Source organism: Ambystoma mexicanum, chromosome 6p, assembly GCF_040938575.1.
Source record: "Ambystoma mexicanum isolate Mex_15411 chromosome 6p, UKY_AmexF1_1, whole genome shotgun sequence".
Taxonomy (NCBI): Eukaryota; Metazoa; Chordata; class Amphibia; order Caudata; family Ambystomatidae; genus Ambystoma; species Ambystoma mexicanum.
The window spans coordinates 1,424,303,438-1,424,375,233 of NC_090935.1; the positions used below are offsets into that span (position 1 = coordinate 1,424,303,438).

The 71,796-nt window shown below is 46.2% G+C and overlaps 1 protein-coding gene across 2 annotated transcripts; it reads left to right on the top strand.

Moving 5' to 3' along the window:
- Positions 1-12,652: 12,652 nt before the first annotated feature.
- Positions 12,653-50,919, top strand: HNRNPDL (heterogeneous nuclear ribonucleoprotein D like). 2 transcript variants are annotated; one of them, XR_011280393.1, is made up of 9 exons: positions 12,671-12,960; positions 23,377-23,545; positions 23,629-23,790; positions 38,341-38,472; positions 38,551-38,665; positions 38,997-39,170; positions 49,327-49,426; positions 49,813-49,917; positions 50,646-50,919. XR_011280393.1 is itself a non-coding variant. In XM_069626150.1 (8 exons), exons 1-7 carry the CDS (start codon positions 12,845-12,847, stop codon positions 49,398-49,400), a joined length of 942 nt encoding a protein of 313 aa, XP_069482251.1. In that variant the 5' UTR covers positions 12,653-12,844; the 3' UTR covers positions 49,401-49,426; positions 50,646-50,919. The 2 variants fall into 2 exon arrangements, 1 of the variants encoding a protein (XP_069482251.1); XM_069626150.1 differs by lacking the exon at positions 49,813-49,917 and having other exon boundaries at positions 12,653-12,960.
- The last annotated feature ends 20,877 nt before the right edge of the window (positions 50,920-71,796 follow it).

The following is a 71,796-nucleotide window of genomic DNA, read 5'->3' on the forward strand; positions in this document are numbered from 1 at the left end:
CATTTACAAGTATTGAGGAGTTGCGACCGCGACAGGGCTTCATTGCTCCGGCGGCGCAACTCCATTAGATAGGCAGAGGGGACACTGTGTCTCGCGGCAACACAGAGGGGCAACGGGACTTGAGGGGTTCCAGCGCTCTGTGGTCTCGGTTGTAGAGCATTTGAGGAGCGAAAGCGCGGAGCAGTGATTAAGTAGTCAGGCGGTTACAAAGGCATACGCGGTGTCGCCGTTTCAACACCTTATGAGAAGCTGACACTGATAAGCATTCTGTAGCAGCAAGGAAGTGAAACGCTCACTTCCCAACAGCCTACCCCATCGATATTGTGAGACTCTTTGCATCCGTGCTCGCTTCCTGGAGGAGGCGGAGCCTTGCGGGAGTCACGTGAGCTGTCACGTGACGGAACCAGCGCTGAAGACCAGCCTCAACCACCCATGCGGCGTTAAGCCCGTCAGGGGTAAAGGCCAGTGACTGTTGTGCGACTGTTTGGCGCACTGGGGGCGTATCAAGAGGCAATTCGACAGTCAACTCACTACTAAACCACCGCACTGTGCGGTGTGAGTGTGGTGCTCGGGGCCAGGGGGCCGGTCACTGATTCCACTGTGAGACCCACAGCGCGTCGAAAACCTTCAACAACACTCTGGCTCATTCACTTCCCCAGCGTGCAAATATGGCACCTACGTCGCCCACGGAAGACGACATCAGTCGCCGGCTCAGGAGCAGCAAAGTATCACAAGAGCTGGGAGAAAAACAAGACCACCATGACCCTAAGGAGGTGATAAAACAAAAAGCAGGGAAAGTTCCTGCGCCCCCTCCTCCTGAATCAGCGACTGGCCTGGACCTGCCATCTTGTTGTTAATGGACTCATTTCGGAGCCCTATCAGAGGCGGAGGGGGAGTTCTCCCCAGCTTGTCCAATGGTCCAGGAGTGACAGAACTGGACAGATCTTGATTTGAATCTTCTTTGGACCCCTGCAGTGACATCTGTTTGGTCGACGGCTGTTGAGGTAGAAGAGACTCTAGGGCAGAAGCACTTTGCTTTGGTAGATTCGTTCTGGGCGAAGATTCATTAATCGCTTCCAGAATTTTGGCGTCTGATAGTTCGGGGTCCTGGTCCAGTTTTCTTTTATGTTGTCTAATGAAATACTCCTTTAGAGACGAAGAGAGCAGCGGCGCCGACAGGCCTTTTTTGGGTCTCTGAAATTTCTGCTGCAATTTACGAGGTTTCCCTGCCCCCGTTTTCTTTTGCTTGAGTTTACTTTTAGCGTTTTCTTTCGGTAATAGTGTATCCGCCTGATGCAGGACCAATGATGCTAAGGCAAGGGGTTGGCACGGAGCTTCTGCAGCGCTTGTTGGTGAACTGATGAGGGGCTCAGCTTGAGTCAATAGCACCGGTGACTGCTTTTCCTTTGCTGATGTTTCAAAGTCTGAGTCATCTGGGGAGCGTCTGTTTTGAGGAGACAGTTCACCGCCGGAGTCCGTGGACCCGGACTTGTTCCTAATGTTTGAACTGGGTGGAGCCCTCTGTTTTGTGAACTTTGTGCGCTTAGATGGATTCTGACTTATAGTCCTGTCACAGTGAATCTGGACTAGATGTTCTGATTTTTTAGGGGACAGAGTCATTTGCGGCGACATTTTTTCTCCAACACGGGGGACACGGATTGTTGCGTGGAAACGTACTCCTGGGGAGAAAAGATGTTTTGATGAGCCTGCGTCGGAAATTTCCGACGGTCTGGCTGTGCCCCGCCCTTGAGACACCTGCCGAGTCCGCCCTACGGCAGATTCGAGCTGGGTGTCACTCGCACTTGCGGTGGAACGGCTAGGCACAGCGCCCGATTGGTGGTGAAGCGGGCTCAGAGCTACTGTTGCGGGCTCACTCTTCCGGTCTATTAATTCTGCTTCCTTGTCCCAGGCCACTGTGAGGTCGCGACCGGAAACGACCAAGAAGCCGTCAGCGTCGGATGCCGGGAGGAGTCTTTCGCTGTGAGGCGGCTCTTTGGCTGAAGCTCTCATTGGAATTAGAGAGGACGGACTTCGGTGAGGCTGGGAAGATGGCAGGTCCAGGCCAGTCGCTGATTCAGGAGGAGGGGGCGCAGGGACTTTCCCTGTTTTTTGTTTTATCACCTCCTTAGGGTCATGGTGGTCTTGTTTTTCTCCCAGCTCTTGTGATACTTTGCTGCTCCTGAGCCGGCGACTGATGTCGTCTTCCGTGGGCGACGTAGGTGCCATATTTGCACGCTGGGGAAGTGAATGAGCCAGAGTGTTGTTGAAGGTTTTCGACGCGCTGTGGGTCTCACAGTGGAATCAGTGACCGGCCCCCTGGCCCCGAGCACCAGACTCACACCGCACAGTGCGGTGGTTTAGTAGTGAGTTGACTGTCGAATTGCCTCTTGATACGCCCCCAGTGCGCCAAACAGTCGCACAACAGTCACTGGCCTTTACCCCTGACGGGCTTAACGCCGCATGGGTGGTTGAGGCTGGTCTTCAGCGCTGGTTCCGTCACGTGACAGCTCACGTGACTCCCGCAAGGCTCCGCCTCCTCCAGGAAGCGAGCACGGGATGCAAAGAGTCTCACGATATCGATGGGGTAGGCTGTTGGGAAGTGAGCGTTTCACTTCCTTGCTGCTACAGAATGCTTATCAGTGTCAGCTTCTCATAAGGTGTTGAAACGGCGACGCCGCGTATGCCTTTGTAACCGCCTGACTACTTAATCAATTATCCGAGCTTTCGCTCCTCAAATGCTCTACAACCGAGACCACAGAGCGCTGGAACCCCTCAAGTCCCGTTGCCCCTCTGTGTTGCCGCGAGACACAGTGTCCCCTCTGCCTATCTAATGGAGTTGCGCCGCCGGAGCAATGAAGCCCTGTCGCGGTCGCAACTCCTCAATACTTGTAAATGGGGATATGCTCCACCAAACACTACCTAACGCAGCGCGCGCGCTCGCTCGCTCCTTTAATTAGTATCCACAATCCAAAACTATTGTATCACTTTAATGACCTTCACACTATTCACTCTGATTATATGTGAAATGAAAAGGGCACTTATATGGCTGCTCAAGCAGCAAAGAAAGAGGAAGGACACAGTTGGACATGAGAGGTTAAGGGACTGTGTCGGATGGGATTGGTTAATGAGGACATTGACTTGGAAATTTCATGGACATAAAGAGAACAAACTACACACGTGGAGTTATTGTGGGAAATGTAGTTTTGCTTGTGTTGTTTCTCTTTTATGTGTTATTTTGTTGAATAACTTTGTTATGCTGCTCGAGATTTTCAGTAAAGGAAGAAAGCATAATCCTAGCCTCTGGTCTTGACATAGACTTGAATCTCCTACTTTATTTAGTTTGTCAGTATTGCGTTTCATAACATTACTTGTAACAGGAAGAACACATCTAACTTATCTTTGAACTGCTGGTGGAATACAGATTGTCCATACATTCGTTACAGAAAGTCATGATTCTATTAAAGACTCAGAGATGAAAGATTATGCTCTGAACTTTCCTTTACTTCTCGAGCAGCAAAGTACCAATAACCAATTATAAAAAACATTAAACATAAAAAACTACAATTCCCCAAACTTGCAGTGAATTTGTAGTCCGTTTTTCAAAAGCTCACAAAACCATGTGATTTTTCCAGTCCAATCATATATCACTATCTCCTATAAACACTGCTTAAACCACAGTCCTTCCTCTTTCTGCTGCTGATCAAACAAATTAAAACTTGCGCCCGAACCGGTAGACGACTTCTTATTTTTTACTTTGTTCCCACTTCACGGCGTCGTCTTCTGCTCTGCTCCTGTCAAAAAAGGAAATGTTTCAAAAAAGGTAGCAGGCGCTCCTCTCAGGAAGAACACGGCATGATAACCTGTTCTGAGATGAGAGTTTGCAGCACATGATTTTTGCTCACTGTACCTTTCACAGATGGGAAATATCCATTTGCATACTAGTCTTTGTCCGCCCAGATGGGCAGTCCAGCACCGAAATGCTATGGCAATTCCTCTCTGAACAAGAGTACCACCAGCAACCCCATACACGTGTTTCAGTCTTGTTGGGCCTCATCAGTGAGGTGAAGCTGTGCCTCTCTGAGCACAGTGAGCAGGGAGTCCACATCTGGTTGCCCCCAGGTAACTCAGGGTGACCAACCCCAAGTTTCTTTCAAATATTTCAAAAAAGGTAGCAGGCGCTCCTCTCCAGAAAGAACACGGCATGATAACCTGTTCTGAGATGAGAGTTTGCAGCACATTCTTTTTGCTCACTGTACCTTTCACAGATGGGAAATATCAATTTGCATATCAGTCTTTGTCCTGCCCAGATGGGCAGTCCAGCACCGAAATGCTATGGCAATTCCTCTCTGAACAAGAGTACCACCAGCAACCCATACACGTGTTTCAGCCTTGTTGGGCCTCATCAGTGAGGTGAAGCTGTGCCTCTCTGAGCACAGTGAGCAGGGAGTCCACGTCTGGTTGCCCCCAGGTAACTCAGGGTGACCAACCCCAAGTTCCTTTCAAATATTTCAAAAAAGGTAGCAGGTGCTCCTCTCCAGAAAGAACATCGCATGATAACCTGTTCTGAGATGAGAGTTTGCAGCACATGCTTTTTGCTCAGTGTACCTTTCACAGATGGGAAATTACCATTTGCATATCAGTCTTTGTCCCGCCCAGATGGGCAGTCCAGCACCGAAATGCTATGGCAATTCCTCTCTGAACAAGAGTACCACCAGCAACCCCATACACGTGTTTCAGCCTTGTTGGGCCTCATCAGTGAGGTGAAGCTGTGCCTCTCTGAGCACAGTGAGCACGGAGTCCACATCTGGTTGCCCCCAGGTAACTCAGGGTGACCAACCCCAAGTTCCTTTCAAATATTTCAAAAAAGGTAGCAGGCGCTCCTCTCCAGAAAGAACACGGCATGATAACCTGTTCTGAGATGAGAGTTTGCAGCGCATGCTTTTTGCTCAGTGTACCTTTCACAGCGTGTGCTGCAAACTCTCATCTCAGAAAAGGTTATCATGCCATGTTCTTTCTGGAGAGAAGCGCCTGCTACCTTTCTTAAAATATTTGCAAGGAACTTGGGGTTGGTCACTCTGAGTTACCTGGGGGCAACCAGACGTGGACTCCCTGCTCACTGTGCTCAGAGAGGCAAAGCTTCACCTCACTGATGAGGCCCAACAAGGCTGAAACACGTGTATGGGGTTGCTGGTGGTACTCTTGTTCAGAGAGGAATTGCCATAGCATTTTGGTGCTGGACTGCCCATGTGGGCGGGACAAAGACTGATATGCAAATGGATATTTCCCATCTGTAAAAGGTACAGTGAGCAAAAAGCGTGTGCTGCAAACTCTCATCTCAGAACAGGTTATCATGCCATGTTCTTTCTGGAGAGGAGCGCCTGCTACCCTTTTTTAAAAAAAAGGAAATGCATATACCATGACGGTTCTCCTCCTGAACGGGTGGGCAATCGCATAATAACCACATTACATTACCATTTACAAAATTATATTACTCTTCAAAACCTTATTGACATTACATTCATTCAATGTACTGATTGAATTGGGTGGAATAATATTTCGCCTCCGAGTCTTTCATCGAATCATGACTTTCTGTAACAAATGTATGGAAATTCTGTATTCTATGTCAAGACTCGGATTCTCAGGTTATGCTTGTTTAAAGCATACTCACCATCAACGACGCTATTTGATCCACTGGTCTAAAATACAAATTCTTAAACGTTAGCTCATTAGACTATTCTGCCGCCTTCAAAATATCTTCCAGGCGAGCCCCTGACATAAAGGCTGACAACGCCATAGCACCTCTCGTCGAATGAGCTCCAAACTGTCCACCGTCTATGCCTGCCTCTGCCATGCACCATCTAACCCATCTAGCCAATGTGGCCGAAGTTACTGCTTAAAAGGTTTCCTGATAGCTATCAGCAATTGATATTCCCCAATGGGCCTCACCATATTTGCCCTATTATCATAAACTTTCAAACACCTAACAGGACATAACCTGGGCTTATCCAGGAATGCCATCAACTCTATAGTCTTAATATTTGTTTTTGTCCTTTTCTCAATGTAAAATATTACCCCTGTAGGCGAGAAAGATTTCCTGTTTGTCTCTAACGCCTTGACATCTGACACTCTTTTGCATGAAATTAAACATAACAAAGTAGTTAATTTAGCCCATAGAGCTTTCCTAGCAAGGTTCTCATTGTCTGGCCAGGTCTCAAACATCCTCAAGACCACACTCACGTCCCAAAGATGCAAATATCTAGGAGCCGGTGGTCTCATGCACTGACACCTTTCAGTAATCTGCAGATTAAAGGATGTTCACCCGCTGGTCTTCCATCAATGTACTCATGCCCTGCCGATATTGCAGATCTGTAATTGTTAATGGTTCTGTAAGCTTTAGCCTGAGCTGCCTGAAAATTCACTATGTGAATTACATCAATTCGTATGGGATTAACTTCTCTCTCCGTACACCAATTATTCCATCTTTGCCATGCCACTCTGTAAGCCTTCCCAGTTGCTGGGGCCCATGACTCTTTGATAAATTCTTGAGCCGTCCCCGAAAGTCCTGGCTTGGCTCAGGCCTTCCTGAAATCACCCATGATATCAGGTTCAAGTTCCCTGATTGTACCAATGGGTGCATTTCTCCTATTCGACTTTATATTATGTTCTCTCTGTGTGGCAACAGAATTGGAAAATCGTACGATATCTCCAGCAGGCCCGGGAACCATGCTTGACCTCTCCAATCGGGTGTCACTAAAACTACTGTCGCTTCCTGTCTCCTGACCTGCGCCACAGTGCGTGCTATCATGGTGAACAGAGGGTATTCCTTCCCTGGCCCCCATACCTGGAGAAATGGATCTGTCGCTGTCACTTCTGGATCTGGTCTCTAGCTGTAAAATCTGCAGATCTTCCTGTTCAATCTCGACGCGAACAAATCCATCCAACACGGACCTCTCTGATGCATGATCTCCTGAAATACTGAGTTGTCCAGCTGCCAGTCGCTGGAGTCCCTCATGTATCTCGATTTCCAGTCCGCCACCTTGTTGAATTCTCCCGGCAGGTGCTCTGCCTTCACACTGATTCCCCTCTGGAGGCATAGTTGCCAAAACTCCTTGGCTATCTCTGTCAGCATCATGGATCTCGTCCCGCCCAGTCGATTTATGTATCTGACTGCCGAGACATTGTCCATCTTTAGAAGAATGGCACATTTCACTCCTTCCTGTGTCCAACAGCGGACTGCGAAGGATCCCGCTAGAGGTTTGAGGCAATTGATGTGTAATCCAAATTCCTCGCTCACCCATCTCCCCCCGGTCGATTGATTGCCACATCTGGCACCCCATCCCCATCGACTGGCGTCCGATTCTATTACCAAGTCCGGGGATGAGACAAATATCGCCCTGCCTTTCCATGCCTCCATGTGGCAATACCACCATTCCAGATCCGTTCTCGCTTCTTGAGATATGGGCACTTTCTGTTCATAAGATAGACCCTTCCTGAGGTGATCTATCTTCAATCTCTTTAAGGCTCTGTAGTGCAGAGGTCCTGGAAAAATTGCCTGTATTGACGATGACAGACGACCTACCAGTCTCGCTATCTCCCTCAAAGAAATTACCTGTCTTGTCATCATACTCTATTTCCTTCTTAATGGAATTCACCTTCCCCATGGGTAGTCTGAGTGAACCATGAGCTATCTCTCAGATGAAACCTCGAAATTCCATCTCCTCTGCTGGCTCTAATTCTGACTTTTCCTAATTCATTAGAAATCCCAGTTGTTGCAATAAATCTGTTGTTTTCCGAATCTGTTCTACGAGAATCTCTCTGTCCTGGCACATCAGACAAATGACGTCCGGGTAAATAATCATTCTGATTCCCTGTTCTCTGAGGTGACTTACCACCGGTTTCAATAGTTTAGAGAAGCACCATGGAGCTGAAGCCAGACCAAATTGAAGACATTTGAACTCCCACTTCTCTCCTTTCCAGAGGAATTGTAACAGCTTCCTCTGATTCTGTTGAATCGGAATCGTTAGGTATGCATCTCTGAGGTCTATCCTTGCTAACCAATCCCCTCTCTGTAGGATGTCCCTTAAAAGGTGAATCCCTTCCATTTTGAAGTGTCTGTATATTAGAAAATAGTTCAGACCCTTGAGATGTATTACCGATCTTACCTTGTGTTTGCCTTTCACTAAAAACAGGTTGCTTATGAAACCTCCCTGTCCTTCTGAAGCTGGGCCGATTGCCTTTTTTATTTGGAGTAATTCTACCTCTCTGTCTAACAGATCCTTGTCTTGTTTGCTGAATCTTATCTGCCTTGGTGTGGTTACCTGTGACGGTTCCTGCCAAAATTCTAATTGAAAACCTCGAACTGCCTGCATCATTTATTTATTTATTCATTCATATTTTTAAAGCGCACAACAGTCTGTGGGCATCGTGGCGCTGCCATGCATCACCCATGCATCTGAGGATATCTCCTCCCATTTTTCTACAAGCAACTTCACACTCCCTCCTACTGGAGGAATGTGTGTTTCCATCTTTTCCGCCAGCGCTCTTATTTCTCTCACCTGTGTTATTCTGGTGTTGCTGTCTACTGTTTCCTCTCCAGCCTCTACCCCTGCTTCTTCCTTTGGAAGGGAAGAAAGGGTTCAACCTCTGGTCCTCTTGCTTCCAGTTGGCTCTGTTTTTATAGGAACTTCTGTATTGATAACGGCTGGACGAGCGGCCCTTTCCTCCTCCAGCCCTGTCAAAAAACTTTCTTCCAAAGATTTTCTTAAGGGATGATTGTCCCTTGTCCATGGACGCATACGTGTTGGCAAACTTTGCCATATCTTTTATGAATAGATCCCCAAACAGTTTGCCTTTTGCTGCTGCTCCTTGCTCAGAAGAAGCCAGCTCTGCCAGTCTAGAGTCCAATTTCATTAGTATGGATCTCCTCCTTTCTGTTGCCAACGCCGTGTTGGCATTCCCCATCAGGCATAGGGTTCTCTGCGCCCAACCAGCCACCCTCTCCGGATCGATGGGTTCCTTCTTTACCCTGGCTTCTTCAGCGCGTTGCCATATCCTAGTGATAGGACCCAGCATGTTTAACAGTTTATCCTGACAGGACCTCTAGGATCTGTTGATTCCTTTCTTCACGTCCCTGCCGTATCTCCCCAGGAATGTGATTATTCTCTTGTCGATATCTGGGGTATCAGCCACCCCGCCCAGCACTCTAGGCCTTGGGCATTCAGCTCTTAACTTGTTTCTAACCTCTTGCTCAGGGGTGTTCTCAGTCTCTTTCTTCTATATTCTGTAATTCTTTCGGGGGGTTCCCACTCATTTGACCTCGGGTGCACCAATTTGTCTGGGTCAAATTCGTCCTTATGCGACTCATCGTCTTCCCTCCTGCCTCTTTTGTTCTTGGGCTCCCACTCTTCGTTTTCTGAGGTCTGACTTTCTGACGTACTATATTCATCAGATTTAGAACTGCTTCTGCAGTATTCATCAGCTGACTTGCTTGAGCTGATGTTATGTCTCTCACAAGACCCCGCCTTTCTCTTGTCTGTTCTGGACCTGCGTTTTGAACCCAGGGAGTTCTGTGAGCTACGATCCCTGCAGGTCTTTTTCTTTCTTCCCCCTTTATCCCTGTGCGCTTTGTTCCTATCCGACAAAGCAGCCAAGTCCTGCATTATGCCCCTTTCTATATGGGGTCTTTCAGCACTATTCATCCTCTGCACAGCTTCACTCATGCGTAGACCGCTAACATACAGTGCCTCAGAGTCATCCGAGTAACCACTCATCTTAATTCGTGCCGTGTAATTAATGTGCAGTTTTCTTGGGTTGCCCCCATCAATTTGCTTATCTTTTGTTCGTAGCTAGGCGGGTCTCTGGTGATATTATAGTTTTTCCCTGGGACTAAGTATGTCTGATTGAGAGAGTTAACTATTATTCAATACCTTAAAAAGGTATTACCTCCTAAAACTGGCAGTTAATGAGGGGTCTGCTCGTAGTTTCACTTGGGACTGAGCCCGTCACTTACCTTGAAGTGCAGCAATGGCTAATCAAGCTGGCGGTGCTGCTTTCGGCCACCAGGTGGCATCTGCAGTGCTTTGACAGAGCTTCGCTTTGCACTCTTCCCCCGTGAAGTATGCGTTGAACAAATGCTGTCACTCGCTGATAAAGCAGTAAGTTTGCCCTTTTTCAGACGCTCGTAACTTGAAATGATTCCTGATCTCTATCTATGAATGTTCGTAATGGCGCCGGAAACGAAAAGTCCCATCACGCTGTTATGATATTTTATTTGTATTGCGCTTGTACACAAGTGTTTCAGAGCGCGACTAGGCAAGGGAGGGGAACAGGGGAGAACACAAAAACAAAAACAACAACGATCTTAATAGGCCCAGTGACATTGAGAACGCGCAAGTTCATGGAAAAAAGTCCATGGAAGGGGGAGAGTGGAAAGTGCGGAGCAGAGGAGAGCAGATAAATAATGATAAATAAAAATAAATGGAAAATGGAGGCAATAAACAGTGGTAGTGCAGCCAGCAAGTGGCAAGTGCTGCGTTTAAGGCAGCAGACTGGGTAAGTCTGAAAAGTGCAGAAAAAGAAGAAAAATGGGGGGGTACTGATACAGTCCCCAGTGCAAGGAGGGGCCAGGAGAAAGTGCAGGAGGGTGGCAGGGTGAGCAGGTACCTGGGCCCAGGGGACAGAGGGTGGCCAGGTGCACAATGCCAAGTTAGAGCAGATCAGCACGGGAGAGGGGGAGCGAAGGTGGAAGCAAAGAGGAAGGTCTTGAGGTTCTTCTGGAACCGGAGATGGTTCTCCTCAAGTTTTAGATTGGCAGGGAGGTGGTTGCAGAGGGAGGCCCCAGCCGAAGACAGAGTTCTACCCCCAGCTCGTTTCTTTGAAAAACAATTAACCCGGAGGGAGTAAGAGGAGCTAAGAGCTCGAGAGGGGAGCTATTTGCGGAGGGATAGCTGAAGGTATTTTGGACCAAGGCCCCAGAAAGCCTTGTGGGCAATGCAGAGGGTTTTGAATGTAATCCTAGCATCCACTGGGAGCCAATTGAGAGCTTTCAGGGCTGGGGAGATACGATCCCAGGGCTTGAGGCCAAGGACAAGTATTGCAGTCCTGTTCTGGATAAGTTGCAGAGGGCGGAGAGTAGAGGCAGGTGATTTAGAAAGAGGCCGTTACAATAGTCCAACCTAGAGAGAACCAGAGCTTGGGAGACAGTGAGTTTCTGAGGGAAGGAGAGGAAAGGCACAGTACCTCTGAGGAGGTGCAGTAGGAAGTCTGACTTTTTAGAGACCTCAGAGATATGGGCGGAGAAGGAAAGTGTGGAGTCAAAGATGACCCTGAGGTTCTTAGCCTCGCAGGTAGGGCTAGGAGGGCGGCCAAGGGAGGCCGGCCAGAGGGTGAGGGAGAAGGATGGGGATGGGTTGCCGATGAGGAGGATCTCAGTCTTGCTGGCATACAGACAAAGCTCATTGGTGGCACACCAATCTTGAATGGCAGTTAGGCAGTCCGAGATGAGAGAGGGTGAGGAGGTTTCAATGCCTCCTAACGAGGCGAGATAAGACGCCAGAATGAAAATCCCGTCACGTCCACTCCTATGCGGGTATGTTCCGTCAATGATCCCTGCCGCGCTGCATGTTTTGTCATACACTATCTACGCGCGTGCATACATGCATGCATAATAAACGCTATAAACATTCATTCATAACGAAAACATTAATATTGTGATAAGGAAGTTATTTATCTCGGCTGCTCGAGAAGCAAAGATAGAGGAAGGACTGTGGTTTAAGCAGTGTTTATAGGAGATAGTGAGATATGATTGGACTGGAAAAATCACATGGTTTTGTGAGCTTATGAAAAACTGACTACAAATTCACTGCAAGTTTCGGGAATTGTAGTTTTTTATGTTGAATGTTTTTCATAATTGTTTATTGATACTTTGCTGCTCCAGAAATAAAGGAAAGTTCAGAGCATAATCTGAGCCTCTGAGTCTTGACATAGAATTCTATTTGTTCCCCTCATCAGATAGAAGTGTCATGCTTCTTCCTCTGACTGTTTGTACAAACTTAACAAAACATTGAATGTATCTATTCATTATCTCAACACGCCTAAGTACAATTACTTTTTTTTATATTGCAGTCCTTTGCTATCCTTCCCTAATGTTTTCTGTCTTGTTTCCTGGTTCTTGCCACTGCAGTGTCTGTCTCAATATCCATTTAGTAATTTAATCACATTGAATGGTTTCCATTCTTGTTTTCATCATGTGTTATTGATATTTTACTCCAAGAGAGTATGGTGTACCTTTTTCTTGTACCACTTGCTATTTACTCATCTAATAATTACTATTAAACAAAAAACCCACAAAAACGTAACACATATTTTTGAAAACATTAACATATGGAGGCATATTTTCCCAGCTGTGAGTAAAAGGGATCCCAAAACATCATTTTGAAATGCGCCCTCCTTCGGCCTGCATTGATTGAGGACGCGGAGGCAGTCTCCTGCGCTGCCCTTTCTTTGCTACCTTCACCAGCAGCTGTCCTCTTTCTTTTGTTAATGTCGGCGCTTCAGTGCAATAGCAGACCTCCAAGACTAAGCGGGCTTGCCTTGCGCAGTGGCGTCACTCAAAACGAGCATATGGATTGGCTAAACCCTCGTAGTATAAAAAACACGACCAGCCACCTCCCCGATCTTTCAAAGGCGCCATCTTAGCTTCCGTGGGTTTTTCTGTTGCTGGGTTTATTTTTGTAACTCGATTACACCACCGACTTCCCCTCCTCAAACTAGCTTTTTGGAGTTTTATTCTTTTGCCCCGATACCGTGTGACCGACACCTGCGGCTTTTTCTTGCCCCGACCGCTATGACGTATATGATGAGTGACGCCAACAGCACCGCTACGCCCGTCGGTGGCGGAGGAGCAGAAGACTTTGCAGAAGGATCCAGAATCAACGCCAGCAAGAACGAGCAGGACGAGGGGTAGGTTCACGCTGTAAGAGCAGGGGGCTGGGTACGTGTGCGAGTTGTTAGTCTGTTTGTAACCCCGTCTCCCTGTTTTTGCCCGTGCCGCTCTCTGTGTGCACTTATTTGACAATGTTCTGTTGTCCGTGTAGTGTTGCCGCTGCTCCATTGAGCGGGGTCTTTCGTTGGCGGAGATGGCCTTCGGTTTGTGATGTCAACGGTAGCCAATAAGGGCTCTGGGGCGGTCCCAGGTCCAGCTCCATCCCTTCTCTTCTCTTTATGCTGCAGAATGGGGGTGGGGGCGGTGGATAATCCGTAAACGGGTTTACGTCGCATTTGTTTTTATGGGTTTTAAGACTAGAAATGGTGCATGGCGTGTTCCCGTAGTAATGGCTGAGCGAGCGTAAGGCAGTAAGTGGTCTTGGTGCACCTAAAATGGGGCGACATTCCGTGTTTTGTCTCGGCGTACATTCAGCTGATGAGCGGTAGGGGGTGCGCGCGCCCTGATATACTTTAGCCAATACGTGCGTTGAAAATTTCGATGAGCAAACTAAAAGCAGCTATTTAGTATCTGGGATCGCACCGTAAACTGAAGCTGTACCTGCGCATTACAGCATGTAGTAGTCTGTATAATTTTCAGTACCGCAGTTCTCTTCCTCGTCATAGTACTTGGGTCATTTGCCTCCATCCAGGAACCATTTTCTTAATGTCATCCCTCATGTTCTAGTGTGCTTCCGTAAATTCCCATTTATTATGCTGGGTGGAAGGCTGAAGTGCTGTGACGAGTAAGAGCGGACTAGAAGAGTTAACCCACAACGAATGCATGATTTAAGTTTTATAACACTGTGAAGCCTACAGAGCTACCCGGACCGCTAATGTTATGCGCTCCACGCATGACTTATTTGGCAATGCACCGAAGTGAGAAGTGAACCTAGGATATACAGTTGCAAGAGCCCGTTCCCTGATTATGCCTATTCAAATGATAGTGCTGAATAAACATTTTTGGATCCTCCCAGGTTGTGGTTCAGCGAATGTCTACTTGGTATAGACAAACGAAATTGTAGGTACCGTGTTTTCCCAGCCTTATCCAGCACCCCCTGATCGATCACCGGCAACTTCACCTGCATTTTACTTTGCACACACCCTTGCTCTCCCTCTAGCATCCCTTTCTCCCAAACTTGCTCGCGCTCGCTTCTGCTTCACAACCACAATTTTTTACTTATCTGGCTGCTCTCAGTGCTTCACTTATGATCTGTGCAAGGTTGTAAAAGAGCCAATTTACATGTTTGGATTAGTTGAACCGAATACTACACCTGCGTTGCCTCTAACAGTCCACTTAGTCTAACCACGAGAAGGTATGAAATAGTTGTGAATTCTTTGAGGGACGGTGAGGGTTCGTATGATGTGTTGTAACTGAAGTTTTTCGAAACCAAATTAAAAGGCGCCAATCACTCTTAAACTGTATCTGTTCTGCATCCTAGCTCACCTCACACCCCTTGCTTTTCGTATATGCTCCTTTGCACGCTCACCATACCCTCGTTCCATTTTTACCTTGTGGCTCGTACTCTAGGCACCATTGCCCGGTCTAGCACGTGTAACCCAATGTTCCTGCATAGTCTTTATCTCGTCACCTGCATAAAACTTCAACCGTTGTGATGTTTTTAAAATGTATCACCAAGCGTGCCCAACACACACACATTTGGGGCAAATAACTCTATGGTCATTGGTGTAGGGTTAATCTATGCACCGGCAGTACCACAGGGGCGTCCTTTATAGCTCACGTTAACTCCAGATCTTGGCTAGTTGTGGGGGTATATCATGTAATGTGAACTCTGGAAAGCCTTACACCCATCAAACTACTCGTGTTAAAAAAATAAACAGTTGAAACAAGTTTGAGGGTCTAGGTTAAAAAACGCAGTGCACAATGATCCGTCACTTGCCACTCTTGTAATAGGCCCTTTGTTGCGCATGGATTAATGGTACTTGCATATTTTGTAAGATTTGAAAGGATGATTTTATTATCCAACCAAATAAAAAAGAAAAGAGAACAAAAAATGGTACGCAAGTTAATGTTCATATTTAGCTGGCAAACCTTTGATGTATGAACACAAGTCTGGCTCTGCCAATGTTTACTCATTGGAGTGTCTAGCAATGGGTGCAGGTTTACTTCGTCGTTATCCCCACTTGATAACGAGGCTAATGAGACTGCTGGTGAGACTGTGTAACTTACCACCATACTAAACGTAAGATGGTATGAAGTTGTATTAGTCATGCATTGCTGTCTGGCAAGGATGGGAAATCATTTCCTTGTGATGTCTATTAATCAGTAGCCCATGATTGTGGCAGCTTAAACTCTAGCTATACCTGAGTTAATCATTGCAGGCTAATTCAATTTATCACACGTCTGCTCCTGTGAGCCAGCTCAAGCTATGGAAGGTGATGTGTATCTGGGTCAGAGGCTGAGCCGGCCAAATGACAGGAACCTAAATGGCCGTGCCTCATTGATCTTTGTAGGGGCCTGTAACGCCAGCCACGAAGCAGCTGCTCCATTGGGTCCATACCGATTCAAAGGGAGTAGCCTCACACCAGGGTGCTGCATTTACCCAAGTGTATTGTTTTTTTACGGTACAAGTGCCCATTTTAAAACCTGCTCGTGTGCTTCTATAAAGTCTCATTTGTTTTGTATTCATAATTGAAGGTGGCCAGGATTTTTAAGTTGGTAGACAATGTAGTCCCGTGTGCATAAGTCAATTTATCTAGAAATACCTTAAGGACCATTGGGGTGTAGATAACTGATCTGGCATTCATCTTGATTCTGTTCGAACTGATGGGGTCAGAATTTGATTGCTTAGAAGGTTTGGGGTGCTTTGTGTTTTAGTTCCAGATTTGATCTTGCAGGCACCCATGTGGCCAGTTTTGTGTGCACCCTAGTTTGCATCAAAAAACCTGCTCTGAAGTGACTGGTTAAAAGCTGAGCCACATCAAAAATAGAAATGTTGCTTTGCAATTTATTTTTAATGCACCTTGATAAGCATCTTTTTTCAGATGGCTCTGTAATCTGCTCACATTGTTTAGAACTTTATTTACAAGTCCTCAGTGTTCATTTTGTCCACCCATCATCCAAATGTATTAAAACAGTTTAAGGTCAAAGCAAGGTCTTAGTAAGAAAGGACGGGCTCTGTATAGTGGCAGACTACCAGTGAAGTTGCCTTACTCATTCCTGTGCCCTCTGCAGAGAAGCACTTGGGTGTGGTGCCAGAATGGCAAGCCCACTTAATCGCCAGTGGGACTTCTCTGGACCTCGTTTTGGAGAGATGTACTTCCAAAGCACTTTTGAGGTGAAGGAGTAGTCCAAGGCAGGAGTGAACTTGAGGACTAGATCAGCTAAATCTACCTGTTCTGATGGACCAAACCAGATGTCTAGTACAAGCTCGCTGCGTTGTGCTCTTGTTGAGCCAGTTACCCGATAGCTTTGCATGGAGCGGACTCCAAACACTGGAGTCACTTGCTAACTCTAACCAAGGGTCACCGCGACTTAACCCGACTCATCTTTGAAGGCCGATTTGATATATTTATGCGCATGTAAAGAAATGGTTCACAGCGCTGCAAGGGAGGAGTACAGGGAAGAACAAAACATCGAATTTACTAGGTCCAGTGACATTAAGAGCTGGGCCTAGTAAACCACACTGGAACAGGATCACAGAATTAATAGCAGTCTGCCGACTTGAACTGATCACTCTGGCTCTACAGATCCTGGTGAGCACCTTGACTTGGTTTGCTGAATGAATGCTGCATCCAAATCGCACTGGTTGGGTCACCCTTTTTTTCATTCAAGAAACCGATTTTTAACATTGTGGTTTACATTCCTTGCACCCATGTTTCATGTACCGGGGTGTGCGCTACTTCTGTTTTTCTCATGGATGAGTTTTGTGCAGTGTTTTTAGTTTTGCAGGTGGCATTTTTTTGTTTGTATAGAACCTTGGTTGGACAGTACACTACCTTAAAGCTGTTATACTTTGCTGTTAGGGTCGCCATCACATTAACACATGTCTTAAGTGTATAGCCTTCTTCTGCCCACGTTGCCAGAAGACAACGGTCGCAGTGTGTGATTTTGCCCCTGCGCCTCCTATTGTAGAGCAGAATCCAGTTAACAGTATCCGATTCTAAACCTAAACGCATCATTCATTCACAGAAGCACAACAATTGCATGTACTATCTTGAGGTTCTCAGTTTTAGGAGCACCTCCCGGAAAGCAGTTTGGAGCTTGTGAGATTTGTTTTTATAGCAGTAAGACCGTATGTTCTCACGCATGAGCGTTTATGAAAAGACACTGCATACGCGTAGATGGCAAGGAATAGCCAAGCAGGCTGAAGTGATGTATATATTTTCAGTGGCAGACTACCAGTATTTCTCAACAGGCAAGTGCCAGATGAGCTGCTCTTCGCTTTTCATGGCAGTGCACAGCAGGGATGACCGCATCATGCCTTTATTTTGTAGCAGGACTGCTGTTTTGGTACAGTACCTGAATTTCTCTACCAAGGTACTGAGCAAGAACAGTGGCAGCTCTTCCTGCCATTCTTGGCTAGTGTGATGTACACTGGCAGGCAGTGCGAGAAGTTGCCATTGCTGTCATTGACTTTTTAAGCCATCTCGTCTTTAGCTTTTCAAAAATCTGCCCCTCCGATGTCAGTTAACGGAGTCACACTGACAAATCAAGCCCAACCCATTTCAAAGCTTCAACACAGGTGAATGGGTGGTTGAGGCAGAGAAGGCACTAGAGTCAGAAGAGGAATATGAGCAGCAGGAGGAGGCCAGTGAGCTAAGAGAGCAACCGTGTGAAACGGGTGAATGGGAAGCAGACACGCAATGAGTGCGTTATCCGCAGAGCAAAAGGTGCAAAATCCCTGATCAACAGCAGGCAGGTTGAGCTGAGAATGGAAAAGCAAGACTAAATAAAAACAGGGTGTCTGGCTATCTTCAGAGTAAAGCAAGGCCACAACATAAAGCCAAAAACTGTGCGTCTACATAAATGTAACTCTGAACTAGCAGGAAAAAAAATCAGTTAGCAGCGAACTAAGAGCACTTAATAAACAACACTCGGTGTGCATTCGAAGTGGGGGCAACACTTAAAAAGCTTATCGCAACTGGGCCAAATCTCACAGAGCCCAACTGTTTCAGAGATTCTGAAGAAATTGGCAGCCAGCAATAAAAACGCCAAATTCATGTGGGCCCAATGAATCAGACATGTGTTCTACAAGGAATAGAACAGATCAAGCCCATCCATGAAGGAAAATGTATACGACACTTTCAAGAAATGTACAGCCACGATACGCATGAAGATGATCAGACTCAAAGAAACTTGGTTAAGGCCCCATGGAGTCTATCATTTGAGAAGTCTGAAATTATTACACTAAGTAACAAAGCTAGCAGTTCTCGGGCACCAGGGCCCGATGGCCTATCAAACTCCATTTTAAAACAAGCCCCAGAAGTGTCGGCTGACATATGCAATGCTTTGTTCTCACGAATCGTAGACAAAAGCTATAATCATCCCCATTCATAAAAAGGGAGATGGATCCAGGGCAGAGAACTATCCTCCAATATGTTTGTTGGCTGTAATGGGTAAAATCTTTGATGGCATCCTCCTAAAGCGACTAGAAGAATGGATCAAATACTCTCTCTGGCAAGCAGGGTTTGTTGAAAGTCGATTGCGGCTTAAATCTGCTTATACTTAACCTATTAAAGGCTAAACCATTTGTGAAAAAGCTCTACCTGGCGTGCATAGACATGGCTGCCGCTTTTGATAGCGGACCAACAAATTCTGTGGAATAAGTTGGAGAAGAGTATGCCCGAAAGATCTAGTGGCCGCAGTCAAAGTCCTGCATACCAACACCTCTATACAAGTACAGTTAAATCAAAAAGGTAATCTAACCAAAGCAATCCCAACAAAGAAGCCTAAAGCAATGGTGTCCTATTGCAGCTATCCTTTATAACTTGTACATCCTGGAAATAAAGGATCAGCTCGTCATACAGAGGGGATGTTCTCCAAAAATAGGCACCACAGCAGTAGGCCACTTATGTATGCAAATGATTTGATCATCTTGGACAAGACCCCAATTAGTTTGCAGAAGAAACTCGCCCTGGAAATCTAGGTCAAAGAAAATAAACAAGAAATAAATCCTGACAAATCGGAAATCTTAATAAAAACATCGAGAGCAAATGGTGCGTCGGCGATAAACCAATTCCAGTAACATCAGGGTCAAAATATTTGGGAGCTATAATAAGTGCTGATTGGAACGACCAACCATGGATAGACCACTTGCAACTCAAAATGAGTCAATTAACGGCACAAGCACTCATCTTGAAACAACGATTTGGTTAAGTTCTTGATCCAACCAATGGTTGATTTCTACAATGCAAAAGTAATTCCGTCAATGGCTTATGCTGGAGACACTGCTCTTAGAATATCGTCGGAAACCTGGGAAAAGGTTTAAGCCAGATTCTGGAGAACTACTGAGGCTACCACAATGTCTTCCAATGAACATAATTCAACACAAATTGGTTCTCTATTCCATGCAGGCTTCAATCGTATGGAAAGCTCTGCTATCATTTAGAAAGCCACTAATTAAAGACTGCAATATGAAATCCTAAAGGAAGAGAATGATAGAGCTCCATTTCCAACTCTGTCTAGTTGGAAAGATAAATGCAAGGAGCTCCTTCAGAATTTGTATACATCAGCAGACACCTTATTCAACAATCCCAAGAGGGTGAAGACTGCGCTACTATACTCTGACTGGACCAAAACGGAAAGCATCCGTGCCATCTCTAAATTTCACACCCTCAGTCTCGGCTCAGTACCAAAAATCTTACCAGGCTATCTGAAAGAGCGAGAATCCTACTTGTCTATCTAATCTTACGAATCAGATTGAATATTTTAAGAACAAAATTCTGAAATATGGCACAGTATCTGACACCACGTGCCGGCTCTGTGAGCAGGAAGAAGAATCCTTAGAACATCTAGCAATGTTCTGTCCTGAGCTAAGAACAGCAAGAGACCTACTTTGACATCCAGTATTAACTCCGACATGTGGGTTAGATTCTGACTTGTGGTGGGAAACCCTGTATGACAATCCAAACCAGAAAATCGCGAGAGCACTTGGAATATTTCTACAAACAATGCTGACTAAATTGGAAAACCAACAAGCACCTCACTGAGAAACAGAAAAGGACGTCACGATGGTAGAACAGCATAATTCCCGGATTATGTCAAAATTCAGGCCAAACCGAAGAGGAAAAGATTAAACAAATTGGAATGAACTGATACAGAAACAAAAGGAAAATTCCGAGAGTTGGTTTGGCCTTGTAATTGAGACATAAATTATTTTTATTTTTTTAAAAAGCAAGTTTGTATTTATGCTATATGCTTAATACAAAACAAATGTCAACAGGTGCAATGAACTACTTACAGCCACTTGAAATACAGCTTTTCAATCGGTTATACAATCTAATCCTTGGATGGATGCCATACACCCAGGTAAATTAGAAACCAGATGTGGCCAATTTATAGTAGCTGACAGTGCTATCCAAGTGAGACCTTGTGTGAAAATGCGCAGGCTTTACTTGGACTGTAACCTCAACATGAGTGCTTACACGACAAAGCTAATCGGGCAGATCAAGCCCTACCTGTCCTCTGCTAATGTTTATATGTTGGCCACAGCCTTTAACGCAGATGTACTGTAATCTTCTCGCAGGAACCTCTAAAAATAGCCTGAATATTTTACAGGTGGCACAAAATGGTGCAGTCATTTGTCTGTGGACTGACTCATGTCACTCGAGCTTGAAGGTCTCGCCACTGGTTGCTGGTCCACCACTGTACCTATAAAATTTACGTAATACTTCATAACGTGTCAATGTTTTTGAACTTTTTATTTAAATTTTGCACCCAAATTGGATATTTGTCAGATATATATATATTTCTCTTGCAAAGGAGTAAACTCATTTTGACTCTTGTAATTGTATTTACCCATTCTAAAAATTAGACGCGAAATACTCAATTTGAAGTCGTGTCTGGAGCACTGTGTATGAAGGTCTTTACAATTCAGAATTTCATGTTTTTGTTGCTGCATTGGCAACGCTTGCCACTAAATGCTCCTTATTCAAGATTCAATTTACCATTCTTTTGGGGGGTGTGGTTTATACTATTAGTTGCTCGGACCCCAGGTGTGGTTGGCAAAACAATGGTCTGAGGCAAGCGGTCAGTGGAACGATCTAGTGGTTGTTTTGCTAACCTTGGTCAAAGCTCTTTTCTATTGGTCCAAGGACAACTTGCTAAAATGAAAACCCTTTTGCAACCCTCCCCGGGTGGGAATCTCATTGCCTTCAGCACACAGCATGTGGACACAAACTTTTTCAGTAACATCTAGTTGGGTCAAACAGAAGTCTGCACCACTGACATGTTGTATGTAAACAAGCAGGGAGGGACTCGCTCTCCAAGTCTGTCCAGGGTGTGGCAGAACATTTGGAAGTGGGTGCTCAAGCGCAACATGTTCCTAGTCTCCATGTTCCAGGGGGAACTCAAACGCTCTAAAAGACACTCTTAAGCAGCTCTACTCGAGGAACGCAAGTGGAAAATTGACACGGATACCAACTATCTTCACCCAGTGGGGCCATCCGCTTCTTTGTTCGCAACAAACCTAAATGCACAATGCCCGAACTTTCCGTGAATGGTCTGGGTAATTTGCTTAAGCTGTTCACTCAGCAGGATGGTGCACCAGGAACACTCCTAATCTCTACAATGTGGGCACAACTATGGTCTCCACACCTACTCAAGCTTGCACTGTGAAAACCAGTCAAACTTCTGTGCTCCTTCAATATGCTGTTGCAGCACGAGGGAGACAACACTCCATCCCCACCCTCCATCTATGTGCTTCGATTCAAGTCCTAGAATTCAGGCACTAAACCTTCCACAAAGGTGTATGGATATCCTCAAGGAAACGATGGAAACCCAAGAGTTAAGTAGGAAAGTTGTGGTAGGGTGCAGATCACAAACCCTAAATGTTTGAATGTTCACAATCTAACATTCTACACTATATTCTTGACTCTGGTTTAGTATTTAATTCCATCAAAATAAATCTAGCAGCCCTGTCTGCTTACACTACTTCTCAAAACATCGGTCTTGGTCGGTGGTACCCGTTATGAGCCTTTGCCCAAAGCCGACCTAAAACATTGACTGCAAGACTGCCTTTCTAGTAGCGATCGCCTCTAAGACCCGTCGGTGAACTACAGGCGCTCGCTACAAGATTCGTCCACACAGACAAGGTGGTTCTCGGACACATCCTAGGTTCTCAACCTAAATTTATAAGAAGTATCATGTTAACCAGTCCATTGAACTACCTGTTTTTTCAGACCATGAACTCAGATGAAAGAAGCCACCATAGCCTAGATGTAAGGAAGCCAGTCTTGTAATACATGAACAAAACTAAACCCCTAAGTAAAACAGACCAACAGTTTCCATAGCACCCGGTAGGGAAGTTGATCACGTTTCAAACATGCATATCTCCCGAGTCCAGTGCATAAAATGTATTCCTACTCTATATAAACAGCAAGAGCTACCTCTACCGGGGGTACAGGAGCTACTTTAGCGTTTATTGCAAATGTCCCCTTGGACAGAATTTGCAGTGGCTGCATGGAGCTCCATGCATACATTTACTCAGCATAACTGCATTGATGCACTCCAAAGCAGATTCACAAGTGGGACAAGCTGTCCTAAAAGTCAATTGCCCCTTTACCTTCTCACAACCCACCTTCTCCAGGTACTGCTTGCTAATCTATGCATAGCATGTGATCCAAGCCGTATCTGATGCTGTTTGGATTCACATGCGCCCACCCATCCTCCTTTCTTGGCGTTGGTGCATAGATGTTTGTTTTTTACTTGTCTACTCTTCTGCTTTCTCTGTACTCGCGCTACACTTCATGCAACCACATGTCAAGCAAATATCACGGACCTAGACACGTGAGGGACCATGGGTACAGTAGATGTCACACTAGGGATAGTAATACTAACCCACCCAGTCGATGTCCCTAGTTACCCATCTAGGTTTTTGTAAAGCCTGTTCAGATAGTAGGAAGTATATTATCTAGGAGTATCTAGTAACTCAATGCAAATAACATCTAATACAGTTGCCTCTGCTCTTCAGCGTGGGTTTTTCGCAACATGTTTCTGTAATATCGAATCTTCATTGGGAGGTATTTAAAGTCACTAATGATGTTGTGGCTTTCTAGATGTGATCTACCCATGAAGCAAGCTTATGTGTACATCTGAAGGCTATTGAGCAAATGTGCCTGCATGGTTTTACTTTGGCAAGAATATACCATTGACCTTGCTAAAGCATATGTAGTTTATGTACTGTCTAATGTGTGCATTCTTTTGTATTGTAGCAAAATGTTTATCGGGGGCCTTAGCTGGGATACCAGCAAGCATGATCTGACCGAGTATTTGTCAACGTTTGGTGAGGTTGTGGACTGCACCATTAAAACTGATCCAGTCACAGGACGTTCAAGAGGATTTGGATTTGTGCTCTTTAAAGAGGCCATCAGTGTTGATAAGGTTTGAACTTTTTGATTGGTCATGCTTATTGCTTGTAACCAAAGCACTTCTGTTTAAAAGCCATGTAACTCTGGGTCTTTTAGGTCTTGGAACTAAAGGAGCACAAGCTGGATGGAAAGTTGATTGATCCCAAAAGAGCAAAGGCACTGCAGGGGAAGGAGCCCCCAAAGAAAGTGTTTGTTGGTGGCCTGAGCCCTGATACAACTGAAGAACAAATTAAAGCGTACTTTGGAGTTTTTGGTGAGGTAAGTGAATTGGAGCGGTCAGGGAATGGTTCATATGTCATTTAGTTGCAAATTATGACCCTAAGCTTGAGAAACGGTCCACTAACCATATTGCCAGTGATGTAATCAATAGTTTGTTAACTTTGAAGTTTTTTGTTTTTGTTCGGCTAGTAGCTTGCTACTGTTTGGATCCCTTGAGAATATCCTTTAGTCCTGTGGTTAAGATATTTGGATCGGGTATTGGGAAATCCCTTCGTTTCACTTGGCACCGAGTGGTAGTGCAGCTTTATGAATTGAAGCAGTGATGGTGAACTGGTTATAGCAAGTATAGTTTTTAGTAGCCAGTAGTCAATGCATATTTCCTGAGGTTAATATGCATTTACAGCAGGCTAACAGCTGACCTCCCAAGCACTGAACACCAGGAGGAAATTATATCCCAGATTGGTATCCGCATATGCCAGACTTAACTAAATTCAGGCATGATCAGTTCTGGATTGACCACAATGCAGTATATGGGACTGGGAAATCTAGCAGGGAAAAGGCACCCACTTTAATCGCTGGGAAAAAAATTAGATGGCCAGATATGTTACTCTGGCAATTATCCAGTGTCCCTTGTACATGCTCACTTTGGTTATTGATATAAACTGTACTTATCAATTTCTTGTAATGGGGCTTCTAAATGAAAGCATTTGGTATTGTCCAAATGCAGGGGCCATTCGTGTACTAGGTAATTGAATTGGGGGAGGATTTGCAGTGGCACCCCTTCCAGGGGCAGATGATGGATTTGGACTGACTTTTAGCCTGAATGGGCAGAGGGGGTCGGAATTAACTCGATCCTTTGTGCCCTGATCAGCCTGGTTTTGACCCCTCCACGCACCCCTGTATTTTCTTTGGTCTGTGTACTGTTTCCCCTTTAGGGAATCCAAGGTTATGAGTGTAGCATTCGAGTGACCTGCTATGCTTGGCATGAATTTTTCGAGAGGCTCCTGTTGTAGCTGTCAACTGGTGAGGTAGGAGCGGGGGGCGGCAAATATAATGGCAGCACTGCACTAGTTTCCAGAACCTGTGTAACCCCATAAAGTAGACCTTCAGTCACATCAGTTTGTTGCTTTATTCATGAAAAATGAAGTGGAGTGAGTGGGAAGGAGGACCTCCACATTACATTCCTATCACTATTACAGGCCAGAGTTGATGATTGTGTTGGCCTTATTAGTCCATGCAGGACAGTACCTCTAATAGTGAAAACGAAATGCATGGCAGTCTTACGGCCAATAATGCACGTGTTTGGTGAATAAATACATCGAATGACTCTTGTTTCCTCTGGCACAGTTTTACTGGTATTCCTGGTATTTTGGCATTACTTGCACACTAAAGGAACAGCAGTGTGGGTTGCTTTTTCTAGTGGTCCCATGGTGTACTTTGAGGAGCCCTTCGATAAAGGGTCTGCATTAAAAAAAACATTGTTCATGGGCTCATTTTTGCTTCATGCCTTAAAGCTAAGGTATAATTCAACCTTCATTGGTGTCTCAGGCTCTGTTGTAGCGGACCCCCTGTCCCTCTTGGTTGTCTGGTTGTTTCCCTACTGTTTTAGATTGTAGTGGGTTTGTAACACTGCCCTTACATGCTGGTGCACTACTGTGTAAGAGCTGACTGCTTGAAGGAGAAACTCCCACCCTCTTGCACTTTGAGCATGGGTGATCATAATGGTGCAGCTACTCTGGGTCCTTCACAGCAGAAGGAAGTACTAGGTATCTTTGTTCCCATTTGGCATGTGCTTCGAGTTTCAGTTAATAACGTGACATGTAGTACACATCAAACCTAGTTTGATTCGGAGGCGCAGTCACTACTTTAGACCCAGTTCTGCAAAGCAGTATAGGGTCGATGGGATACTCCTGCTATGCCATTTAAACCAGAAAGATCCCCAACTTCAGAATTATATATGGGTCCCCTCCATGACTGGGCCTCTAACTGTACAAGTGTCTTTGACGTTCGTTTTTTTACTCCACACAGTAAAAATAGGCGCAGGTCGTTTTGGTGTGCTGTGGGGATATCTACCACTTGGTGTTCAGGTTTTGAACTGTAAGGAAAAGGTGTCTGGTGGATGAAGTAGTGGACGACTCCTGCGCGCACTGGCTTCCCGCTGACTGTATGAACTTGGATCACCTACTCCTCTTTGCCCAGTCGGTCAGAAAAACACAGCTTGTAACAGATCATCCACCCAGGGTTAAATGGTGCCTAGTTCACCTGGCTCAATCTTCAGGGGTATACTACCCCAGCACAATCTGTCCCTGAAGAAAACCTGGAAGACAAGCCTCAAAGTCTGTTAAGCTTAATATGGCTAATTTCTCTGCCAGTTTCCTCTTGCAGTGTTTACATTCCTTAATTCCTTTCAGCTGTAGTTTTCATCCTTATACCATAGTTTGATGGTGCATGCCTTGTGGTCCTTTCTAGGACATGGCTGCCTCCTTCACTGTTGGTTCTGGACCAAGGGAGTATGGCCACAACTAACGAGCTTCTGGTTGAGTGCTAGACTGCAGACGCACTAGTTTGAAAAGGCTATGCAGCAGTCTTTATTTTGACCAGAAGTCCTATCTTACTACTATTCTAATCAGTGGTTTGTGGTCCATCAGCAGCACTGTTTTACTTCTCAATGGTCTACATGGCCGTACTTCACTGATTGCAGGGTTCCTTTTGATGCACGGGTTGTTCTGCGTGACATTTTCATTCCTGTAATCTGCTTTTTCTGCAACGGTCCTTTGAGCATTTGATCCCACATGAATCTTTTATTGCCACCTCATGCCAGATTTGCAGCACATTATTGCATTTTTCTGGCCTTGCCCCCCCTGAGCAGGGTGCCCACAGGGAAGGTGTTGCAGCTGCTGGACACATGTTCTGCAGCATTGGTCTCATTGGCCTTGTCTCGCCATACCTGCTATTATGATGGATATCGGAGCAAGATCAGAGGGAGGGTTCTGGGGCAACCTTATTTTAGTGAACCCGGGAAAGATATTTTGTCTAACCAAGCTCAATAGGTGGCAGAGCAGTAAGGCTTAAATTTCAAGAGATGGGATGATGTAATGCTACAATGAGGCATATCCCTCAAATAAATACATTTGTGAAGATGCTCATTTATTAGGCCTTGACACGAAGCAAACTAAATTACAGGTATTTAGTACATGCCTTCACTGATGATCCCACTCAGCCAAACTTTGAAGTGATTCAAATACGCAACTTGCAGAGCTATGTAGTAAAGCAAGGGACAAGGATAAAGCCATGGGCATTAAATTCTAGGAAAAGCAATGGAAACTATTTTAGAAGGCCCCGAAATATCAAGTACTTGCCTGCTAAGGGAAGTAGCCCTAGTGCCTTTAATTACAAAGCCCAAAGGGTTTGTAGAGTCTAGATCCTTTAAAGTGAAACGTATCGAAGCGAATAATTGAGTGAAATGTTCCAGATATTAAAGGAGAAGTTTGGATTGGGGCTCACCTCCAATCCCAACACTCGAGGGGGTGGGGATGGGAATAATTTGCCAGAACTCCTGACTACCATTTAAGGGAGTGTTAAGGTGAGGACTTTCCATCCCCTCCTATCACAGGGTTGTGTGAAATCTCTCCTCACCTATTAACCCTAGGGTTTTCTGGGTCCACTTCCGATTGTGTTTGAGGTCCAAGGGGCTACTGGTGCAGTGTTTTTGGGATGCAGGCTTGGTTCCTGCTAGGTGGCTGTTCAGATGTTTGTTTTTCTGCAGCTGGATGAGTCACCAGGTGAAGCGTAACAAGTCCCACAACAGGCAGGACACCAAGGGAGCAGAGCCAAAGAACACATGTTAAGGCAGCAGGCTTAATGAACACCAAGTAACACCAAAAACCTGAACCCCCCCCCCCCCCCAATCCCTGATATGGGCCAACAAAATAAAGCATCGCACTGCAGAACTACATAGAAAAATTAACCTGATCTATCAACTAAACCTACAGAAAGTCTTGGGGTGACTGCCGACTAACCCTAGTAAACTCTCATTCTCTGCATACCCACAAGCCAACACTGAATAAAACGCATACCTTGGCTGCAAAAACAAACCACTGGAAACCAGACTCTTAACTGAACGTGCATGAGCCACCCATATACAACCTTGCACACATCGACCAACAAAGCAGTGACTTTTCCTACTGCACAACAAACCTCGTGCGCTTTCCTTTACAATCCCACTAACACATCCTTTTCAGATCCGCCAGAGTGCCTGGAGACAATGCATTATATAAACCACAGTAAACCTAACATGGCTATGACCAAAACCTCTCCAAGGCCTCCCTTCAAGCTGCATAGCAACTGCTGCTGCTGGGCCACAAGCTGGCAACCAGGTTCCAAGCCAATTCAGAATGGGTACCAATGCACAGCAGATGCCCTGGGTGGAGTGGTCCGACCCCAGGCTGGTTCTGAGACACTACTGAAACATGAATTTCCCACCAAGGGTTGAAGCACTGACTATGGCCTCATTGTGACTTGGTCTGCTGGCTCTTTGGCAGTCCTCTGGTCTTCAGCGGCCTGCAATTCTTTATAGTGGCCTTTGCTCCAAACTACGGTTCGAGGAATAGCTGCCACCTCCTCCTTTTACCCCAAATTTGAGGTTGCCCCAAAAGGATCTGCACTGTTAACTGGCATGGCTGTCCAAGCATTGGCAGCCTCTTGCCTCGCATCTGAGCAACACATACCTCTGGCTGGAGCGTAAATGGAGACTATAGTCCCCTGGAGAGGGCTTTACCTTGTGGGGCCGAAGGGCAAACAATGGGGCGTGGTTACTCCAAATGGCATTAAGCTTTAGTGCGCCCAAGGAAAGCGAAATGACAATAGGAAAATATCCACTGGCACCAGCCAGTCTTTTTTAACTCTAAGTTGGTTGACAAACAAGGCAATTAAGCCTTCCCTTTTGAAACTGGGTCATGGGGGGAGGGAATTGGAAGCTGGCTTCTCCTACCCCATGGGTGCACAACATACGGCCCGCGGGCCAGTTGCGGCCCGCCATGCCCTTTTGACCGGCCCGCGAGGCACAAAGACTTTCCCACCCTCCATTAGGAAAGTCTTTGTTGTCTTCCGGGCCGGTGAAAACACTGACCCTCATTGGCTCAGCACACACACGCATCACGTCGCTCCTACGATCCACGTAATGTGTGTGTGCTGCACCAATGGAGGGCCAGCACTACGGCTGGCGTGGTCCATAAGGCTTGATGCCGGAAGGCATTTCAGCCTTGGACCACGCCAGCCGTAGTAAGATTCCAGTGTTCCAGCTTATCTGTCTGTCGCTTACCTGCCTTCCAGCACGTCTCCGGTAAGTGGTCTGTGTTTGTATGTCGGGTTTGTTTTGCTTTGTTTGTGTGTGTATGTTGCGGGGGGGTGTTGGATGTGTTTGACTGTTTGTATTTGTATTTTGTGTGTGAGATGCGGGGGTGTCGGATGTGTATGAATGTTTTGATTTGAATGTTTTTTGTGTGCTGAGTTGGGGGGTGGGGGTTCGGGTCTGTATGGGTGCATGTTTGTGTGCTGAGTTGGGGGGGGGGGGTTGGTTGGGGGTGAGGGGGCCATGGGGTGGGGGTGAGGAGGCCATGGGGCATAGTGTTTGGTTGGGGGTGAGGGGGCCATGGGGCATAGTGTTTGGTTGGGGGTGAGGGGGGCATAGTGTTTGGTTGGGGGTGAGGGGGCCATGGGGCATAGTGTTTGGTTGGGGGTGAGGGACATGGGGCATAGTGTTTGGTTTGGGGTGAGGGGGCCATGGGGCATAGTGTTTGGTTGGGGGTGAGGGGGCCATGGGGCATAGTGTTTGGTTGGGGGTGAGGGGGCCATGGGGCATAGTGTTTGGTTGGGGGTGAGGGGGCCATGGGATATAGTGTTTGGTTGGGGGTGAGGGGGCCATGGGGCATAGTGTTTGGTTGGGGGGGAGGGGGCCATGGGGCATAGTGTTTGGTTGGGGGGGAGGGACATGGGGCATAGTGTTTGGTTGGGGGGGAGGGACATGGGGCATAGTGTTTGGTTGGGGGTGAGGGGGCCATGGGGCATAGTGTTTGGTTGGGGGTGAGGGGGCCATGGGGCATAGTGTTTGGTTGGGGTGAGGGGGCCATGGGGCATAGTGTTTGGTTGGGGGTGAGGGGGCCATGGGGTATAGTGTTTGGTTGGGGGTGAGGGGGCCATGGGGCATAGTGTATCTAGGGTGAATAAAATATATATAAGTTAATTAAACAGGCGAGATACAATAACTAAATAGAAATAAGTTAGAACAATGGAAAATGTGTAGTACAAAATGTAAGTTTGAAATGCAAATTAAAAATCGTTACCCCTCAAACATTTTTTTTCCATGTGTTTAGTACAAATTGGGGGTTTAAAAAGCCTCCTACCACGCCCCGCCTACCGCCCGCATTTACTTTTCGGCCCACTATAGCCCTCATGTAAGGTACTTTCGGCCCTCTGTCAAAATCAGTTGTGCACCCCTGTCCTACCCTATAACCACCCAGGTTTAAGTTACAGGGTCGGGCACTTGACTTTGATATTGTGCAATCCACACTGTAGGAATGTTTACATTTCCAGGCAATGTCAAGTATTTGTGGGATATCATGGCCACTTTCAGTGGCGTTTCATCAAATGAAGTTCAAACCGAACCAACCCCCGCCCCTCCATTGTACCTTTGAATTAAAATAGAAATTCTAAGTGACCAACATTGTCGTCATGGCTAATCATTTTTCAAAGTCCAGTCCTGTGTGATTGGCTAATGACCCTGTAAAATCGGTGATAAGGATTTAAGTTAAGAACATTTTACTCCCTATTCAAGTTGGGAGTAAAATGTTTTTTAGGTAGTGAAAAGGGAAGTCCAATTCACAATGTGGGTATTTAAGTATAATTACTGTAAAAGTTTTAGAAATGATTGTTGCACCATGTCATTCAGACACATTTAAAGATGCAGGTTTACGGGCAGTAAGCACAAAGAACTGCGTGACTTTAATATTTGGGTTGAAGATGTGCTTAACCCAGATGGCTGGGAACTTAGGGGGATCTTGGACGCCCATGAAATGAAGCTGTTGGCATCATCTCCCGCTCATCGCCAGGGTCACTGTCTCTATTTATTGAGACATAGAGGGGAGATGGTACACTTCATAGATAAAATTCCATAGTCATGGACAGATCATTGTCAATTTTTGAATTGGTATCACCCGAGAACTTTGGAGAAGCAGCACAACTTGTCAATTCCATAGGTCGAAAGATCTATTGAAGATGCCAGGGGAGGATTTGAAGCAAGCCATAGCTCAAATTAATGACTTGGCATGTGCAGAGATCATGGACAGGGTATATAACGGATACGCTCCTCTTCAGCAAAATAGAGCCAGGAAGATTACCAGCCTGAGGTTCTTGCAGGAACTTGCAGAAAAAAGGGGACATTTAAGAGTCTCCGAAAAAATATGGAGGAAAAAGCACACAGCAATCTAAAAATAGTCAAGAGCATCTCACGTTGGATGCCATTTTTAAGGCCAAACCTAATTCATGACGGAAAAGTTGATAGTTAATAGACCACAAACTATATGCAGTGGTCTGTTGGCAGACCCTAGGTGCACATCAATAGCCTCAGATCTCTCAAACTATTTTACAGATAAAATAGATTTGATACAAGTATAAATTGCCGAAAATCACCCTAATAGATCCCAGGACCACCCGGAGACAATAGAAGTCACTTGACTGGAAAAGTCAGGGATCCAGAAACCAGACGTGGCTAGGAAGGCAGAGTTGGAGAGAATGGAAGTCTCTAGCCATGACAGAGGCAGCTTTGCATACATGGAAGTTTCGGAGGTGATGGTTTGTTCCCTACTCTCAGAGTTGAAGGCTACCATTGATGTGCTTTATACTATTCCATATTGAGTAGCATCAGATATTGCTCAATTTGTTACAAAGTTTGTAAACAAATCCTTTATCAGGCACAATGCCACAATTTTTGAAGCATCTGTAGTCGCCCCACTGTTAAAGAAAACCAATTTAGATCCTAAGAATCTTCAAAATTATAGGCTAGTGGCAGGATTGCCGTGGCTGGCGAAGATTCTAGAAATTGTGACATCCCAGCTGCAAGAACACGTGGACCATGAATCTCCTGGATACGTTCGAATCCAGTTTTCGACCACGGTTCGGGACAGAAACCACGTTGACAGTATGGGATGACCTATTGAAGACAGATCAGGGGATATGTCCTTGCTGGTCATGTTGGACCTACCTGTCTGCCACATTCGATACAGTAAACCATGGGATCTTGAAACGATTGAAGTTCAGAACAAGCCCTTCAGTGGTTTGAGTCTTTCCTGTTCAAAAGAGAACAAAGGGTCTGACTTGGAGACTTCTCAGATTCCGTCTTACAAAAGTGTGGGGTCCCTCTGGGTTCTTCACTCACTTTTCAGCTTCTATGTAAACTGCTTATGGACATATTGTTATGTTACTTTGCATTTATATAGCGCCTTATATACCATTGGTATGGTCTGAAGGCTCTGGTAGGTTGAACGCCCTTGGGAACCGAAGTTTCAGGTCAGGTGCGTGTGAGCTCCGATATGTGCAGCTGATGTGATGTTCGTGTAATAGCTGTTTCTTAGCGGTAGGTGTTGTGGTTGAGAGGTCAAGAGTATGTGTTCATTCTGGCAGGATTTATCCAGACCGATTGTGGCTGCGTTGGGCCAGAGGTGAACACCTGGCGGGGGGGTGAGTAACCAGCAGTGTTTAGCTGGAGTGATGGGGAGTATGAGGCAGATGTTTGTATGAGAACAATTATACTGAATGGTGTCATAGTATCTGTTCTAGTTGAAAGGTGGTGTGAAGAAGAGTAAGCGTGGTGATGTGAAATGGTGGGTTACATGCTCATCAAACGTTCCATCCATTCCATGTAAGTCGCACAATTCGATGCATTCCAGTCTGTGCCACGCATTCCAGTCTCGTATTTCACCTGTACCAGCCACATACTTTGTTCGTCTGCATATGTCACCCGTTCTGTCCGCTCTAGGCACTCAGACTTGGCCTTGAGACAATGTGTAAACCGTCTCCCGGTGCCCTTATTGGGTGTGGCTGGAGAATACATTGATCAGTTGGTATAAGGTATTTGTTTAGATGTGCATGTACTTGGTGCGACACATTGTCTAGGAAGGCACATTATTTTAATACAGTGGTGTTACAAAGACAAAACCACATCAAGCGCTGCAAATGTCAAACTGTACATTTGCCTCCTTCCTGACAATTTTAGTCCCTGAGGTCCTTGAGTTTGGCTGTTGAGGATGGCTTGGTATTAGTGTTTGGGAAAGCTGGGAGAAGTGTCCACTAAATCAAATGAGTTAAAAGTAGGTATGAGCCAACGTTGGTTGGGGCATGCACATTAATTATCATAAAATTCCTTTTATGGCGGGGATTAGTCAACCAACCTCTAGCATGTAGTGTCAACAATGTGATCTAAATGTTTTTAGGAGAATGCTTGTATTCTGAGCAAATATATAATGATAGTTTATTTGAAATGTTTACTTAAGTACCACATTAATGGACAGTTTAGCCTCGTAGTGGGCTTTGTTCAGTCTTGCTGCTGGGTCCAGGTAGTGTTATGTTCTGCTGTAACCTGTGTATTACTGTTATTTCTCCAGCATGGGGTCTGGCATGGATTCACATGCTCATTCCCTGTCAGGCTGGGAATCCTCAGTAACAAAGTTTAGTTGCCAAACTGCCTTTCAATCACTGAGCTCTGGGTCATACTGCCTCCAGCCAGTGACTGCCTTCTACCTAAGCCCCTCTGGCAGCCATCTTCAGATTTTTACAGCACGTTAAAGTGTTGGGAGTCATGTGTTTCGCTTTGCTTATTTCTGCATTCACTTTTTGATAGTAACTTTCGGTCAACCACCCTTCCGAAACCTTATTTTTTTTTTTCTCCTGAAGGGCTGTTTTCAAGATTTCTTCGGGGGGGGGGGGGGAAGCTTCCAGAAGATTCTTCAGGCCTACACCGTATGGATCATGTCGGGCGAGGACAGTTGCTTGCAGAATGTGTACACGGACAAGCATTCCCAGTGTCTGTATTGCCTGCACCCGACACATAAGGGAAGATTGTGTGATATGATGCAGCTTCACGAAGTGCCAGATGAAGCTCGACGCCAATGGTTGGAGTCGTGGCGGCAGGCCAAGGCCTCTGCCTTGGGTGGTACCCAGGGGCATGCCTCTCCTGGATCCAGCAGACCGGAGTGGTCTTCCAAGTCCTTTGAGGGTGCCCCACCCATGGGGGCCCAACACAAGGCCACGAACCACAAGTCTGCTTCTGTCGGGCTCCCCATCTGCGAGAGTAAGCTACCGCAGGGAAGCTGAGGGACCAGGCAGGTTGTGGTGTCCGACCCACTCGCAACAAAGGCCAAGGTAGACCAGGCCCCACAGCCAGGAAGGCCAAACTGACCAGAGATCCAGCTGGCTCGGGTGCACCAGGCGAACGTTGCTCTTGAAGGCCGCAGGGGTGGACCCGGCCCCGGGTACTGACTACTGCTGGGGTGCCCCCCCCCCCCCCCAGGAGGGAGACGTTGAGAAAGCTCCTCAGGACCCGAAGGGGGTGGGTGCGGTGAAGGCCTCCAGGGAACAAACTTCTTTGGCTGATGGAATTGGCCCACTATGGGGGCAACAGTGACAACTGGGTTACCATCTATGGAGGCAACTAGGGGCTCCAGGACAAGGACCCCGAGCCTAGCGCCCCTACACACCACCTAAAGACCTTCACTGGACCTCCTTTCAACCTTCCATGCGCTGGTGTCTTGAGATGGAGGATGCCAGCGACCCCTCTGCCCACTCCTCCTGCAGTGCCAGTTCCGGCCACCCCATTGACACTGAGGTAACCGCCTGCCAAGAAGACTAGGCACCCACGCCTCCATGCCATAATCTCCCCCTCTCCCCAAGGGAGTCGACACAGCAACAGGTGACTGTGGGATGGGGACCTACTGTCAACTCCGCCCAGAGTCTCTACGCCAGACGAAGTAGGATCTTTCCATGCAATGATCGCCCGAGCATTGGAGCTTTCCCAATTCGCACTGGAAGAAAAGGAAGGCTTCTTATATCTGTGCCGGGAGCCGTAGAGGAAGACCATCCTTTCGGTCCCGCTCCTGGACTGTTTGGGATGAAGGGCTGGTCTGCTGAACAGCCCCAGCGAAGAGACCAGCTAGAGAAAAGGTACAGGGTACTGGACTCTGCACTCATGGTCTCAACTGTCGCTCGACTTGGTAGTCTCGGCAGCCGCCTGGAAGAATCTGTCTAGCTTGGCATACTCTTCTTCCCCTTTTGATGGCAAGGGGAAGACATTTCTTTCTATTGGTAGAAAGGTTATCTTCTCTGCGGCGACAGTCAAGGCTGTCGACGCCCTTGTGGCCAGATATGACAGGAACTGTGAGTTGGCTCTGCTACTGGCTGGAATTCTCCCCAATAAGTGGGTAGAGGCTTTGGGGATCCTTCAAGAAGGCGAGATGACATCATACCACACCATCAGTAATCAGACACAGGTTTCCGCCAGATGGGTACCTGAATCTGTCTTAGCCGTCGTGGCTGGCTCAAGTCCAACTTTAGACTGGTCCAGATAAGGGTTTTTGGACATGCCCTTTTACTGGGTCTTTTGGACATGCCCTTTGACTGGGACAACCTGTTCAGGAAGGCTGTGGATGAATCTCCAGGCCATCAAGATGGGCACTCGCAGCACGTGCCCTTGGCACTCTACAGCAATGACTACCAAGGAGGGATCTGCTCTTTGAAGGGTTTTGACGGGGGCTCGTCCTCCCACTCCTCGACCCAGAAATCAAACGGTCGCTCTAAGGCCTTCAGGGTTGGACGCTGTCATCTGGGACCGTAAAGCAACTCGTTGACCGCCAAGCAATATTGAACTGGCCAGGACATCAGGCCCCCACCTGTGCACCACCATTGGGAGGCCGCTAGTGAACTTCATTGGCATGTGAGACAATCTCCACCAACAGATGGATGCCTACACTCGCCCACACCTTGTTTTGTCGATCCGTGCAGGAAAACCACAGCCCTAAGCTGCTGCTTGGCCATGTTACAAAAAGGGGCAATAGAGCTGGTTCCACAGTGACTCCAGGGCTCGGAAAGGTGCTTTCTTGTAAGCAAGAAGACTGGGGGCTGGAGGCCCATTCTCTACCTTCGACGGCTCAATTACATAACATCCCAGAAGTTCAGGATGGCCACGCTGCAGCACTTGTTTGGTTGTTGGATCTGGAGGACACTTGTATGTCCCCATACACAAAGGACACTAGGTTTCTGCGCTTCGTCATTCAAAAGAAGCATTAGTACAAGGCACTTCCCTTCGGGCTGAATCGGTGACCATAGTCTGCGTGAAGTGCTTGGCGCTGGTGGCGGCCCATCTACGACTGAAAGGATCCAAGTTTACCACTACCTGGACTGGGTCATCTGGGCCAGATCAAGAGACATTGCTGTCAACCACATGGCACGGACCATATGCCTGCTGGCAGATCTGTGGTTATCAGTGAATTATTTACTGCTTAACTCCATTGCAGAAGGCTGTTACTGGGATCCAGGTTTAACGCTGTCCTGCCTGCCCTGAGGACAGGATATTGGCCATCTTGGGCAAGGTGCAACAGCTGTTGGCACTGAAGATTGTCACAGTGAGGACAATCCAGTCTGCTTGGCATGTCATGCATATACTTCAGCACTGCAGGTTGCGGATGCAGCTGCTGCAGGAGTTCTTCGATGCCCATTGGGTCCAGGTGTCTGGAAGCTTCCAGGACAGGATCACACTCGACTAGGAGTTCCGCCGAGCGATCAGATGGTGTGATGTAAGCTCCAATATCGCTGGAGGCAGATTTCCAGAGCCCCCCTGTACCAGGAGATGGTCACGGCGGATCCTTCTCTAGAAGGATGGGGAGCCCACACTGGACGTCTTCACACCAGAGGCCTGTGGCTGCTAGAAGAAAAAAACACTACACATCATCATACAGGAACTATGGGCAGTGTTTTGGACCCTCAAGTCGTTTCTGCCGTCTTAAGGGCAAAGTGGTGAGGGGCTTAACGGACAATACCACCAGTGTTGGTGCAGGACTTGTGGAACTGGGCTGACGCCCAGGGGATGTCCCCCTTTCCATTCAAATCTCAGCTTTTTGTGAACTTTGGTCCTGTGAACCGTGGGAAGGCCCTGTCAAGGCTTCCAGGTGGCTCTAGCATCACTCGCTGTCACCAGCTGGTAAACCGACTGTTGCCTGGCCATCCGAGAGCCCATTCTACCGAGCGATCACTGCTACTATGGTGTTCCTGTCTGGTGTGCCCCTGCTGGACAATTGCAGGGGTGCTACGTGGAGGTTGATTCACACCTTCACAATAGTCTACATTGACTGGGATTCCATGGTGGAGTCCAGAGTCGGCTAAGCACTGCTGTGCAACCTGTTAGCTTGTAGGTGAGCCTAGTGAGGAGGTAAAATTGCTTCTGTTGAGCCTTGCCATGTATACTGCTGTGTATTCTTTATTCATGAGCATGTGAATCATGCCAGACCCCATGTTGGAGAAGGAACAAGTTAACCTGTAACCTTTGCTTTCCAACATGAATTCACATGCAAACCCACCAGTCTGCCACTCTACAGCTCTTCTCTTGGTCCTACTGCCACTTTACTACCAAGTCTGAAGATGGCTGTCAGAGGAGCGTAGGTAGAGGGTAGTCATTGGCTGGGGGCAGTATCAAACCTCAGTGATTGGTGTAGAGGAGAAAGACTATTGGAAACTTTTTTTACTGACTATTCCTAGCCTGACAGAATGCCAGACCCATGCTGGAGAAAAGTTACAGGTGAGTACTTGTGCCGTTCCATCTGCCTCGTGGTAGTGTTTGGCTTTCATAGCATTTCTGGGGAATGATTAACACCAGGGTCAGTCGCTTCTCCAAGCAACGAATTGGTGGTAGATCTTTCCTCAGCTGGGTCCTCCCTCTGGAACAGTCTGCATGCCTCTAACTCTGGTTCCGGAAGCACCTCAAAACCTTCCTCTTTGCTCCCTACCCCCCTGCTGAATTTCTGGCTGAAACTGTACTAGTTACCTGGCCACCCTCTGATCTCGGGCCCAGGTCCACTGCCAGTTTACACACTTGCACTGCCTCCCTGGCAACCCCTCCTGCACTTGGACTGTTTTCTGTATCTTTACAGTCCACCCCCCCCCCCCAACCAGCATTGACACCTCCCGGTGTCTGCACTTACCCTTGCTGGCCCTTATTTTTTCTACTAACCCTTGTACTGCACTGCCCCCTTCCCACCTCCCACTCCACTTTTCCTTTACCCCTTCCCCTGCACGATCTGAATGACACTCCGCCTAGTAGGATCGCTGTCTGACTTACCTCTGTTCCCCCCCCCTTGCTGCGTCGCGCCTTAAAACATCGGTGCGTTATAATGCCATATCATATCCATAAATCATTATGATAAGGAGGCTTTACAATGTTTCAATAAATCTGTCAACTTAGTTTGCAATGGTTAGGGTGGGTGTATATTCTGTACACTAGCTTGATTCCATTACTCCATCCTTAATGTGCAATACTTTTTTTCTTTTTAGATAGAAAACATTGAACTGCCAATGGACACAAAGACTAATGAAAGGAGGGGCTTTTGCTTCATTACCTATGCAGATGAAGATCCAGTGAAGAGGTTATTGGAGAGCAGGTATCACCAGATTGGATCCGGAAAGGTATGTGTACAATGACTGACGATGTGTAGCTACTATTATCTGGTTTTGTTTTTCTAAATTTGTATTGTTTTTCTTTAGTGTGAGATTAAAGTCGCACAACCCAAAGAGGTGTATAAGCAGCAGCAGCAGCAACAGAAAGGTGGAGGAAGAGTTGCAGTTGCAGGACGTGGTGGTAGCAGAGGCCGTGGTAGAGGTAATTGAGATGTGCATGATCACTAAGATCTTACTACAGCCAAATCCATGTAAAACTGCCAATTGCAGACTTATAATCTTGGCTTTTGACTAAAGATGACCTAGTTTCTGGAAAGATGCAGGCTTTCTGTGAAGTTAATTGGCTCTTGGGCTGCATGTTTGTATGTTTCCAGGGTTGGGGGTAGGGGGCACATGGCGGTAAGTATTTGGCATCGTTGCCATTAAGTTCTGTTAATGATATCCTCATGTATGCCGGAGTGATGAGGCACAACTTGGGCTGCATGTGTCAACTATTGAAATGAAGATTTTAAACACATGTTTTTGCCTTTTAGGTCAAAGCCAAAGTTGGACTCCAGGCTACAATAACTATTATGAGCAGGGTTATGGAAGCTACAACAGTAGTACTTACAGTGCTGATCAAACCTACAGTGGCTATGGTGGCTACGATTACACAAGCTATCCATATACAAGTTATGGATATGGACAAGGATATGCAGACTACAGTGGTAGGTCAATCCTGCTTCTGGGAATTCAGCTCTGCACTCAGTTACACTCTTATTCTAAGGCCAAAAAGTCTAGCTGTTTGTGAACGCAATGCTACTTGCTTGATGTGAGCTATAACCATTACTCATCGGAGTGCAGGGCATGCATGTAAATTGCTGGTTTCACTCTTGATTAGGACATGTATCCTGGGGTAACAATTGATTTGTGTAAATGTTTTTATAGCGCTATCCCAGTAGTTTATTGTAAAGCTGGCCCACTCAGCAGTTGGTTTCTACAGTTATTTTATGGCTCGACTTTGCTGCTTGTGGAGTTCACGCATTGGGAGAATTGACTTTAGGACTCGTAGCAATGACGCGTTGTACTTCTCAAGCCTTAACAGATGTATGAGTCAATCAACAAATTACTTTTGCCCTATACATTACCCATTCTGAAGACCCTTGAAAGGGATGCTGCTTTGATAATTAAAGGAATAGTGCGCTCATATTTTGAATGGAAGTTCCTATGTAAACACTTTGAGAAAACGATGCTCAAATTGTTCACATGGGAGCATCCATTTTGTGATTTCAGGCAGTCGCCTCAGATCTGCCTTTGCGGCACTAAACGAGCAGCAAAAGCCCCCTACTGGGAGCTTTTGCTTACTGCAGCCAGAGCAGAGCTGAGGAGGCTGCCTTCACTTTCATTTTACCTTTTCTGTGCTCCCCAAGCCCAGGGAAGCACAAAACGTAAAATGAAGACACAAAGCCGAGGCGCGGCAATTAAAAATATAACATTGTATTTGTGATTGCTGTGGTTGGAAAACCACACAACGTTTTTGTTCTGGCAGCTTTCACGTGGAGTCTCCTGGGCTCCCCAACCCTGAGGGAGTCCAGGAGACTCCAAGCAAAAGCTGCTGCATTCAGAATAGTTTTTGAATTTGTAAATACTGCAGCATTTACAAATCCAAAAACGTATTTCTCACTGCACCAGCTTTCACTTGGAGTCTCCTGGACTTCTTCAGGTTTGGGGATCCCAGGAGACCACGTGAAAGCCTGGGGGACAAAGTGATAGCCACGGCAGGCAGAAATGCAATGCGGTTGTATTTCAAAAACGCAGTTTCTCAGGCTCCTTCAGCTCGAAGGAGCACGAGAAACTTAAAAACCGCAGCGTTTTTAAACACAACAATGTTGTATCTGTTTGCGGTAGCGCAAACATAAATACAACATTTTAAAAGCTGCAGTTTTATTTCTGTTTTCTGGGCTCCTCCAGCTAGTGCTCATTTAAAAAAAAAAGAAATTGGCACTTACTGAGATGCATCTTTACTACCTGCAGTCTCTGATCTCCGTCGTACGAGTCGGCACCAATGAAGCAAAAGCCACGCAGTGGTAGCTTGTTTACTACAGCTGGCTGGCTTTTGCTTCAATAGTGCCGCAAAGGCAGGCACAGACGGCATCCATTTCACAAAATGGATGCCCCCTAGTGCTTCCCATTTAAAGTTTGAGCTTCAGTTGCTCAATATTTTATATAGGGGCTTTCAAATTTTTTTTAATTTAGATCCTCCTTTTATTATTGGCCAATATTTCTGAGCACACCATTCCTTTAACCTTTTCGTCTGATGCAGCAGTTTTGATCTGTCAAACGTGCAGTTTAATCATTTAGTAGTGTATGGTTCCTTAACCTGTGATTTCAAGCATGCAATATACTTTAACCCAATTGCATAAAAATATTAGAACTCTTCCTGCTGCACTTGATTGGCAGATTGCAGTAGTGACCTTTCACTCCAGGGGATTTTCACACTCCTGGGGATTTTCACTACAAGAGCCATTGAAAATTGTTTAGGAGGTAGTACTATGTACGTTTGTTTAGTCATGTTGGAAGTGCTTGGTGACAACCAATTGCTTGTCTTGGCATGGACAGTATTAACCATGTAGGTATATTGAAACTGGAAGCACCTGTACTCATGAAGTACATTCTTTGCATTGAAGAGAACTCCTTTCAATGTATACTTTGACTTGCATATGGTCTACTTGGTTTTCCGCCTGCAATAATGCAGCCATTAACCCAATCCTGTGCTACACCAGTCCCCCATGGTTCACTTTTATGCATTCCGATCATTCAGCGGGAATAGCTTCTCATTAGTGTAACATCACTTGAATATATAGAGAATTATTTTAGGCTCCAACTGTCATCTGAAATTACACTGCCAAATGTAGTTTGATATTTCTATGTACTGCACATGAGGAATACATAAGCTTTAGTGTCAGTTTCTGGTCTGGCCATGTATTTTTTTTTACTTCCCAATCCTTGAATCTGAAAACCCATTCAATTGATCCAGCATGATTACCCAAGACAAGCATGGGAATTGGGTGCAGGAATCCAATGTCTTTAAAGCACTGCAGGGTCAACACAAGAACTACCAAGCAATTTGAGATGTAAGCCCACCATATCAGTAGGGTTTTCCACATCTGTAAATTGATGTCCCTGCAAAAGATACTGACTTCTCTAAGGGTGTGTTCCCCCACCCCCAAATGGTCCTCTGAGGACTCCCTAAAGGTCACTTCCCAAGTCTGAACCACACCTTTATCCAATAACTCGTTTGCCATTACAGCATGAAGGTATTTTGAAGTAAGAAGGTTCTCCAGTATGGGGTGTGGCATGGATGCACATGCTCATGAATATTCCTCTTCAGGTTGGGAATCCTCGGTAAAAACTGTTTCAGTTAGACTGTATTTATCCTCTAAAGCAATCGCTGAGCACTGGATCATACTGCCCGAGCCAATGACTGCCATCTCCCTAAACCCCGCTGTCGGTCACCACGGAAGCGGGTCCCACGATGGGCAGGCTAATCTTGCTCCTCCTCTAAGAGTAAATAGGCAAAGCTGCAGGAAAAGTTGACCACAATTATAAACTCCACTGCATACTGGATAGCCCAGTGATTTCATTTTAAAGGTGGTCTCCAAGTGAAATAGTCAAGGAACACACTTGGACATCTGTACTTATGGGCCAGTCACAGAAAACTAAAATTGGATGCATATAAAATTGGTGGTGAAGGGCAAAATACATACCAACACCTGAAAAGGAAGGTACAGATTAGGACGGAGTCCAGATTCAATCCTAACTTCAGAAGTCATCCATGGCTTTGTGCCCAACAGTTCAGTAAAGTTGCAGTTTGTGAAGCTGGAAAAAATGAAGGTAGGGTCTGCAATCTAGTGAACAGGTCAAGGCAAACTAGCTAACAAACATGTTCCCAACTTTGAGTGCTTCTGTGAACAAGCAATGGAAAGCAAAGTGTTATCAGACGGGAGTTTAGGGGGCAGGTAATTATTGCTACAACTCGCCCCAATTCTTTACAGGACTTGGCAGGTCAGTTAAAGGTCTGAGGTTGCTTGTCTCACCATCGGCCCTTGATACCCAGGGGTTGCTGGTTCGAGCAGCTCTTGATCGGTGTCTGATGCTGGTGCATCGACTCAGTGGAAGAATGCAGTCAACTCTATGCATGCCACCTCTCAGGACAGGAATGAACACAGCTAATCCATTTCAGACTGCCACACAAAGGGACTCCCTTGTTGCACAACAACACCTTTGATGCTGGGACCACAATTTTGCAGAGTAGTTTTGTTGCACGAGCTGAGATCCCCAAAGTTCCAGGCCTCCACTTAGAACGGTGACATCTGGAGCACATTAGCCCAAAGTCGGACCAGGACTCGGAGCTGATGTCGCCTGGATGTTCCCTCCACGCCAAGGGTCACAGCTCCTTCGCAGGACTGGTGGAGATCTTCCACAGGACAGTGCTCTACCAGCGCAGCAGTAGTTTTTGCCAAGCTTTCTTCCAACCAGTCCACATTATCCTTGCAAGTCTTGTAGCTGGGCAGGAGTCCTGGCTCCTTTGGTTTCTTCCAGGTACGAGCAGTAGCTCCCACATCTAATGACAGATCTGCACCCACACACCCCTGCAGTGGTCCAGTCAGGACCAATGGTGGCAAAACTCAGGCCTACCACTCAGACACACTGGCACCAGTTTGTGGATTGGGACCACGGTCCCAGCCCACTTCCTGGCAGCAAACTCGTATAGCCATCCAGTAGCCCGCCAAAAGCCTTTACTTTCCCGGGCACTGGATCCATAAGATTTTCCTGGCTTCACAGCACAGGAGGAAGGCTAAGACAAGATGGCCAAAGGACAAGCCAAACTTCATGGCAGGGCCATATTTGACCACTATTCAGTTGGTAGTCAAACACAGTAATGCTAAAATGAAATGCACCAAAAAATGCTGCCACCAGCTTGTCAATTTAGCATACCTAGAGTAACCAAAAAGTCTAGAGCATAACAAAAAATGAACCCTATTGTACTGCATTGTAAGATGCTAAGTTAGTAACTTATCACTTGTGGTGAAAGCATTAAAGTAGACTCCATGTTTCCCAGTCTTCACTGTACTTTAAAAAGGTTGGATACAAAAATAAAGCAACGTTTGTGGGTCCATAGAAATGGAAGGGAATGGTGCAGTAAAGGGGAATCTTTCCTAGCACTGCAAAACGGAGTTGTGAAATAGCCTCAGGATTTTTACCTGTGGTCTTGTCTTGGAGGTCGTAGTTGTGCTCACATGTGCTGAGCTTAACTAATCCTATGGATTTCAGACCAAATGTAGGCAAATAACCAAGTTTGCATGAGTGAGCACAGATGTGCATGCTTCAAACTGTGATCAATCAAACCAAAAGAGGGTAACAGTTTTAATTTGCGTTCATTAGCGGCAATAGTGCTTTCTTCGTGCCAACACGTGTTTTGTCCATTGAGGTATTTTTCAAGGCAATAACGTAAGATAAATGTCTGATTTAACAAACCATTGAATCGGATTAATTACAACATTATAATAGACCTGCATATAGGGCCGTACTGGGCATTATGGGCCCTGAAGACCTTTACTGAGGTATGAGGGACCCTATGGCCTAAGCTGCAGGTCTATTTCGCTATTGGAACACCCTCACTGTTGAAAGTTGAATAAATTACTTGTTTAATTGAAGTACAAAAATTGCAAGTGGAATCGGGTGTTGTATGCCTGCTCCTGTTTTATAATTCAGGTGTACTTTTCCCCACTGCTCAAATGTAAGGCTGTAATTACTCTACACAAACGTGCAGAGTTACTATACATTTGTTAGCTGTATCTGCATATACATTCAATAAACCAGTGATTCACATACATTTGTGTCTTCCAGTTACATTTCCATTTCCATGCTCTACTACACGTTCAGAGGTGCGTGCAAAATGCATTTTCCTTTTGTTGGCAAACACACAGCTTTCCGCACATTACAGTGCTCCTCATGTCTGCCCATTTTTCACTTATCCTAAGCCTTTCATATCTAATACCGTGTTGCCTTCGCTTTCATTTCCTTATGGGCGGCCCTACGTGTGCACGGTCTTGCAACGTGCATTTCGGAACGTAGTCAATCATTCCAGTGGTAAGACTGGGTGCCTCTGTGGTTGCCAGATCAATGTTAAAATATTGGCATCACAATTGAAAGTTTATTCTGCGCAATTTCTTTGGTTTTGTGAATAATGTATATTCACCAGTTTCCATAGTTGGTCTTTAATTCGTCAATTTTCGTGAATATTGCATCGAATAATTATCGTTAATGGTAATAGGGTTCCAGTAGATGTTACATGTGCATATTAGCCTTGCATTCATGTAGCCTTTTTTCCTCTTGCCTTTACTGTTTAGTCGGATGTGTTTTCCAGTATGGTTATTTGTGTAAAATGATTCTAAATCAATTAATTTGATCACATGGAGATTAACTCCTGATTTAATCCGATGAGGTGACCTTTTCTCGAGTTGTTTGCCGGGTACATGTGTACCATGAATCAATCACATGTAGGGTGCTCACTAATCCATGTTTCTTGTATACATATTATGTCTCCCAATTTCTATATGAAATTTTTGCCTTCGAATAGATCTAGTCACATTAGTCCTAAGAACAATTTCCATGGGGCTTCTTGGATCCTGTCTTCAAGTTGTGCTTTGTTATTTAGGGAATTGTTTTTCGCTACTTCCTTTATTTAGTGATTAGTTATATTTTAAATCCAAGTTTAAGATCTCCTTTGCTGTTTCTATTATGGCAATTTCAGTTTTTTGAGACTGTAAATGTACTGCTACATGATTGGTTCGATGTTAATAAAGAAATTCTGTTTTGATCGAATGTAAATTGGGAATCACGTGTAGTAGCCGTAGTACATGTGTTCTATTCAGGACGATGTTGCCATGTCTCTTCCATATAGACTTGATGATCAGTAAGTCGTGTCCTACTTCTCCAGCATGAATTCACATGCTCATGAATATTCCCAGTCGGTCTGGGAATCCTCGGTAAAGAGGGAGAGATCAGGTTCAGTTTCACTTCTGAACTGTGTATTGGATGGTTTGGGTCCTGCTTTTTTGATTTGGTTCCATTTTTGGTTCAGATTCTATACAGATTGTTAGTTCAGTATCTGAGATGTCATCACCAGTAGTGTCATTGTGTCCCTGGGCATCAACCTTGTCAACTAGTGAACAATCCTTATTGACAATGTACTTGCATTAACACAACATCTTCTTCCTCTTCATTTGTGTAAATTGATAGATTCATCAAAATGTCTTGCTGTTTGAGATATTCGTCTCTTAGGGCGGTTCTTGAATCTTCTATTCTTGGTTTCCTGGACTTCTGGGAGTTATTCTGTTCGCTTTTCGTTTTTTCTTCTGTAATTGTTCCATTGATTGCTGAGGCATCTTTGGTTCTTTAAAAAAAGGTACAGGACCCTTGCATGCTATTTATTGGTCTTTTGATTCGTTTTTTTTTCTTTCAGCCCAGGTATTACTTTTCATGTTGGGCCCCCTTTTGCAGACCTTCAAATATGGAGAAAGTTGGTGGTTTTAATTCAAAGCAAGGGGACAAACACAATTGATCTCTTCCTTATTGTCTTGACTAAGGATTTCATGTTCGATTTGTGATCTTGTTTTGTTCTCTTGGTGGTTAGTGTTTCTTTGATTGCTTTTTAGATGTTCATATTTATTGGGGCAGCTGTCATGATGATCCCATCAGTTCTGGCAGTATCGGAGCCTAGCTTGCCTTTGGGTAGAGCTCTGCTGTCTCTCCTGTCTTCGGGGTATAAAGGCCTCGAAGTTGATTGTTTTGTGTGGATTAGAGCGAGAAGTGTTGCTTGATATTTCATTGCATCTAGGTGGTTTTCTAATTTTAGGAATGGTGCAAGTGCGTGAGTAGATGCAGCCATTGGCGAATTCTGGAGATCTAGCATTGTCGTTGGAATAGGTTGTGTTTGTCTTTTTCAGTTGCAATCTTACTTATTCGTGGTCTTGGGGTTGTCCTGTTTGCTTTTTTTTGCTTGTGCCTTTTCATTTGGTCTTGTCCGTTTTTTTTTTTTTTTTAATTTTATTGAGGTGTCAGCCTTTGTGAGGTGGATTCTGTTTTTGTCAAATTGTAATTTGGTGTTCATTGGATGCCTGTTTTAATTGAATTTGGTAGAATATTTGGTTTCTCTTTTCGTGATTTGACATGAGATTCTGTCTGAGTCTCGCCTTTCTCCTAATCTCGCGTTGCAATGAGGTCAAAGTTTTCAATGGGTTTCAGCTTTGTTGGCCATTTATGAAATGGTTGTATATTTCTTGTGTAAGTAAACTCGGCTTTGCGCCCTTACTTTTAACTCTCGGTTTTCTTGAGAATCAGTTTCAAGTTAGTTGGCGTAAGCGTTTTTTCAATTGGATATATTGAGGTCTCATTCAGGCATTTGTTTTTTTCATCATGAGTGGTAGTATTGATGTGTTTAGTAGTGCTTCAGTTTTCCTGATTATTTTTTTTTTTTCTGATGGCACGTCTTGTAACCTGTTGCAATGAGGCAGCCCTGTTATCTGTGTTTACTTTCTGTTTCAGAAATTAGTTTTATGGTGGTTGTATTGTGGATAGGGGCTCTTTCAGCTTTCCTCCACTGCAGGGGTTCAAGGACAGGCAACACCCTCAGTCAAACTAGTGCTTGCTCGGTACAGAGCTCGAGGGCAGATGCCCAGTTGCTCTCTTGTGGGGTCACTGACGCTGGGGCTCAAAGGCCAGTGGTGCCCAGTCACCCCAGCGTTTTCATGCAACATTTGGTGTTAGATTGATATTGGCTTACAAATGTTGAATTGCTTCCAACGCTGGGGCTCAAAAGCAGACGTAGCTCTCACAGTGCTTGGACACGTCAGCATGCAGTTGCTACGTCGTGTTGTGTATTCGCTATCCAACACGGCTATAGGTGTAGTGGAGCTCTTGCTCATTTGCCTGAATGTGACTATATTTGGTCAGCCGTGCATGTTCTATTAGTATTTTTGCACGGGCTCCTCAGTTGCACTACAAGTCGTAGGTATTGGAAATCAACGGGCGGACGGGGATGATCAAGTGCTGTTTGGGTTCAGTTGTTGCTCGGTAATTCCCCCATGTGAAGTCACTATTCGACTTGATCACTATTGCACAGTTCGGAGGCCGAAAAGGGTAGTGGGGAGGTTGTTACTGGTTTATACAGTTTTATCCCTGTATCTTACCCATCATCCAGGGAGAGTTCTTTAGTTCCGACCAGGGTCAGAGCAGGGCAATATCTCCACTACTGCCTCTGCCAAACGCTCTGCTTGTGATAAGTCTTTGTGTAGCAGGCTCCTCCAGTAAACTGACTCCTTTCGGTAGCACAGCCGGTAGTCCAAACACACTGCACTGGACAGCGCAGCTTTATGTGCAAAGGAGTGTTTGGCAAAGTGTAAGCTTGGTGACTGGTTACTGCCCACTACACACATGGCTATACAACTTTTGCATTAAGACACCTGGATCAGAATAGCCATGCAGTTCAACAGCTATAAACCAGTACATGGATATCAAATCTTTCCTCAATGCATTATCTTCATTTCATGTTCTTTGAGTCCGAGTGATGCATACCAATTAAACAAATGGCCTTTGTTCCCCAACTGGTGATCTTGCCAATGCACTGCTAGTGGCAATTTGTTAGCCTTTATTTTCTGTTTGTATTCCTCCATGGCATGAAGAAGGGGTTGCTGAATGGGCAAATATGCATAGACTGCATGATCCACATTTGTGGAAATGTTTAAGCTTAAGCCAGTTACTCATGGTCATTATGTCAATCATGCCTAAGGAAAGGGGGACGTAGTTGGTTCTGGAGTGTGGGTGCCCATGTAAAAGTTAGCTTGCGTTTGGTCTCCATATATTTTTGAAGATCCTCATCTAATGATCACATACCTGTTTTTGGAGCATCCCTTGAATTACTGTCTTGGGAGGATTTGAATAAAATAGCTTAAGTTATTAGTCTTGGTCTATGCATGTTATAAGCGGACTTGTAAAGCACATAATGGCACGGAGGATTAATAAACTGCAGTGACCTCGGTAACCTGTTACTGGAGGTGTTGCTTTATATAAGTTAATGGGGACTAGCCCAACTAAGGCACTGATTCCTGCATGGCGCATGTGGCTGGTTATTGGCTGACTGCTGCAATGTGGTCTGTAATCCCTACCATATCTGGTACTGGACCTTCCGTGGTGGTAGTAGCTAGAACATGTGATCTTGTAGTGTTGAGTACACCTAGGCTCTAGTCTGACCTATATAGTATGCAGGAGTAGGATTTGTGAAGCTTCGGACCATGAGGGCTCATGTTGTGCAAATGTTTTTAATTCCCTGAATTGCTGGGTCCAGTTGATGATATACAGGAAGAATGGTCCAGGTAGGCGAGTACAGGACCTAGCTGAACTATCAAATTGCTGAACAATTCTTTTCTGAAAGTGTAGCAAGCTCTTTTTATAGCTAGTTTGTTTGCAATTCCAGCTTCTGGTGGCTGTTCATTCTGTGGCAGGCAAAATCTGTAGGATATGACATTGATTTTTGAGATAAATGGCCTAAACAGGCCCATGATATTAATCGTTGGAAGGCATTTGGAGCTAGGATCCAGGTGCAATTTAGTACTGCAGGTGCAATATAACTGGCACATTTATAATGCACTGAAACTTAAGGGATTCTAAAGACTGACCTGCCCACTGAAGAAATGGTGAATGGTCAAACTACTGGAGACTACCTCTAATTTTCCAACTTGAAGCGTGGAACACTTAATACAAATTCTGTTGGTAGAGGATGCAGATCAAATATGGAACGTTAATTGCTCATTTTCTTTCTAGGTCAACAAAGTACCTATGGAAAAGCAACAAGGGGGGCTGCTACCAATCACCAAAATACGTACCAGCCGTATTAAAACTACATAGCAGTATTTTTAACCAGGTGGGTACAAGAGTGCAACCATTACCAGTTTTAACTAAACTTCATTTAAAGATCAATAGACAAATGCAAATAAGTAAAAACATGATTCTTGTTTAGCTTCATTATTGACCTTCTTTTGTTTAAATTTCACTATTCATTTTTTTAACCAACTGTTTTGCTTAAAGTATGTCTATAGATCTTTAACTTGGTAAATAAAATCAATTTTTTTAGACTACATCAGAAAACGTTAAGGGGCTTTTCTGTTCACTTTGTGTGCCAGGTGGTCTAGAGGAATAAATAAACTTTTTAGAACTATTAACAGGTAAAGTACTGAAATGGGTACAACTAAAGGAAAACAAGAATGTTGTCTTCTAACTCTGACATTATACCTTGTTTGTACCCGCCAGCGGGAACTTCATTGCAGGCCGTGTGTCACCCTGACCACGTCTATCTCTGGGGGTCGCACGTTGCTGGCTGAGCGCAAGGCATACACCAGAAAACGCTGTCCTGTGGTATGGTCTCTTCCAACTTCATGTACCAGCGTAAAGATTAAACTGGAAAACTTCAGACTTTGGCTTCTTTTTTAAAATCGTTCTGGATTGATTTAACTTTTTTAATAAACTGTTTTTTACAGGAGTAAAGATACATAAGTGCCGTTTTTACAGCGTAATCATTTTGCTGTTCCGTTTAGTTTTTTCAATCTTGGAGCCTCCATTTTTTAAGTGTGTAGGATTTAATGCTTGCATTTGTTTTTATAGCCAATGTCCTCTGTCCACAAACCAACATGGTAAATTGAGGTTTAAAGATCCTATGCACACTTTGCTTGTTAGTCCCAAACAGTACATTTCCAAAATGTCTAACCTGGTGGCCATCAGCGAACTGGTTTGGTTTTAATTATCAAGTGGCTTAATGTTTACACCTAAACACGCAAAGTAAAGGTGATGTATGCACTCCATTCCTTGGTCATCCTCATTTGAAAATATTTCTAGCAGCTACAAGAATTTCTCAAGTTCGTCAACTCAAATTGCCTGTTATGTTTACGTACCCCACAACTTGTGCAACCTTTAACTTGTGTGCTGTTTGTTCCCATAGCTCATTACTGTCTTGCAAAATCAATGCTAATGATATCGTAAAACTAATTTACAAACTTAAAGTGCATATGATCTTTAAAAGTTTGTAAAATGTGATTTCTTAAAACTGATTCTTGTGTGAGCACATCTAATCTGCCTCTTTGTTTCAGGTGGGGTCCTCAGATGAGTTTTGAAGAATCAGCCTTGCAGTGGAGGGTGATGCTCGTGTGACTACGAACAACCATTTTGTAAATGCTTCGAGGAAGAAGAGTCTTTGTACATATCGTCTTGACTAGGTTTTTCTGTGGTTTTTACTTTTGCCATCTGTGACATTGTGGATTTCTGTTATGTAAACTTTGTGTATTGCTCCTGAAATTAATGCAGAATTGTGATTGTCTGTGTGCCCGTGTCCTAAAGGTTTGTAATAAAACAAATTGTTTTTAACTGCTTGTGTGCCAGTTGTCCATCCTGAAAACTGGTTTCAGATTACTGCGTGCCAAACATCTGCGATTACTGTCACATTTCTCTATGAACATGGTGTAGAAAGAACACTTAACAGATGCTGAGCATATGATTGGTCATAAATCCAGGTTGGTGAGATTTTTGTTGTAATTTCTAGCAAAACATGGTTAACACTAAGTGATTCTGGTGCCACTGTAGTAGCAGTTGCCAGGGAAGTCTCCCCTTCACGAAGTGGAGATGAGGCTTGCAGGTAAGTAGTAGGTCCCAATAGAGGGTTGGACTGCTAGGCAGTACTTACTTTTTGTAGCCCCTTCCCACTATCTGATATATACTTCATGGTAAATTAATTTTTGATTAAAAAAATCACACGTAAAGCAATGCATTTTTAGGACCAAATATTCCATCCACACAATGGGGTGATCAGATGTTGCAGGGGAAGGAGGCACATGATTCAGTGGTGGCAAGGTGAGCGGTGGAGAGAAGCAAGTGGGGGGCAGGTGGTGAGTCAATGGCTAGTTTTGAAGGTGTTTTTATGCTAGGCCCTCTGGCTAGCTGTACACAATTATACACCTCCTTGAACACCTTGATCTTAAGAAGGCAGCTGTACCCCAATCAGCCTAGCTGCACATGAACAAGCTTCACTGCCGCCAGAATGCAGCTACCAAAATTAACCTTGCTGCACACCTTCTACTGATCTGACACTCACTGCACCACACCAGCATTAGAATGCAGCTACACACCACTTAACTTGCTGCACACATACTGAGTGCACCCAAGCACTATTTTACTACACTGACCTGGATGACTGTCCCCGGGGGTGTTCAACCCGCAACGCTTTGCAGATCATACCTATGGTAAAAGGTGCTATACAAATGGCTAATAACATAAACCGATTGTTAGGCAGAAACTTGTGGAGTTCCCTTAGAGACCACTGCAAAAGGTTTAAGACTACAGGTGGTAGCAGTAAACCTAATTGGTAGCAGTCTGTACCACCCTGATTTACCTGGTAGCTGTGGCTGAGCAGTCAGACTTCTCTCAAGAAGAGTTAGGCAGTATATAGAGTATACACATTAGGTACAAAGACAGTAGCACAAGCAAACACTGATCAGAGCTTTGGTATAAAAGTATATAATTATTTATTTAAAAACACACTTGTAAAAATACAATGGCACTAATGTCAAGCAAGTTCAAACAGTCACTAGAAATATATACACCTCCCTAATTTGACAAGTCTGGGTTAGGCAAAACAGAGTTGAGCGCGTAACCATAGATGGCACTCCAATAATGATTTTAAAAAGGAGAGAAGGCAGAAATAGTATAACACACAATACCAACACTTTTAAAGAACCACAGCAAGTCAAAGGCAGGGTCTACTGTAGAGCAAAAAGTTCATAGGCCAGGCCCACTCTTGGAGAGAGCAAGGCGGAATGTGCCCAAGATCACACAGTTAAAGTACACTTTAAAAGTCTTTGCAGATAGTTCAAAAAGGAGTTTGATCAGTTCAGAGAAAGTTAGTTAACGGGTCCAAGGTCACCCCAGGATAGAGAGTCAAGGATTTATGGGACACCTTGAACAGTCTGTTGCAAGGGAGACCAGGCGGGACACAGTACCTGAAATGGTGAACGCTCCAGCGGAGGCAGTTGTTCCTGGCAGCGGGTGCAAGTCGGTGCTTCGTCCAGGGGAAGAGAAGATCTCAACGTGGAGGAAAGCCGGAGGTTGTTGCACTGCCAGGCAAGAAACCAGCCGTGGTGTTTCCCGGTTAAAAAGTACTACCCTTTTATTCATGGTAGTGGTGAAGCGTGGCTATCCAGCCGCCGGGGGGCTTGGCACGGGCGATTTCGACCACGAGACGATCCAGGAAGGTGAAAAAGAGCGAACTGGTTAACCCCACCAGCTCAAAGGAAGATCTTCTGTCGTTGGGAAGTGGTGAGTTCAGTTCAGCAGGGCTCCACCGGTGGTGTCGTTGCAGGTCGGCTCAGCTTCTCCCTCTTCGGATTCTTTAGGTCCTGTGGCGACTTCTGAAGTTCCAGTCCCCAGAGCCCTGATTTTATGCAGAAAACCCCATTCACAGTCCTAGCTGTCACTCAAACATGCTAGTGGTGAGCTGGGCGGTTCACCACTGGGCCAATCACACAAGTGCGACTTAAGTTGCTGAGGCATCTCAGTCCAGGGTGCCTATTCCCCCCCCTCCCCCCCCCCCACACGTCCTGTAGACCCAGACAGTGGCACCACTTTTGGAGGCTTCTGTGCAGAAGCCCGCCAAAAGTGGAACAAAGGGCTTGGGTTGGAGTTACAGAGGCTAACGCAAACGCCATTTTAAAACTGAGTCCTGGCAAAAAGACCCAACCGGGGAATAAATATTAAATAAATAACACGGCGGTATCTTTAAAATTGCACCAAAAAAGTGGTGCATTTAAAATGAATGGGAAAATCCCATAGGAAATACGTGGAATATTTCGTGTGGTAATCACTGCCACCAGCCAGAAACTCGACAAGGGGGGGGGGGGACTGGACAGTGCCCCCTTGGGAAACGGACCCAGCGGCAATCTAATTACCCCTACCAGTACTTCATCAATATGATGGTTTGTACTGGTTCTGTTCACAATTTGAGACTAGTAAAGCCAATGGTGACTTTACATGACCTGGGAGACGGTATTCAGTCCCACGGTATGGAGTCTCTTTTTGGGGTTCACTATGACACCCCTGTGTTACTGCACTGAGGGTGCTGTGTAACATACCAAAACACATGACGAACCCCTATGGAGTAAGATCCCATAGCACATAAAACACATTACATAGTCAAATCATGCCTAAGAGTGGGAGAAAGTCACTCTTAGCAGGAGAAAAAAATTAAATCCCAAAAATCCAGCAAAGCTGCTGGGGGACTCACTAGGTTTGGGGCAATTAGTCTATACAGAGAATTCTCCTTGACACCGATGGCAAATCAATCTTGGCGACTCGCATACAAGGTGAAGTGTGGACTGTCCTGAGGTGAGAAAGCACAGTTGGGAAGGCCATAGAGGAGACTGGCACAGTAGTCAGAACTACTCTTTAGCAGTATTGAAAAGCAGAACGATTTGTTGAGGCAGTCTGGCTGCAGTGGCACAGAGAGGTTGTGATGGATCGAAAATGAAGACCAGATTACAAGTGAAAGCAGAATAAGGAAGGTAGTCTGCCGAGGGGGCTGGGTGAGTGCGAGTGAGGGCTGGCTTGGCTGAGAATTGAAAAACTTGTGTAGTCGAGCGAGACTCCAGCCAACATTGGACAGCATGTGTTAAATGCTAAAATGTGATGTTTTTTCGTTATTACAGTTCTCCAGCATGGGGTCTGGCATGGATTCACATGCTCGTGAATATTCAGTCAGGCTGGGAATCCTCAGTGAAAGAGGTTTCACTTACAAACTATTTCTCATCTAAACCAATCACTGTACTCTGGGTCTTACTGCCCCAGCCAATGGCTGTCCTCACTAAGCCCCTCTTCTGGCAGCCATATTGAGTTTTTTTTATTTTACTGCACGTTCAAGTGCTGGCAGTCCTCGAGTTTTGCTCCATGAGCTATAAATCCACATTTGGTCAGAGCCCATGTGCTTTTCTCTCTCCATCGGCTGACAGGTGGGATTTGTCATGAATTTATGGTTCCACCACGGCATGTATCAAGTTGCGTTGAATTTTCCAGAAGGCCATTGGGCCTACTCGGCATCCCCGACCATGTCAGAGGGAAGCTCCCTTTTCAAGCTCTGCTCCAGATGCAGACTGCGGAATGTTTGTGGAGGACACTCATTCAGTGCCTCTACTGTCTCACCCAAATCAGAGAAGGGTATTGCGAAATCTGCCTCTTCTCGAAGAGAAGGCAGATGGATCTTCAGACTGGTGATGTGGCTTGGTGCCAAGCCCCTGGCTCCAAGCAGGATCGTACCTCACCCAGGACCAGCCGGAGGAGTGGGCTGCTAAGTCCTTTGTTGAGGGTGCTCAACCCATGGGGGCCCCAAGATGAGGCCAAGCACCGCGTCCATTTCTGTCGAGGGTTGCTGCGCAAGCCAGTCCTGCGATGGGCAGGTTACAATCGGCCTCACCATCTGCCTCCATCTTCAGCCATAGATCCAGCTCCTCCTCGAGTAAATTGCCCAACCCAGCCAAAACTGCAGGAGAGGTCTGAGAAGCTGAGGACAGAAGAAAAGGCGGCTGACCTGCCTAAGGCCCAGATGGTGCAAGCACTATCGCTGACAATGGAGATGGCGGCAGCTCTCGTGAAGGCCAAAGGGGCTGTGACCCAGTTAAGGTAGCCCCCACTACGCCCAGGGTATCCTTCAGAGACGGGGCTTCAAACACTGGACAAGGGGATGTGGTCGCTGAGCTCCGAAAAAGGTGTGGCGAGGAGGCCTCTGGCTTGCCACAGGCCATACGCCAAGACGCATGATTCTTCCTTGGATGAGGACTAGGAGTCAAAGCACACAATCGACAAGGACGTGGTGACTGGTGCAGGGCTTAGTAGGCCTACTGCTCCAACTCTGCCAAGAGATGTATTGCTGGGCATAAATCCAGAAAAGGATGCTGTGGTCCCCGGTGACTGAAGCTCTGCATCAGCCTGCACCAGGTGCCCTCCCTGAGCAAACTGCCACAATGACGACATTGTCACGGAGGGCAGATTGCTGCAGCCCAGGGCTCCGAAGTAGGGGCCTTCCATGCATTGGTCGCCAGAGCATCCAAGCTGTTCCAGTTGACGAGACAAAGGAAGGTTTCCTCTAGAGGCGTGAAGCCAAACAGAAGACCATCATGGCAGCGCTCCTTCCTGGACAACATTTGGGAGGAAGGTCTGGCACTACAGAAGAATCTGGCCAAGCAGGACAGGCTAGAGGAAAAAGTACCGGGTGCTGAGTCCAAACCAAAGTGCGGCCAATGCACTGGCCATTTTGGCCAGGTACAACTGGGAACTGTGGTACAAGCTGGACCCAATTATGGAGTTTCTGCCAGACAGGCCGGGTGAAGGCAATTGCTCTCCTCCCGGAGTGCAAGTGGCTTCAGACCTCCCATCACGGTGGCCTTGGACATCGCCGACAGATTGGGAAACAGTGTCTGCCTCTGTCTTCTATGCTGGCTGAAGGCCAACAATTTCCACCGGGAGGTCTAGACAAGGGTGCTGAACATGCCCCTCGGGGATAAACTCCTCGGGAAGGCAGACGGTGAATCCTTGCATGCTATCAAGATTGACACACACGGCACGTGCCCTGGGCGCACTCCAGCAGATGTGTTCTTCCTTTCTTGCCTGCAACAGAAAGTTGGGCAGAGGTGGAAGCGCCTCGTACTGTCAATGACCAGCCTACAGAGGCTGTTCCAAGGCCTTTGGTGGAGGTCAGCGCACTCCCCTGCCGTTGCCCCAAGGCACAATGCAGGTGCTGAAGCAAGACTAAACCAGTCAAGATGTCTGGCCCCCACCCATGCACCCTGGTGGGAGGCCAGCTGACTGGATTAGTCAGCGAGTGGGAAAGTATCTCCACTGAAAGATGGGGCTGTTTTCTCTCATCCACAGACGTACGCTGGAATTTCAGCAAGTGTGCATGGATTCCCCCCCAATAGCCCAGCAGGAGCAGCACGGTGTCCAGTCAATTGGTCGACAGCAAACTGGTCGACTGCAATTTGGTCCACACCATTTGGTCGAATGCCAAATGGTCGAATTTTTTTTTATATATGTTTTGTGGGTTTTCGTGTGGGGGGAAAAAAAGAAAAAAAAAGGGGGCTGGGGGACCCCCCAAAAAAACCAAAAAAGGGGTAAAAAAAAAATTCGACCATTTGGCATTCGACCAAATGGTGTCGACCAGTTGTCCTGTCGACCAAATGTTTTCGACCAATTGACTGGTAACCGAGCAGCACATTACTCAGCTACTGCTAGAGGTATGGGCCATGCTAAAGAAAGCGGTAAAGCTAGTTCCAAAGCTGCCTGTCTACACAACATAAAAGATTGGGGAGTGTGGGGGAGCTGGAGGCCCATCAGTGTCGTCTGGTTCAAGGCCAGAAATTAAGGGTGGTCACTACAGCACATGCTCAGCCAACTGGAGCAAAGACTTCTTGACGTTGCTGGATCTGGAGGATGCCTACTTCCACGTCCCCATTCACAGGAAACACAATGTCCCTACGCTTCGTAGTGCAGGGAAGATGTTGCCAATTTAAGGCCCTATCTTTTGTCCTAAAGTCAGTGGCCCAGGATGTTCACGAAGTGCCTGGTACCAGTTGTGGCCCAGCTACCTCTGAGGGATACACGTGTACCTGTTGACGATTGGCTCATCCGGGCCCAGTCGAGGGAAGTAGCCATCGAACAGGACCATCCAGCTACTGATGGAGTTGGTGTTCTCCAATTACCCAAAGTCCTGCTGTTGCTGAATGCTCTATTCCTGGTATCCAGGCTCAACACTGTTGCCTGCCTAGCATTGCCCTCCGAGGAGAGGATAGCGGCCGTGCAAGTGCAACGGCTGTCACTGAAGATTGCCAGTGTGGACCATCAAGTCGCTGCTCAGCATGTCGTGCATCTCCCTGATGCGTCCTCTTCAGGGTGTCGAAGCTTCATGGACAAGATCCCGCTCTAACAGGAGTTCCGTCTAGCAATAAGATGGTGGGCGTACTCATTGCTAGGGGCACAGGGTTTCAAAATTCCCCATGACCATGAAATTATCACCACACAGTATCATGGCGGGTAGGGGAGCCCACACCAGACCTGCATACCAGATGCCTGTGGCTGCCGGAGAAGGATTTCCACCTCAATATCCTGGAGCTGCAGGCTGGGTTCTGGGCCCTCAAGTCTTTACTTCCGTCCCTGAAGGGCAAGGTGGTGGATCTTCAGACACCACTGCAATGTTCTACATCAGGAAGCAGGGGGAACTCTATTCCCTACGCTCTCCAGAGAGGTGCAGAACTTGTGGAACTCTGCCATCTGCCAGCAGATGTTCCCATACCTTTTCACCTGGCCGAGTCTTAACACCATTGCAGAGTCCCTCAGCAGGGAGTTGTGCTCCTGCCACGAGTGGGGACGTTGGCAGGACCAGGTGGACAGCATCTTCATCAAGTGGGGCAGACCCCAGATCTGTTTGCAACAGCATCAAACTCCAAATGCCAGAAGTAGCATAAGGATGTGTTCTTCCCGTGGGATGTGTTTCCTCCACACACTGCTGCGAGTTATCCAACTAAACAGTGCTGTTTCAGAATGCGTCGCTGAGTCAGATTTGGTACCTGGACCTTCTCAGCCTGTAGCGTCTCTTCGGTCAAGCTGCTGGTGGTCATGGATCAGCTCGCCAGAGAAGAGGTGCAATCCTGCATCACGACCCAGGATCGCTTAACCTGAGGGCTTGGCTAGGCCAGAGTCATCGATACAAGCACAAGTGGAAGTGTTTCACTACATGTTGATGGCTCAATCCTCTGAGGGTCGGAGCCCCACAGATGCTACTGTACTTTTTGTTGGTCAATGTGGGCTGGCACACACCTCTATTGGCGATCTCCCGCTACAACTGGTGTCTAGGACGATATATTCTGTGGTTCCACGGTCTCATCAAGGAGTTCCTCAAAGGACCATTTTGATCTTTCCAGCCAGTGAAGGCTCCTGCCACAGCGTGGTGCTGACGAGACTCATGGGAGCACCCTTTGAGCCTATTGTTGGGAAGGAGCCCAGTGCTTTCCTTCATTCCCACGTTTCCCAAGCACTTTAGAATTAGGCTAGACTTCTGTTAACTGTTTTCTAAGCACTACAAGAGTCCAAGGGAGGAGGGTCACTAAAAGATGGTTGGGATTTAAATATAAGGTGCCAATAACGGTTTAGATGGATATATTTGTAAAACTGTTCAATTGTCGTTGGCTTTGCTCAAAGCACAGTGAATGCAGCCTGTGCTAAAAATAGACTAAAGGCAGAGCACAGTGGCTGAGAAGCTGTCCCTGTTCATCACAAGGCAATGAGACTAAAAAAGATTCAGCATGACATACTATGGGAAAAGGATTTTTGTAGAAATTACTGGACCAGATCAAATATAATTCTGCTGAGTGAAGTGTTGAGTATGGCGAGATGTGCTTATGTATGAAGGTTTATAACATAGCACATGATGCTAAACGAGAGCTACAATGTATTCCTGCAGAGGCAATAGTATGTTAAAGTAGGATTGGTCTAAATGTAAACCTAGACTTGCAAAACTGGAGACTGCAGCATCCCTTGTATGGCAAGAACAGTTTTGGATGAGCTCTGCCGGTATCCAGTGACCAAGTTGAAGAGTATATAAAGGAGCCTACTTGTCATTTAGGATGCAGGAGCCAGACAAGGTAGACGGAATGCTGGTTGGGGGTGGTGGGCGGGGGGGGGGCATAGTATTTCGCCCCTACCCTATCCTCATTTTCTGCAAAGATTAAAGTTTTATCTTTTGCAAGATACTCTTGGCCTTAATTCTCTAGAGGGGTGCATTTGTTTGTGTGAGCATAATTAAGGTACAGACTTACAATTGGGGGTACCCTTAGAGGGACTCCTGTTCAATATGCATCAGGCCCCTCTTGTTCCTCGTGGAAGATGGATCTAACTTTCCACAAATCGAGGGTGGTGCTACAGACACACCCCTCCTTTATGCCAGCTGATGGACCTTGCTTGTGCTCTGAAGTTCAAAATGACGCACACATTTTCAGAAGACTGCTCAACTGTGACCTTTGGTCCTGTGAACCATGGGAAGGCCATGTCCAAGGCTTCCAGTTCCAGGTGGAGCTCTGGCTGCATCACTGTCATTGGTTGGCAAACTGACCGCTGCCCAGCCATCCGAGCCCATTCCACCAGAGATAATCTGCAATGACTGCTTTCATCTGGTGTGCACCTGCTGGACATCTGCAGGACTGCTACACACCTTCACAATATAGTACTGAGTCAACAGGGATCCCAGAGAGTCCAGGGTCGGCCAAGTAGTGCTACGCAGCCTGTTCGCTCAAAGGTGAGCCTGTTCCATAGGTAAGAGTAATGGCTTCTATTGAGCCTTGCCAAACCCCCCTCCCCCCAATGTGGTTGTGTAATGATTGACGCATGTGAATCCGTGCCAGACCCATGCTGGAGAACAATAGTTCTCTAGTATTGCATCTTTCATGGATTCACATACTGTGAATATTCCCCGTCAAGCTGGGAACCTGTCATTTTAACTTCGAGTTTTCCTATGGAAAACTTTGACACTTCAGTATCCTATCGATGTCCTTTTTGGGTGCTTTAGACCCCACCAATAGAACATATGGTATAAATAGCCCCGTGGCTTCCCTTCAGATTTCAACCGTCTCCAAAGTGTTGGATCACCTCGTGTTCGTTGAGTTTTTTGCTTGTGCTATGGTGTTTTGCGATGTCTTCTGGTCCGAAGAAGTTGCTGTTCCGGCCCTGTGCTACTTGTGGGCTGAAGTAAGTGTGAGGGTGACGGGCATATTGACTGGATCTACTGCCTTTACTCATCGCTCTGCTGGCTCTTGTGAGATTTATAGAGGTTTCTCGCAGAAGACCCTTAAGGACTGCAATCAGCGGTTGATTTGTTGGCTTAATGATGGCCCCTATGCTGCTTCCGAGGTGGGCTCGATGAGCTTGTCCTATGAGCAGCCTGTACAGGTGGTGGATCATCGCCGGGCAGTGTCAGCTGAACCTCTGGCAAAGAAATCTCACCCTGCTCCTGGGTCGGAGGTTGGGAATAGTGGTGGAGCCTCTTTGAGTAAGCACCTGTCCAATGGGGCTGCTTCGTCCAAACATGGTCGGCTGGACCATTCCCGGGGGTCTGGTGGTAGGCCTGAGAAGTCGAGCTCCGGCAAAGGGGCGTCTCATGAAAAGGCCAAGAAACGAACTCTCCTCATCAGGGGACCATCACAGGTCGTCCTCCAGCCGAGAGTCCTTGAAGCACTGCTCCAGCGTGGCTAAGCATGCTGCTTCGCCTGGGAAATCTGTACCGCAGGTGGCAGTTTTGACTACGTCCTCGTCGACTGCTGGTCCGTCATCGACTGTTACTCTGCCATCTACAGTACCGTCATCTGCTCTGGTGACAGCTGGGTTTGATAAAGGGCCAATGCTTTTCTCATCGAGGATGGATACAGAAGTTTTGGTGCCGAGTGGCGCGTGACAGGCTTCCTTCCGCCTTTGACTCACTGATGCCGGACGCCATTCTACATCAAGAGGCGGCTACTTTTTCCGTGTCCTCAGAGGTGGACGACTGGGAGTCAGTGTTGCCGCCATCGGCCTTGGGGCTGCAGTGTTGGACCTTCGTCGGGGGCCGTGGGGGCTGGTCCGGCTAGTTACCTGCTGGTGAACCTGCAGGCTATGTTGTCGCTCCAGGTTCTGTCCACATTGCAATCCTTTTTGGGCCAGCTGGATTCAAGGTTACCCGCTCTGCCTGTGGTTCCGGTGGGTCCTGTCATGAACGCGGCTGGTGTTCCTCCGCGTTCATCGGTTATGGTGGGATTGCTGGGGCCTCTCCCGGTGAGTGAAGATCGTCAATGCTCCAACCCTAGTCGGAAACTGTGCCTTGTGAGTCCATGTCTACTGGCTCTTCGCCGACGAGGGACGCGATGTGGGATTCGGACAGGGAGGTGGAACAGTCTCGTAGTCCAGCGCAACCATCCCCTCCCAATGTTGGGATGTTCCATGCCATGATGGCTAAGGCGTGCGTGGAATTTGGTTTGACTCTTGAGCGTAAGGAGTGCTTCCTGTTCGACCACATGGTCAAGCGTAAGGAGTGCTTCCTGTTCGACTACATGGGCAAGAGACAGAACGCGGTATTCTTCGTGCCTATCATGGACCACGTGTGGCAGTAGGGCCTGCGCACGATGCAACATCCCTTCTTGGAACTGGTTGTCAAAGGGAGGCTGGAGAAGTTTAAGTCCCCAACTACTCCGAAGTGCTTAGTGTTGCAGCCCACGCCTGAGTCTGTGGTATCAGCGGCGGCCAGTCGTAAAGCCCAGAGTCAGCACAAATGTTACCCCTCTGGGCAGTGATGACAGGATGCCTTCGGGAAGGTTTTGACGGGGGGGGGGGGGGCTGGGGGAGACGACGTTGAAAGCATCCAATTCCCTGGCGATCATGGCGCGCTATGATCATGATGTGGCATGGGCTGGCACCTATTCTGGAACATCTGCTGGAGGAGCACCGCAAGTCCGCCATGCTTTTGGTGCGTGAGGGGGAAGGAAGCTTCCAATCACAGTATTAATATTGCCGTGGACCTAGCAGTCTGGCTTTAAGCAGATTAACAACGGCCTTGTGCTGCGTCGCCAAGCTTGGCTTAAGTGCACAGACTTTCGCCCTGAGGTGCATTGTAAGGTTCTGGACATGCCTTGTGAAGGGGAGCAGTTGTTTGGAGAGAATTGATGAGGCCCTCAAAGGTATGAAAGAAGACATGGACTGCTAAGTCGTTGGGAGCTTTGCAGAGTGGGTGCTCATTTAGTTTTTTTTCCTCCATTCCGAGGGGCGTCGGGAAATGCCCGATTTACTTCCACCAGGGACCGAGGGTATGGTTGATCTGTGTATTCCTCCCAGGGGTACACTAGGTCGGCGCAGAAGAGTCGTGACTTTAATGCCTCGAGGAAAAGAGGTGCACAGTCCTCTAAACGGAGACAGGCTAAGCCACAACAATGACTGTCTTCAGGGAAACCTGCTGGGGGGCAGGGTGGCACTGCACTTGGACGAGTGGTGCAAGATTACGTTGGACTGTTGGGTGTTGGATACGGTGCGTCTGGGCCACTACCTGGAGTTCAAGTGTTCCCTGGTTTCCATTCCTCCAGTGTATGCCGTGCAACCTCATCTTCACGTCCTACGGCAGGAGGTTGTACTTATGCTGCAGAAAGGGGCTATAGAATAGTTTCCGGTGGTCGAGAAAGGTCAATTTATTCCTGCTATTTTATTGTGAAGAAACCCAATGGCAAGTGGCGGCCCGTTCTGGATCTTCGGGCGTTGAGCAAGACTCGAACGCCTGAAGTTCAAGATGCTCACTCTTCACGAAGTTATTCGATCAGTACAGCTGGATGAATTTCTGGCGTCATTGGACTTGCAGGACACATACTTCCACATTCCCATGCGTCGCCTACACCGCAAGTTTCTGCGCTGTCGTAGAAGATAATTACGTGGCCTGTGATCTCTGGTGGATTCTCGTTTCCACATAAATGTGCTCGAGTTGAGAGCAGTACATTGGGCCCTGAAATCGTTTCTGCCGCGCATGTGCGGCTCGGTGGTGCGGGTGTTGACAGACAATACCACCACAATATTTTTATCTCAGGAAGCAGTGGGGCACGCATTCCAGGGTGCTGTCGAAAGAAGCACAGGATCTTTGGCATTGGGCTCTGTCGCACGAAATTGGCATTGTGGCAGTTTCATCTGTCGCGAGTGAATGTGCAGGCAGGGATGTCGGCCAGCTACACAAATGGCAGCTGAAGGAGCAACAGGTCTCTAGGATCTTCCAGAAATGGGGCCATCCTCTGTTGGATCTCTTTGCAACGAGGGAGAACAAACAGTGCAGGGAGTTCGCCAGAAGGTGGGCTCACCCCGAGTCTCTAGGGGATGCGTTCTCGTTCCTGTGGACAGGCCGGTTCGCTTATGCATTCCCTCCGTGTCCGCTCATTCGACGGACTCTTCAGTGGATTTGGAGATACCCATGCCGTGTGATTCTCGTGGCTCTGTTCTGGGCCAGGTAGCTGTGGTTCTTGGATCTTCATCTGTCAGTAGTGGAGCCGATTCGGTTGGAAGCGACGCCGGACCTTCTGTCTCAGGACAAGGGCGCTGTGTGGCACCACAATCCGGGATCTTGCGGCTTGACGGCTGGCTCCTGACTTCTGAGTTTGGCCTGCTAAGGCTTTCCAGTGACTGACGGTGAATTTAGGATGCAGCAAGAGCTCCGTCCGCAAATGTCACCTATGTATGTAAATGGAAAAAGTTTGTGGTGTAAGGGCGAGCCGGGGGTGGACCATTTGAACATTTCACCTGAGCAAGTTCTTCCCTACCTGTTGCTGTTGGCGAAAAGGGGCCTGGCGCGCTATCATCCATAAAGGTTCACTTGAGAGATTTTGAGATTTACTCAGAGGCGCCATGCGGCTCCTGTTTAGTGGTCGTCTAATCAATTTCTTGAAGGGGTTGTTCCGTACTTTTCCTCCAGTCAAGTTTCCTCTGGTGTGGAGCCTTAATGTGGTTCTGTCTGGTCTGATGAGACCACCGTTTGAACCAATGTTGACGACTCCTTTGCAGTTTTTGTCCTGGAAGGTGGCTTTTCTGGTGGCCATTACTTCGCCAGAAGGATGTCTGCGTTGCAGGCGTTGGTTGTGGACCCTCCATACTTCCGGTTCTTGAAGGACAAGGTGGTGTTGGCTACTAATCAGCACTTTATACCAAAAGTGCTGACAGCTTTCCACAAACTCTTCTATTGCCCTCGTTTTTTGCTTCAGCTTCTACGCCTGCAGAACAGACTTTGCATTTGCTGGATGTGAGGGCGTTGAAGTTTAGGTTTATCGGCTGTCTGTCAAAGGACGGGTAAGCTCCAAACAAGGACTTTCTCGTTGGATGTCCTCTATTTCGTTCTCCCACACTAAAGCTGGAAAGCCTTTGGGAAAGACTCCGAGGGCACACTCAACGAGGTCTACGGCTTTGTCGGAGGCATTATGGTCGCGGATTCTGCTGGTGGACATTTGCCTGGTGGCCTTTTGGGTGGTGCCGCATACCTTTACCCGGCATTACTGTCTGGAGCAGCAGCATGGCACGGATGTTCAGGTGGGATGGGCGGTCCTGCAACGCCTGTTTCAATAAGGTAAGCCCAGCAGCTTTGGGGTATTTGTTTGAACTTGATCACTGAATGGGTTTCTTTGTATCATGTATGTGTTTCTGTATTGGTTTGCCTTTACACTCCGCCCTGCATGATTGCTACTGCTATGTAATCTATTCACAGCATTTGAATCCATGAAAGATCAATGCTAGAGAAAGGGAGTAGTTTCTTACCTGTAACTCCATTTCTCCAGCGTTGGTATCTTTCATGGATTCACATGTGCCCGCCGGTCGCCCCTGCAGGCAAACCTGATTTGGCTTTCCTCTACTTTGAGGTTAAAATCTGAAGGGAAGCTGTGGGGCGGGTTTATTTATACCCTACATCCTGTTGGTGGGGTCTAAAGCACCCAACAAGGATGTTGATCGGACACTGAAGTGTCCAAGTTTTCCATAGGAAAACGCGAAGTTAAAAAAGATCGAGGTTCCCAGCCTCATGACTGGGAATATTCACATGTGAATCCATGAAAGATACCAACCCTGGAGAAATGGAGTTACAGGTAAGAAACTACTCCCTTACAGGTAAGTAACTTGTTACTTTTTCGCTTGCCTGATGAGTGAAAGGTGGACTCTTCAACGAAGAGTTGATAGAAAAGATAAGAGATGGCATCAAGGGATGAAGTATCAAGTGGGCAAAGTACAGACCCTACCATAAATCGGCAGGTAAGGCTGTTCAGGACACCTGAAAGGGTCTTAAGTAAATAAAGTAAGTTATCGGGCAAACCGAGTGAGGGCCTTTTCTTTGCAGAGGAAAGAGAATGTCAGAATGGTTGACTGTAACGAAGGCAGCAGAGGTTGAGGAATAAGAATGGTTTGTGTGACAACTGGAAGACCAAGTTGCTAGCATTGATTAGAGCTGTCTCTAGAATGCAGAGGTCGGAAGCCAGATTGAAGAGTGTCCCTGAGGTTGACACTATCGAACACGAGTGAGTCAATTGAATACTACATGGTGTGGTAGACTAGACTGGGCAGAGGTTATCAAAAGTTGGGATCTAGACCAGGTTTGAGCATGACCATAGCCATCTTGGAGGATGAGGGACATTTGCCATGGTCCATAGTAGTTGAGGGATGCAATATGTATATATCTCTGGGATCTATGTGCTTCACAATGTGTGGTGAGGGAGAAAAGGTTTTTTTTGAACTAGTGCAATAATTTTGGTTAGTGGTAAAGTGAGCAGGAATGGATGGAAGGAAAGTAGCAAGGGTATTGTGAATGGTAGACATTTTAGAATCAAAGTAAATTGCAAGATCATTTGCCTGAATGGTAGAGGTGTTTTAGGAGGTGAGTTTTGGAGGCACCTAGGTTGGAAGGATTGAGATGAAATGAGATGGAAGTCACGTTAAGTCCAGAGTGGGGGGGTGGGGGGGGGGTTTGAATATCAGTGAGTTTATCAGCGAGTTGGAGATTTGAGAAGTCTTTTTGCCAAGTGCAAAGCTTTTTCCACTTGATTTAAGGGATGAGGGGTGTAATACAGGACTGTGCAGGATTAGGGAGGGTAGTAAAAGGTGCATAAAGGGCAGGTTAGTGAAGGCTTCTCCAGTGGATAGAATGGAGAGTTCATTGTAGGAGTGGTGCTAAGAGGGAAATGTGCACTTGTAGAGTATGGGTAGGAGTGGAGGCAAAGACTGCAGTGATGATGAGATGTCAAGAGTTAATTTGAATGGATGGTCAGAAGAGTGATTAAGTAGTCCGTGGATCGAGCAGCAGAGTGGAGGTTCAAGTCACCAATGACAATGTTATCAAATGGCGAGTCGATTAATTGGGTGATATGGTTAACAAATTGACCAGGTGGCCGAGATACTATGCCCCAGTGCTCCAGATAACATTTTGAGGTAGGAGTATTTTACTCCCTGTTTTTAAACTTTGAGAGTAAATGTGATTTTAAAGGCATGGCCTAGTAAAAAATGTTATTTAAAAAATAGATGGGCAACATTAAAAAATACTAGCATTCTCTTTTTTAAAACTTCCTATGTAAAATTTTGAGCTATTCAAGCTCGAAATTCGCAAAAGCAAGCACATGGGCGCATCCATTTTGTGAAATGGATGCCATCCTGTGCTGGTTTTTGCGGCACTAATGAAGGAAAAGCCAGCCAGCTGTAGTAAACAAAAGCTACCGCTGGGTGGCTTTCCCTTCATTAGTGCCGGGACTCGCAGGACGCGGCCAGAGCAGGAAAGCTGCAGCTGAATCTCGTTAAGTGCTATTTATTTTTTTTTAAAAAGAAAGCACTAGCTGCAGTTTTTTTTCTACGTTTTCCGGGCTGGAGGAGCCCGGAAAACTTAGAAATAAAACCGCAGCTTTAAAAACGTTGTATTTATGTTTGCGGTCACAAACATAAATACGTTATTGTGCTGGAAAACGCTGCGGTTTTTCTTTCCAAGTTTCTCAGGCTCCTCCGGCTCGGAGGAGCCTGAGAAACTCGGAAAGAAAAACTGCAGCGTTTTCCAACACAACCGTGTTGTTTCTGCCTGAATCTGCTTTCCCATTTGGGGCTCTCGGGCTCCCAGCGGGGAGCCCAAGAGCCCCAAATGGGAAAGCAGATTCAGGCAGAAACAACGCGGCATTGCGGAAAACAACCGCGTTGTTTCTGCCTGAATCTGCTTTCCCATTTGGGGCTCTCGGGCTCCCCACGGGGGAGCCCGAGAGCCCCAAATGGGAAAGCAGATTTAGGCAGACACAACGCAGCATTTAGCATTTCCCATTTGGGGCTCTTGGGCTCCCCACGGGGAGCCCGAGAGCCCCAAATGGGAAATCGGCTCTAGGCAGAAATACTACGCGGCATGTAAACATAACCGTGTTGTTTCTGCCTGCCTTGGCTTTCACTTTGGGTCTCCGGTGCTCCCCTGGGAGCACCGGAGATCCAAAGTGATAGCCACAGCAGGCAGAGAAACAACGCGGTTGTGTTGGAAAAGGCTGCGGTTTTTCTTTCCGAGTTTCTCAGGCTCCTCCGAGCCGGAGCAGCCTGAGAAACTTGGAAAGAAAAACCGCAGCGTTTTCCAACACTAACGTATTTGTTTGCGGTCGCTTCAAAAGCGACCGCAAATATAAATACGTTTTTAAAGCTGCGGTTTTATTTTTAAGTTTTCCGGGCTACTCCAGCCCGGAAAACTTAGGAAAAAACCGCAGCTAGTGCTTATTTTTTTTTTTTTAAATAAATAGCACTTACCGAGATTCAGCTGCAGCTTTCCTGCTCTGGTCTCCGGTCCGTGTCCTCCGAGTCCCGGCACTAATGAAGGGAAAGCCACCCAGCGGTAGCTTTTGTTTACTACAGCTGGCTGGCTTTTCCTTCATTAGTGCCGCAAAAGCCAGCACAGGAGGGCATCCATTTCACAAAATGGATGCGCCCATGTGCTTGCTTTTGCGAATTTTGAGCTTGAATAGCTCAAAATTTTACATAGGAAGTTTTAAAAAAAGAGAATGCTAGTATTTTTGTTTTGTTGCCTATCTATTTTTTAAATAAAATATTTTACTAGACCATGCCTTTAAGAGTAAAAATGACTTTTCTTCTTTGCAAGAGTAAAATATGACATCCAGCCGACGCATGCACAAACTGTATGGAAATCATTACCGTACAGTAGCTTTCTGCATTGTGATAGAATACACATTTCATTATTTCTCTGTCTGCCTATTTGATCTCTCGTGTATATATTTAAATGTTTAAATCACAAAAACCTAGCCAATTACATAGTAAGGCAAACATGAATTGTATTGTGTGTTTCGAAGTTCGATAGCAGACTTGTCATTTGTTTAATGAATCCTCATTTTCTGGAGCTATTACTACCCAATGATATGCCAATGTTAGTGCAGAGAAGCAATGATTCCATGCTAAATTCTACATCTAATCTAATGGTCAAATGGTGATTTATACAGCGCTTTTGGCCAAGGTTTTGCTGATTTTCGATTTTAATTACAAATGTTACTTTCATTTGTTTCTTTTTGAAAAGCGCTTGAACTTCCTGGACTGTCAGATTTTGGATATTTTAATTTTAGTCTTGAAGATTTGAGGCTAGAAAACCTGTGATTGGTGTAATGACAATCGGTCACCCTTGAGCAGACTCTGCTGCCACTGACCATTTATAGTAATGCACCCCATTGACTGCAAGGTTGAATGGATGTAATCTAGACTGTGCAAAGTCCTCATTTTATACCCTTAAAATTAGAATGTAAATTAAATGATCAGTGTAAAAATGATCTGCCTCCACATGATTATGCACACAGTACCAGAGCATAATTTGTTACAAAATATTAATTCTCAATTGCTACTTAGTTTTCCATCTTATTAATTATACAATCCTAAAATTCTAGGAAATTATGCAAAGCTGAATGGAAAGAACTTTTATCAGTGTGCAGTTTCTTTTTTTTTAAAGGCTTTAGAGAAATACATTCTGTTTCCGAGGTGGCTTGCAATTACATCCATGTAGATAAAAATCAAAAGAAGCCTCCTAGTTTCTATCAAGTAATTTATATTACAAAATTCCAGCAGCCATATAATAGTATCCAAATTATACAACTTGATGCAACAACGCTATAATGGAACCAGAAATACACACTGCCTGGTAGTATGATCTGGGCTACGAGGTGACTGATTGTTGGAGAGGATATTGTGGTTAACGAAGGAAGTCTAGCAAAGACCTACATTACACACCGGCCAGAATGGCACAAATATTCTGAGTGGGGAATGGCCCAAATGTCATGGCAAGCTAGCTGACGTTATACCCAAGTTTGAAATGATTGCACGTTTAAATCGTGGAGAATTTAACTGATTGCTTAATCGCACATCTATTTTTTTTTTTTTTAATGGGGCTAGGAGAGACCCCTACCCTAACACACCACATTTTTTTGTAATTGCCAAAAACTGCTGTGGTAAACAGCTGTGATTAAAACACGGGGACTGCTTTTGAACATAATACCCCCCCGGGCTCCCAGTGCACCCCTTTTGGTCAGATAGTGTTGCACTAACAGCAATCACTGATCTACTGTTAACCTTAGACAAATCTTGTATGGGGACATTGGCAAGGCATCTAACACTTAGGCTTACTGAAATACTGAAAATACAGCAAATGACCTGTGATTGAGTGTCCTTGCTTTTACCAATGACCGAGAAGCACTTATTGTCCTTACACTCAATACCGTAAGGACCTATGGGAAGTGTTTCATATTTATGTGCAATGTTAATGATGCCTCATGCGCAACAGCCTCCATTCTTTGTATGTAACTTGATATTCCATCAATCTGTTATTGGAAGTCTGGGCTGGGTCATGATAGGCAGCAGTGGTGGCAGTCAGAGGGGAGATCCAAATCTCATTACGAGTAATGAGGTTAAGAGAAAAATTATAAGGGAAGTTCAAGGTAAAGAGGTTTTATTGCAGGCCATGCTTTCTGAAAAGCAATAGAAACGGGGATGTTGAGTCTGAGAAATTGAGGCATTGGCAGTTGATGTGATAAGTATGGAAGTTAGTGTGGGAGTATGTTTTGTTAAGAGTAGTGGAGATGGGTGGTGTCAAAGATTATTGGGATGGGAAGAGTGTAGATGGTTCTGAGTGGAGGAGATTGAAGAGTGACAGAGAAGTGAAGGGAAGATGACGAGGTGCATAGTGAGGGTGAAGCAAAGAAGCAATAGGTACTTGCAGGCACGCAGCATGACAAAGCAAAGGCTCACCGGGAAAAGGGTTGGTCAACTGCTTGTTTTCAGTGTTCTGCACTGCAACTAACTGTGGACGCCTCTTTGGAAGTCACATTCTCATCACCTAGACATCAATGGTTGGTGTCTGATTGTGTCCTTGGTGTTCATTTCCTCCTGATGGGTGTTACCAGAGGAGTCTCTTGTGGCCTTTGGCTGGAGATTGGGCATTTGAAGAGGTGGGGAGAAAAGGGTTGCCTAGTTTTGGAATCCCCAAATTTCTGCAATGAATGAGCATTTGTATTCCATGACTTCCAACAGTTCGAACCACAGAATAAGCCTAGATCTCACTCTAGAACGCAGGAGTGTTTTAACAATGCTTTAATGGCTAACTACTAAGACTAGAAGAGTACTGGACGTGGAATGGGTGGAAAAATGACATTGACTAACTTTGCTCCAAATACATTTTTATAGACCAGAGTACAATGATTAGCACCAAAGACTGGATTTTTAACTGATGTTTTATTTTAAACTCCAGAGGTATCCAATACAGTCGGATGAAAATACCATTACTTACTAGGGTTTTAAGGTCTAAACTTGCCCCGTAGGATAAAATGGGGCAGTCCATAGACAGGCTCTGGTTATGCCAAGAGATGCACATACCAGTTCTACTGCACAGGTGCAGGGAAGAAAGAAAAACCTCCACACCAGAGGGGTAAGGTTTGAGGCCCCAGCCATGGGAGTATGAAGTAAGAGCAGATGCTCTTCTGTCCCCTACCCCCATCCTTGTTGTGTCCCTGGGGGTGGTACCAGAACCTTGAGTGGAAAAAGTGAGCGTCTCCTTTAAATTTAGTATAGGTCGTGGCCTGCCCACTAGCCTTGCCCTTCTGCACCTCACCACCTTTTGCCACACAACCGGCAGCTTATGCAGGCATTCTTTCTTGGTGCTCTCCCCCTTTTTTTCCTCTGCAATGTAATTCACCACTCTTCGGTGCCATGCCTTCCTGTCGTATGTCGCTGGCAGGTGGCTTCACCAGGTTCACATTGCAACTGTTCTTTCCTGGCATCAGACCACCATGCACTCTTGTCTAGAGTGTCTGGGCCCAATCACTGTTGGGATGTGTGCGCAGCATGCGGCTCCCATGCGCCACAGTTGTTAAATACCGTTGCTGGAGGATGTTCTTCAATAATTCACCTCCAAATCATATCAAGGACTTTGTCAAGGTCACCACGACATTAAGTGTTTTCCAAGGCACCCCAGCATAGAGACTCCTTCCTGCAGTTGCTGGCTGGCAGGGGCCACCCAGGCCCTGTTACCAGTGGTAGGCCCTAAGCTGTTTAGGTTGCTAGGCCCAGGGGCTCTCCTGGGCCTACCTCAAAGGGGCTTACTAGCTCTGTTACTGCACTGGGGTGCGAGGGCCCTTCGGGCTCTCATTCCAGGCGCAAGCCTGCACTTTGACTACCACCCACTGC

Coding starts and splice junctions, on each gene's coding strand:
- HNRNPDL (XM_069626150.1), top strand. CDS start 12,845: ATGACGTATATGATGAGTGACGCCAACAGCACCGCTACGCCCGTCGGT. Junction 23,546..23,628: donor AGGCCATCAGTGTTGATAAG/GTTTGAACTTTT, acceptor TGGGTCTTTTAG/GTCTTGGAACTAAAGGAGCA. Junction 23,791..38,340: donor ACTTTGGAGTTTTTGGTGAG/GTAAGTGAATTG, acceptor TTTTCTTTTTAG/ATAGAAAACATTGAACTGCC.